Consider the following 72,089-nt stretch of genomic DNA (forward strand, 5'->3'; position numbering starts at 1 on the left):
CTCAAGCTTACTACGAGCATCAGAATCAACAAGCACATAAGAAAGACAACCAAAAGTTTTAAGGTGAGAAAACTTAACCTCTTTCCCGCTCCAAATTTCCTCAGGCAATCCACAATCCAGTGGAACTGATGGCCCTCTGTTTATCAAATAAACAGCAGTGCTGACTGCATCTGCCCAGAAAGTGGGTGGTAGTCCAGCGTGCAACCTCATGCTTCTAGCACGCTCATTAATAGTCCTGTTCATACGCTCAGCAACTCCATTTTGCTGTGGTGTCCCAGGAATGGTCTTCTCCATTCTGATACCCAGAGCTGCACAGAACTCCTTGAACCCGCCATCAACATACTCACCACCATTATCAAACCTCAAACACTTCAGTTTCAAGCCTGTCTCTGTCTCAACCATGGCTTTCCAAATTTTGAAAACATTAAATACTTCAGATTTATGTTTCAAAAAATAAATCCATACCTTCCTACTATGGTCATCAATGAACGTAACATAGTAGCGAGAACCTCCAAGAGATGCAACTGGGGAAGGACCCCACACATCTGTGTGCACAAGATCAAGTCTTCCTATCTTTGGCGTCTTGCCACTTTTCAAGAAGCTGACCTTCTTTTGTTTTCCCATATCACAACTCTCACACATACCGAGATCAACTGTCTTCAGTTCTGGTAGCTTGCCTCTAGACAGAAGTTCCGTCATGCCCTTCTGACTCATATGGCCAAGCCTACAATGCCACAAATCTGCTGTGCTCTCTGCAACGGTAGTAGCAATAGTGTCAATTAAACCAGTAGTCATATATAGTGTACCAGTTTTCTTACCCCGAGCTAGTACCAATGCCCCTTTTGTGACCTTCCAGGTGCTATCTGAGAACACCACTGAATGACCACACTCATCAAGCTGCCCAACAGAAATGAGGTTCTTCTTCAACTCAGGAATGTGCCTGACCTTTTGCAAGGTCCATTTTTTCTTGCCAGGGAGTGCAATGTCAATGTCTCCCATCCCCACTACGTTCAAAGCCTCACCATCAGCCAAATATACCTTCCCAAAATCACCTGCAACATAATTCCGCATTAGTTCCCGGTGGGAAGATGTATGGAAGGAAGCCCCTGAATCCAGTATCCAGTCATCAACTGGACTATGAACTGCAAGCAATAGTACATCATGTACTTCTTCAGTTACCACATTAGCACTATCATTCTCCGTCTTCTTGGGGTTTTTGCAGTTTTTCTTTATGTGGCCAGCTTCGCCACAATTCCAGCAAGTTGCCTGCTGACCAGGCCTCGACTTGCTCTTGCCCCTGTACTTTGATTTTGATCTTCCTCTGTTTGAGTTCCTGTCATGTGATCTCCCTCGAGAATCAACATTTAGGGCTGAACTCAAACCCGAGGTCTCACCTGAATCTTTCCTGCGCACCTCCTCAGCCAAAATCAAATCACGAATATCATCATATTTCAGTTTAGTTTTACCAGCAGAATTACTGACAGCCATTCTCATGGCTTCCCAACTATTTGGCAATGAAGCCAATAGTATCAGTGCACGTATCTCATCATCAAATTCAATTTCAACAGACGACAATTGATTTGTGATAGTATTAAAATCATTCAGATGTTGTGCAACAGACGTACTATCTGCCATTTTCAAATTGAATAACTTTTTCATCAGATGTACCTTGTTATTCGCTGACGGCTTTTCATACATACCTGACAAAGCCGCCATGAGATCCGCAGTCGTCTTCTCCTTGATGACGTTATGTGCAACGGATCTCGACAGGGTTAATCGAATAACCCCCAGAACCTGTCGATCCAACAGGTTCCAACTAGCATCATCCATCTTTTCCGGTTGCTGCCCCAATAGTGGAAGATGAAGTTTCTTCCCATAGAGGTAGTCCTCTATCTGCATCCTCCAGTATCCAAAATCCGTGCCATCAAACTTCTCGATCCCCGATACCTTCAATTCATCTCCAGCCATCGTTTCTCCTCAGACCCGAACCTTGGCTCTTGATACCAATTGTTGTGAAAAACGATGACAATGAATTGAAATAACAACGAACGAGAAAAACAATCACACACGCAATCACACGCGACACAAGATGTACGTGGTTCGGCAAATTACCTACGTCCACGGGAGCTACAGAGGATTTTATTATTGAGGAATATCACACTACAAGATCGGTCTCAACACTGTTCGTCCACAGTGTTTTCGTGTCTACAGTACACAGACATAAGAGTCAAAAAATCATATATATAGTTCAAACAGCGGAATCCCTAAATCGCATGTTCGCTCGAGCGGCGTGTCGAGCGCGCGTCGAGCGAACTTCCCTTCCGCGTCTCGCTCGAGCTCACTGTCGAGCTGACGTCGAGCGTTCGACTCTGCCTGACTTCGCTCGAGCGGCCAATGCCTCCGCTCGAGCTCACTGTCGAGCTGACATCGAGCGTTCGACTCTGTCTGACTTCGCTCGAGCTGCCAATGCCTCCGCTCGAGCGGTGTGGACCAAACTCCACAGTACTCAACAAGATACATTAATAATTTTACTAATTATATATACGAGTATCTAAATTAATAGGCCGTTTACGAGGTTTCTAACATTTTATAGGTATACTACCAAGAGCCTAATAGTTTGATGACACATAATTCAGGTCTTCAAATAAAAAATCTAGATTCAAACACACCCACCCCCTTATCAAAAAAAAAATTATACGTATACTCTTTCTTCATGTGTGTCTCGTGAAAAAGACAATTATGCTCTGTATATTTATGTATGTATGTATGTATATTATACACACTGAATAGCAGTATCATATTATACATATTGAGTAGAGTATCATTTTATCAGTATTTTCTTTTTTAACTACAATTTAAGTTTTGACTTTTAAAATTTTCACCAATTTTTATAAGTGACACATTAGTACATATAGCACTTTATGGATGTAAATTATAAGTATAAATAGTGTATTTTCATGTATATTTCTAGCATTTTACAGATGATACTAGCGATAAGTTTGGTGCGTCGAGAAACCGACTTATAAATATATTTTAATAAAATAAAAATAAAGGTAACATTTTCCAGCTAGTTGCAAATAGAAGATATCATTCATTAACGAGAGAATAGTCTTCGGAGGCAGAAAAGGGTGAAATTAAAGCTTTTTCATAGGTTAAAGTTGAGGAAAGCAAGCTTCCTCTAACAGTAACAGTGAAGGTGGGGGGGGGGGGGGGACTCAGACGCACTCACCTCCTTTGATGTCTTGTGCATATAATATATCATTATAAATACGGATGTAGAGCAGAAGATCACGATTCTCCACCACCACTCCCTCTGCCCTCCACTCTCGTCCACTCTTTTCTTCCAAGACAGAGTGAGATAAAATTGGAGAAAAAAACAATTACTCTGCACTATCTGTGCAGTTTTTTGGGTGGACATCCCAAAATCCTTCTACATTCCTCTCTCTCTCTCTCTCTCTCTCTCTGCCATGTAGTGAAAGGACCCTTGTCTTGGATTCCGTTATTCTTCTGATTTTTCTTTCGCTGAATTTGTATTTTTCTTTAGTTATCATCCACCATTAATGCACCAACATCATTAGCGGAATATCTCTCCTCTGAGATAACGTATTTAGCAGAAATCATTCGTTCTAGAAAACCCACAAACAAATTAAGGAGGGAAGCCCTTATGGATCCGTTCTTCCAATGCCATTATTCTGGTACCATGCTTCTGAGCCTCACTTTTCTTCTCATTTTCAAAGGTAAACGAAATCTTCAGGGTGCAGAGTATCGCAGTTCAGGGTATATGCTTGTAATTAATTATTGATCTACAGAAACGTGAGTACGATCAAACTGATTCATATTGCATGCTCTTTTTCAGGGGCTTCAGGTGCCACATTTACATTCATAAACAAGTGTGATTTCACAGTATGGCCTGGAATTCTGTCCAGCGCAGGCAGTCCAAAGCTAGACAGCACCGGTTTCCAGCTCACAAAAAGCGGCTCTCGCACTTTCCAAGCCCCAACAGGCTGGTCCGGACGCTTCTGGGGCCGGACGGGCTGTAACTTCGACGGCGAAGATCGCGGATCCTGCGTTACCGCGGACTGTGGCTCCGGCACCGTCGAATGCAGCGGCAGGGGAGCCACCCCGCCGGCAACTCTAGCGGAGTTCACGCTCGGTTCCGGATCACAGGACTTCTACGACGTGAGCCTGGTCGACGGCTACAACCTGCCGATGATCGTGGAAGTGAGTGGCGGGTCAGGTACTTGTGAGTATACCGGGTGCGCGGAGGACCTGAACCAACGGTGCCCTGCTGAGCTGAGAGTGGAGGGTGGCGGAGCATGTCGAAGCGCGTGTGAGGCGTTTGGGAAACCAGAGTACTGTTGCAGCGGCGCGTATAATACAGCGACGACGTGTAAGCCGTCAACGTACTCGCAAATGTTCAAGTCGATGTGTCCCAAATCCTATAGCTATGCTTACGATGATGCAACCAGCACCTTCACTTGTACCGGAGCTGATTATACCATCACATTTTGCCCTTCTCCTCCCAGGTGTTATTTTGCAACTTTTTTTTTCTTTCTCATCTAAAAATTACAATGAATAATTCTATAAGTAAAGGAAAAATTACAAGGAAAAATTATAAGTTTGCAAGTATCCTATAATTATAAATGTTTTTTATTTATTTTTTTATCTAAAAATTACAAGGAATAATTCTATAAAAAATAATATTTTGTAAGTATTATATAATTATTTTTAAATAAATATGAAATCTATAAGAATAAAAATTAATTTTTTAATAATAAATTTTACTATTTTTTAAAATTTTTAAAACGACTACACGGCGTTTGCACACTTCACGATTATATATAACATTACTCGTATGTATGGTTGAGAGTAATCTAATAATTATATAGCCACCACTCTTTAAATTAGTTTTTTTTTTTTTAAAGGTTTAAAATTAAGTGTGCATTTGTTGGTGTGTCAAGTTGACAATATTCTAGCAACACCACTTTTTCGAGTTTGACATGTTGTGACATTAAGAAATATAAGTTAATGTCAGTTGCATAACTGAAATATATTAAGTTACTTTTAAGATTCGAAATGATACCATAATTATATAATTCATTTAAAATGAGAAAATTACTTATATCCAAAAATTGATGTGGACGGAAAAACTCCCATTTTTATTTTAACAAAATGAAAATAGTTACTGTTTTTGCAACTGCACTATGATGTTTTTTGTAATAGTTGGGGCATTGATTCATTTTGTTGATCTTGGAGTATTCTTGTAGTTGATATGTGATTTGAAACTTATTTTCGTGTAGTCTCAAATCTTCGAGAGATTCTCCTAAGACCACAGGAACAACAACAGATGATGGGTCGGGATTAGAGCCAGAATCAGGCTCGGGATCGGAATCTAATTCAGCTGCAATTCAACAGGCTGAACTAGCCACTTCATGGCTAGCCAATTTGGCCGTAGGGGACTCAACCAGAACCCATCCTTCTTTAGCTTTTACATCCACATTCATTTTGGCGACCTCTCTAATTCTCTCATTCTTAAGCTTATAAATAAGAGTAGTACTCTACCATCACCACTTGCTTGCTTTGTTCAACTCTCATCGTACAATGGCAAAAGTCTTTTCGACACGCAAACCAACAACACCAACGACCAAGATTATGGTGATTTCGGGTGTCAAGTAATCAATTAGCCCAAGGAAAGCTGAGGAAGTGAAGATTGTAAAACCACCCACTTTCAAAAGCCTTCAATGTTTATTAATAAAATATCAATATGTATAGCAAAATAATTTCCTTTTGTTCATTGTTGAGTCGTTCTATGGTTTTTGTGGTTTCATACGGCAGATACAAGATTCAAGTGGCAAAAGAAACTACTCTTTAGGGCTGAAAATGCTACTTAACCCTTTCGATGTTACCGTTCAAAATTACAGGCCACTCGAGTATTTTAATTTTTTTTTAATTTTTTATTTTTTATTTGTATTTAATAATTAAAGAAGTTACTATCAATGAAGTTATATATTTTTTAATTTTTTTTAATGATTAAAAATGCTAAAAATATGTATAAAAAAAGGTTGATAGCGGTACGTCCAAAAATAAATGCTGGACTGTTAGAATTACCCATTCTTTTTATTTGAGTGAATTATATAAAGGGAAAGTAATTGCTTTTAACGTGAACATGAGTCCATCAAGGTCTAGGGAAAGGGAGAAAAAAAGAATAGAAAAGAAAAGGCCTTCACTTTGTGGGTATCCCAAGCTTGACATTTTGATGCCTTTTGCTTGAATTTCTATTTATAGGGCAAGTGACAAATAATTAGTCACGTTTGTAATATCTTCTAAGGAAATATGTCCTATAAAAGAAAGATGTTTATGGCTTTTTTATTAATTAAAAAAATAGTAAGTGGGTTTTCATTGTTTTGTAAAAATTATCTTAAAGTTGTCTTTGGTTGTTCAAATTCATTTTATTTTAATTCATTTCAAACTAATTATCGATTGAAACTAATTATTTTTTCAACTTCTCATAAAAAAAATTAAACTCATCTCAATCTATTTCATATACAATCAAAAAAATTAAACACATCTCAACTTAAAAAAGTTAAACTCATCTCAATAGAACTCACAAAATAATATTATTCATAACTCAACTCAACTCATCTCAACATCCAAACATAACCTCTTTTAGTTTTTTAAGCTTTCATCTATGGCTTTTTAGAAACTTATAAGTAATTTCTCTGTTGATTTAGGTTATGTTTGGATAGTGAGGTGATTTCATATATTCTGTTAATAGTAATGAAAAGTAATAAAAAAATAATTATAAAATATTAAATAGTAATAAAAAATAATAAAAAGTAAGTAAAAAGTAATAATAAAATAATAAATAGTAGTGGAGTGTTCTGAACCACTCAAGGCGGAGCCTAGTGTACCAAGTGGCAAATAATATACATGTCAACTAATAAAAAGTTAACAAGTGTACGTTTCATGTCCACGCAAATCATATTATTAATATAAAATAAAAGCAAAAAATTTAAAAACTTTCATATTGGGTTGGTTTCTTAGAAATGTCTCGTTTTATTTTTACTTTTTTAGATTTTTTTACAACACATTTTCAATCAATCAATATAATCACAACACTCTATTAAAAATAAATCTTAATATTATAAAATTACCCTTCATTATATGTAGAGTTACAAAATAGTTATAAAATAGTTGAAAAGTGGATCATTTTCCTTTCTTTTTTTCTTTTTTTCTCATATTTAAAAAAAAAATTGTGCTTTTTAAACATTTTCTTTGAAAAAAATTATCATATTCTTTTATTACGTTTTAATAGAATTAATTAGAAATTTTAGAAATTTCTTCTGTTAAATACCAAATTTATTTTATTATTTTTTCATTTAAAAAGAAACCCTAAAATGTCTTATCCACTGAGATTTGATTCCGTTAAAAATCATTGTGAGCTTGAGAAGCCGAGTTAAAGAGAAGTCATGATTGAGTACTTGTTAATTAAGTAAGGGCTTTGCTAGATATGGTCGGTTAATGCAGTCGACGTGCAATCGGTTGTACGGAATGAATAAAAAAAAATTATAAAAAAATTTTTTTATATTCAGAGGGACCTATATGAATAAAAAAAAAGTTAAAAAAATAATTTTTTTTTTCATATAAGTTCCGTATTAATTCATTTTTTTTTTCTACGACTGCACACCGATTATATTTATCTACTATAAAAAGTATTTCTCATTAAGTAATGGCCGTTCTTTTAAACCATTATCAAGATTGTAATAATGGAAGGTAATGATGCTACTGTCCCACTCCCATTAACTTCTTAACTATGATATCAACATCTTTTTTCCCTAAGAACTAGTCACGAAAGGATGACGTCTTCCCACCTAATTAAGTGCTAATCACTAGTCTTTTACCTCAAACTTGGCTACCACGGGAAACCATGGAAAATTCTTCAATGTTGTATTCCGTTTGCTCTAACTCACCTCATGAAGAGTCTAGCTTCTTCTTCTTCACGATAATTAATAATAATAAAGATGTAGTTTTCAAAATCTCTCTCTATCCTTCACCATTTCCAATATCAATTTCTATTTTTTTTTTATGGTATCAAAAAATACTCAATATTGGTATCTCTCGTAAAATTGTTTGTGCCTGTGCTCCATATTTTTGTTGGCAGGTGTGTTCCTTCACTTTGCTATTTACATTGGCCTAATTTGGGAGCTAAGAAAACTCTAGATAGAGAGTTCACTCAAGTGAACTTCAGGCAAAAACTTCCCTCGAGGCTTACACGACAGGTCACTAGAGCAAAGCATAAACAGGTAAAAAGTTTGATTGAGTCTCGCTCGACAGGCCGCTCGAGCAAACATCAAATAGAGAGTTCGCTTATAGCACGCTTAACACTCTATTCAAGCGAATAAACCAAAATTTGCTTTGTTTTTGGTTTTCCGCTGTTTGCTATATATACACATGTTATATATGTTTTGAGTGAGATTGACTTGCGTGAAATAGATTAAAAAAAAAAAAAAAGAGGCGGCCCTTGTGTGTGAGAGAGAAAATTTGAGGGAGAGACATTGTATTGCTCCACAATGTTCTTGCTTTTCTATAAATAAAATTCTCTGCAACTTTATAGATATAGGCATGTTGTCAAACCATGTAAATCTTGTACTGTATGATTGTTTATTTTCCTCATTGCTTGTTACTTGAATGTAGCATCATTGGTAAGAACCTAGGGTGTTAATTTCAAAAACTGGTATCAACAGCCAAGGTTCTAGTCTGAAAGGAGAACAATGGCAGGAGATAGAGTGAGGTCTGGAATCTAGAAGTTTGACGACACGAATTTTGGATATTGGAGGATACAGATCGAAGATTATTTCTACAGGAAAAGGCTCCACATCCTCTGTTGGGAAAAAAGCCGGACAAATGGAGGATGTTGGAACATGTTAGATTGACAGGTCCTGATGTTATTCAACTGACCCTATTGAGATCAATTGCACATAACGTTGTCAAGGAAAAGACCATAATAGATCTTATGGCAAATTTATCAAGTATGTATGTAAAGCTGTCGGCGAATAATAAGGTGCATCTTATGAAAAAGTTGTTCAACCTAAAGATAGAAGAAGGTACATTGGTTGTCCAACACTTGAATGATTTCAATATTATCACAAATCAATTGTTGTCGGTCAAGATTGACTTTGATGATGAGATGCGGGAACTGATCCTATTAGCATCATTGCCTAACAGTTGAGAGGCCATGAGAAATGCTGTAGTAATTTTGCCGAGAAGATGAAATTGAAATGTGACGATATTTGAGACTTGATTCTTGCTGAGGAGGTGTGCAAAAAAGACTCTGGCATGATCTCGAGTTCGAGTTCTATCCTAAACATTGACACTTGGGATAGAGGACGTGACAAGTCAGAGTCCAGGAATATGAGCAAGAGTAAGTCAAGATCTGGGTAATAGATCACTTATTATAATTGTGAAAAGACAAACCATATCAAAAGAGACTGTCGGAATTTGTAGAAGACTAAAAATGACACTGTGAAAGTGGTGATTAAAGAAATACAAAATGCTATATTTCTTACAATGCACAATTCAATTCACAATTGGGTGTTGGATTCGGGGACTTCATTCCATACCATTTCACACTAAGAGATCATACATAACTATGTTACTAGTGAATTTGGTAAAGTGCACATAGCAGATGGAGAAGCACTGGATATAATGGGAGTGGCAGATGTACCCATCATACACCCAAACAGTAATATGTGGACTTTGCAGAAAGCCAGACACACTCTTAAGTTGAAGATATACCTAATCTCTTTGGGAAAACTTGACAATAATGGTCATTTGGTATTCTTTTCAGAATGTACGTGGAAGGTCATGAAGGGTGCGATGGTCTTGGCTCATAGTTAGATAATAGATACTTTGTCTTTGACATCTGAATCCAATGACGTGCAGAGAAATACACAGTTACAATAAAGCAAGCTTGGTCACGTAAATCGAAATGATGGGGAAGCAAAAGGGAGTCAATTTTGCAGCTCCTCGTGAATATGTAAGTCTGGGGAAGGTTTTTGAGACCACGGTGTAGAGTAGAGATGTAAAAGATAAGGATAGAACGTCTGGTGATCCAGGGTCATCTACATCTACAGATGCTACTCGCAAGGCTACCAGGACAACCAAACCTCCGTAATGGTATTCACCTAACTTGAACTATATCTTGCTGACTAAAGGTGGTGAACCATGGAGCTATAGTAAAATCTTGCGAAATGGGAGATTAAGCAAATTAGAGTTAGCTAGGAAGAAGCTAATTGGACTTCCAAGGAGGAAGCAGACACTGTACAAAAGGTGGACACGGCCAAGGTCAGTACGAGACCAGGTATTCCCAATGCAGTGGGAGTTGTGAGTTGCCCTGCATATGCATTGGCTGAGGGAACCACCACACGTGAGAAACTGAAGTCGTGCATGAGTTCAATTTGTCTTCTAGCTTGAAGATGAGAGCTATGAGCTGCAAATTGTGAAGGGCTTGTACTAAAGACAATAGTTGATGGTTGTGGTTGAATTAGTCTTCGAGTGTGAGATTGTTAGGTTTGTGAAGCTTGGTTTGTGAGCTAATAAAATGCTAGATAGAGAGCTCGCTCGACAGTCGTATAATGGGTCACTTAAGGGAAACTCAAGCAGAGAGTTCGCTTTAGGCTCATACGACAGGTCGCTCGAGTGAAGCATAAGCAAAGAGATCGCTCGATAGGCCATTCGAGCGAATATCAGACAGAAAGTTCGATCGATGAGTGCTCAACACTCCACTCAAGTGAATAACCCAAAATATATTTTTTAGGGTTTTTGTCACTTGTTATATATATGCATGTTATATATGTTTTGAGTGGGATTGAGTAGCATGAAACAAAGAGAAAAAAAGAGAGGTAGCCCTTGTGTGAGAGGGAGAGAAAAAGTAAGGGAGAGACATTATATTGCTCCACAATGTTCCTACTTTTCTCTGAATACAATCCTATGCATCTCTATGGGTGTAGGCACGTTGCGAACCATATAAATCATGTGTCACATGATTGTTTATTTTTCTCGTTGTCTATTACTTGTATGTAGTAGCATCATTAATAAGAACCTGGGTTGTTAATTTAAGAACATACACAGCATACCACATCCAATTTAACAGTCTTTTAGCACTTGACATGTATGATTTTTTAAACCCCAATTAGGTCCATTTTTCAATATAGTTTTTCTCATATCAAACCACCAATCAAATGTACAAGTTGTGAACGGCATTTTGGCATTAGAGCCACTGACTTCCTAGTGTCACTCCCAATATTTTTTTCTATTCATGATAAATCTCATATTTAATAGTTATTTGGTGTTCTTTTCCATTTATTACACGTCCTCCAAAGGCTTCTTAACGAATCGATGCCCTCCCTTTCATCATCAATCTCATACATTGGTTTGCCCACTTTGATCTTCTTGTGTCTCCTACAACATTTTTTTTTTTTTTCGTTTGTGATAAGTCTCATTAAACATATTATTTGGTATTCATTTATGTTCATCACCAATCCTCCAGAGGCTTCCTACACACTTAACAAATCATTCTCTTCCCTTTCATCATCAAATCTCGTATATTAGTTTTCCCACACCGATTTCCTAGTATCTCCCGCAGTGCTTTTTTCCCATTTTTAATAAGTCTCATTAAATGTGTTATTTGGTTTTTTTCTCATTCATCACACGTCTTCTGGAGGCTTCTTATACACTTAACGGATCACTACCCCGATATATTGCCTAAAGTTTTTTGCTTACTATCCCTTTAGGCCAAGCCCCACAGAGACTCCTTTTGTTGGGTCGTCAATAGGATCCACAAGTCCTAATCACCTAGCCGCCAATATGATCTTATTTGCAAATTCAAGATACCATCTTCACCATCATTCTGAGTTTGAGGGGATGTTAGAATATTACCATACTTAACATATATTCATGTTATTCTAGCATATGTATGGTAATATAACTTATTCTATATCATATTTAGGTTATTGTATAAATCAATTAGTATCATTGATTTATTGTATTTTCATTTTTCTTCTGGTCTCATTCACCTATAAATAAGGACAATTGAGAATAGTAAAAATGCAGCCCTCTAATTCTCTCTCCATCCTCTTCCTTCTCCATCTCCTTTTCTATTTTATTTTATTTTATTTTCTACACTTAGATAGGAAATCCGTAACATATGTAAATAGGTACCATTGTGCATCCCAAGTTGACAATAGTCAGAAGCATGATTGTGCCGACGCGTGGCTGTCATGCACTGGGGTATTCATGTGGGCAAGGTTAGATCTAAAAATGTTGTATATAGCCAAGTCACACGAGTTGACACATAGTGTTTCACAATGGTTTTACTAAGTAGGGCAAATCAATAGTTGGGGGAGTGGTGTGGTAGAGCGCGTACGAGTCTTTGGTCCCTAGCATATAGTAGACCAAGTCTAAGCATAGCAAGAAGAGAACAAAAGTTAAAAAACAACCTGGAAACAAAATTATAGACTTTGGTGGGGGATTAGGAAGAGGAAGGGAACACAATACAAGAAGAAGAGTCTCCTCCCTATTCTCTCTTGAGGAAGAGAGAGAGAGAGATGAGGGGAGGCATGTGGGAAGGTCTCAATTAGGAAGAATACTTGAATGTATTTGAAAAATCTTGTTGTGAGTATAAGGCCAATTGATATAAAGATTGGTCATTTTCTTACGTACCAAAGCAATTATATATTTATTTTTGAGTAACTATATGTCTTATGTTTTTAACACATTCACATTTTCATACCAAATTTACGGAAAAAAAATATATATTATTTTTCATCTTTTTAATTATTATTTAATCATTTAAGGTGAGATAAAAATAATAATAATAATAATAAAATCACAAATAATATCATCCATTCATGAATAATGAAAGGAAGTGGATGATGAACAATACCCGATTGGTCGTTTTCATACCCGATTGATTGCATTGCATGATACATCAATTATGAACCACATCATGCGACAAAATATCAGTTTTCACCAATAGACAGCCTTGAGCGTTATCCTCACCAATTACTAGCCTTTAGATTCATTTTATTTTTTTGCTTTAACAAGTATTTTATAAATAAAAAGATTATGGGATGGACAAAGCCTACAAATACCCTAATTATCAGTACAATACAAGAAATAATTTTTTTTTCTTTTAAAATGCAAACTAATAAATCCATCTCTACTAGCAAGTATGTACGAAGGTACATGGAGCATGCGCAAGAAAACTGTTTATTTGTTATCAGTTATTTTTTATGAAAATCACTATTTACTGCTAAAATGAGATTTTTTTTAATCAAAAATAGTCATTCTTGCCATAAATAATCCATTACAAATATTTGTTTTTCTTTTAGTACATTAATATTAAGTACCAGATAAAATAAATATCCAATTTAGGGGCAAATATAATATATTTATCTTATTTATAATACAAACAGTACATTAGTCCTTAGATTCAATTTAATGTTTAAAAAACTTCAATATATAATAACTACTGTTCACCCCGAGCAAATATTGTTCGAGCGATCATTTTTGCTCACTCCGAACAATAAAATAAGGAAAATAGAGCATAACGAGCTAAGGGTGTAAAGAGAGCAACTCGGGGCGTAAAAAAGAAAAATCAAAAAATCGATTGAACCGAATCACTCTGAACCAAATTGGTTAGTTTAGTTTGGTCCTAAAACGGTTTGGTACTGATTTTCATATTTCAAAAACCGGTTTGAACTAAATCAAACCGAGATATATAGATATTTTAATTTTTTATAATATAAAAAAAATTATATTAGATTTAAATATATTATATTATCAAATATTACTGATTAATATAATATAAAATTTTAATCTTATTGTTCAAGTCTATTAATCTTATAATATAAGATTAATATAACATTTGATATCAATTAGACACTACTTATATTGTACTAGTATAATTATATACTAATTATACAATTTTAATCTTATTATTCAAATCTATTAATCTCACTAATAAGTTAGACACTACTTATACCATACCAATATAATTAGATACCAATGAATTAGTCATTTTAAATAATAAATACTAAGTTCTAACAATCAAGTTTAGTGCTGAAAAAATTATAATGCTAAGTTTAGTTCTAATAATTTCTTGGAATTTTAAAATTATTGTTCTCTCTCTCAAATAATTTCTTTGACCGAGTCCATCTTTCATGTTGCATGCCATGCCAGCATTTTTGTCACATTTTAAACAGGAATTTGGGGAAGGTGCCATTCAAAGTAACTGCTCATGAATATGATCACCACTTAAAAGAGATGAAAGTTCTCTCTCTCTCTCTCTGTACCAAAACTCAAGAGAAAATTCAACTCAATCATCATGCTCTTGAGTCGGTGAACTTTCACATGGATTAAAAGGAGTGGTGAGTTCATGTGGCAATGTTTAAATGGATGCTGAAGTTTGGAAGCACCCAAAACACAATGTCTAGTTGAAGTCTCTAGCGAAAAGCTATCTGAAAACAAAAGGGCATGCGATTGTCAAAGAGTTGGTGCATGCATGTTCTAATGTAGGAGAGAATTCAAGACATCATTGTTGTTAGAGAAGGAAATAAGGCTAAAAAATAAAAATAAAACCAAACTTGGTTACGATCCAAATTGCCAGTACCCTAATGCCCACGACTATGAGAGATTTGATCCTTCACCAATTTGTGTGAACACAACACAATCAAACCAACACCACAAAGAAAGAAACAAAACTACTTTTCTTTGTTTAAGATAAGACCCAGACATGACTGCACTCCACTTTCAGCGGTGCTTTGCAATTTCCACTTTTTCAAAATGATTTTAGAAATCTGTAGGGAAAATAAGAGAATGTGTACAGAATGTGTATGACCTACAGATTTCCATCAAACAGTCTCAAATGAAAAAGAAAAAAAATAAATAAAGTAAAAAGGACTCCAAAAAGTACACAAGCAGACAACCTCTGAAGAAGAAAAAGATGAATCAGAACGAAAACTCAGCTGTTGCATTCAAAAGGAGAAAAAAAGGTTTACGTTTAGGGTTTTTTTATTATTATTTGGTTTTCTTTAAGACATCTAGAGTGACTACCAAAACGAAATCTTGGCCTCCCCATCTCAGGGAACACCCTACTATCATGCTCTGTGTGATATATAGGAAGCCAATAATCATATATGCTGTTGCTTTGCATTTGATTTTGAGGCAACACGGCAACATAAAGGTCCGGGAAGTGCTTGTTTTTATGGCCAAAATTGCAAAAAAAAAAAAAAAAAACACTTTGCACTGGTGGGAGAGACTATTCTTCCTCTTCTTTTTCTTTTTTATAAGCATATTATAGATATATTAAACAGTTACAGAATATTACTATCAACTGGGTGTAGGGCTGTAAACGAGCCGAGTTCGAGCGAGCCTGCAGTGTGCGAGCTCGGCTCGTTCACTACTCGAGTCGAGCTTGGGCTCGGCTCGTTTATCAGCCGAGCCTAGGAGCCAGTTCGAGCTCGGCTCGTATAGTAGGTAAAAGAACTCGAGCTCGGCTCGAGCTCGATTATGTTAACGAGCCGAGCCCAAGCTCGACTCGAGCTCGGCTCGTTTATGTCAAAAATCCCTCTAATTAAATTATGGATATAAACATATAAAATTAGAAAAATAAAATAAATGCATCAATACTGATAACAAATTAAATACAAATTTACATTAAGAGTATTATGGTTATGGACTTATGGTATAATATTAGACGAAGCTTTACATCTTAACGGAACAAGTGAATAAAAAAATTAATTACAATTTACAGCAATAAATTATGAAATAATATACATTATATTTCAAAACAAAAAATAGGCTGTCAAATGACAAAGTCCTCAGTCTTCATGGAATCATGCAAGGAGCCAGCCAGAAATACATTGTTGCCCTGCATACACTAATACACTAAAAAAATTGGTGTTATTTTTAATCCCTTGCTCAAGTACCATTAACTTAGCAATACTGTCAAGGGATATTCCACAGAAAATGCAAAACTTAATTTGCCGTGAAAAATCAATATCATATCTCTAACAAGTTACACAATACAATTATACAGGCAATATCATAAATAAATATGTGCATTAGGGATTTAGACAAGTCAATACAATCTAATATCACCGTGACAGTCACATAAGTCAGCTAGTTCCCAAAATCTGATAGAAATATGTGCATCAGTGATTCAGCAAAGTTACCAAATGCATTATGCATTTACCATAGAACAGATCCAAAACAACGACCCAGCAATAGGCAATAGCCAATAGACATGACTCATATCAGCCAGAAAACAAACTGTGAGGTAAACAAGTTGACAACTTCAATGGGCACACACATAGAAAATACACATAACTCAATACTCTCATACCAGCCACAAAATATCAATACAAAGTAGATACAAAATGCAGTTTGAGACAGTTACCAGCCACAGGCCCACAATACTCTCATTCTCATACCATTGGCAGTTACCAAATAAGTTACCAAAGAAATTACAAGTTCATAACAAGTTACCAAAGTTCAACAAAATCAGCCAGACAAACATATAGATGGCCAACTGCAGTGTCCAAAATAGATGTTCACAACAAGTTACCAAAGTTTGAAATTAATCTCATTCTTCTAACTGCAGACTGCAGTTACCAAAATTTGAACATTCACAATGACAGGAAGTTACCAAACTTATACAAAATCGGAGTTCACCATGTCAGAAGTCAACAAGTTCCCAAACTTGAAGAAAATCACCATGACAACCTGCACACACTGATCCAGTAAAAAAACATTAATATAATTTTTATTCCCTTGCAAAATTACTCAAGTACTTTTAACTTAGTAATATTGTCAAGGGATGTTTGCAATGCAAAATTTAATTTGCCATTTAAAGTAAATTAAGAAAATCTGGATGGTGAAGAGTTAGAACTTAGAAATTACCTGAACTATCATGACTCATATCATCCCAAACAAAATCAAATAGAACAACCAAACTGTCCAAATATTACAAAGTAAACTGTCCAAATATCATATAGCAAATAATATAGACTAAACAAAAAAAATCAGATAAAACTAGAAAACTGCCCAAATGCTCCATTTTTTCAACATGCTCAAAAAACAGAATGTAAGTTTGTATGGGCCTATTGCTGTGGCAAGAGAATATGAGTTTCTGATGGGACATCCATCTATTGACAAGAAAAAAACAGTAGTTAGTATTTTTGTGAATAAATTAATAATAGAAAGTATAAAATAGTATAATAGCAATAGGCAATTAAAATAAATAAAATACACTTACAGAATTTGTGGATGATCTTTTAAGGCCATATAGTGCTCTAACCCAATCAGACCCACATAACAACATCTGGACAGTTTCAGTCTTCAATGAAGCTCTATGAGGATCAATGACTCTGCCTCCTGCGTTGAATGTTGATTCTGAGCTAACTATGGTAATTGGAGTAGCCAAAATATCTCGGGCCAGTTTGGACAAAGTTCGAAACTTGAGACTATTTGTTTTCCACCATTCCAAGGCATCAAAACTTGCATCTGAACCCTCTTCACAAATATAAATGCTCTCCTCTAAATAATTATCCAGTTCTGATTTACTAGGCTGCACGGTATCAACACTTCTAACAAAAGATTTAAATAATGACTGGCCACTCTGCATGCTTCTCCCAGTCCCAACACTTGAGGAAGAACCAGATACATTCATTCGAGCATTATCGTGCTCTCTTTGTGCCTCAAGAGTTGAATTGTATTCATGAACATACTCATTATATAACTCAAGCAACACAGCAGACACATGATCAATATTCTTTGCAGCCTCCGGCCCGTGATAAATTAAAGGAAAACAAAACTGGATCAGGACCAGTTTAAATCTAGGATCTAACACCGCAGCAATTGACATCAATAGATTACACTCTCCCCAATATTTGTCAAACTTAGCACTCATTTTTCTTACCATTGATTTCATGTACTCATTCTCATCTCTACTCTTCTTACCTAAGATGTCTTTCATTCTCCAAACTTCAGAAAGAAATAAGTTTGCTGTTGGGTAATCACTTCCAGATACAATATTGGTGACTTCATTGAAAATAGCTAATAGTTGACAAACATTTTCAACTTGCCCCCACTCTTCAACAGTTGGAACCCACTCAAAACATCTATCTCTATCACCATATCTAGGAAAAACTTCTTTGAACTGAATTGCAGCATCCAACATTAAATAAGTGTTGTTCCATCTTGTAGGCACATCTAAAATCAGTTTCTTTGAGGGCAATTGTAACTGTTTTGCAATTTCACTAAACTGTTTTAGCCTACTCTCCGATGCTACCAGATATTTTATACCATCTCTAACACAATCAACAATATCCCTAATCTCCCCAAGTCCATACTGTACAAGTAAATTTGTTATATGTGCACAACAACGTACATGAAACAGTTGGCCACTTACAGACAGTGTTTTCTTCAATCTAAAATCATCTTTCAAGATCCGAATGGCAACATCATTAGAACTAGCATTGTCAACAGTAATTGAACTAATTTTATTCTCAATCCCCCAACTTTGGAAACACTTTTCTAAAGCATCAGCAATAAGAAGGCCAGTATGTGGAGGTGGCACATTACAAAAGTTCAAGACACGCCTCTGAAGGTGCCAATCAGAGTCTATATCACTACCATATATGAAAGTTTTTGACAAGAAGTCCACATGTCAGTTGTGATATGAACCTTATTCACATGTTTAAGCAAAGCCCTTAACTTTGTCCTTTCATTCTCATAAGTTCTCATGCATTCTTTCTTTGCAGCAGCCCGAGACATTTTTTCCCAATATGGAGTGTTTGCACTCATGAATCTATTAAATACCACATGTTCCATTAAAGAGAATGGATATTCATGGTAAAGTATCATATGAGAGGCAAGCTCTCGGACCCTATTACGATCATAGGTAAAGTTTGAGACAGTGAAGGCACCATCTGCCTCCTTAGACTCAACTGCTAAGACTTTTTGTTTTTTCTTAGACCCCATGTATGGCAAACAAGTCAGCAGGTGCCTACGTAATGTAGTGGTAGAACTTGAGCGAGAAGCTTTAAATATAGTTTTACACCACTTACATTGAGGCTGTTTAACCCCATTGCTATCAACTTCAACAAAATCCTTCCATACATCAGAAGTCCTCTTTCTTTTTTTTCTTTCATAGGCTACTGTTTGAACTTCTGTGGAAGGGCCCTCAGTAGACACAGTATTAGGGGCCTGAGAATTTTGGGCAGTGTCTCTATCATTATCAGATATGGCCTCTACTAAGCTAATCCCAACAGAGTTTTCATTTTCATACTCCTCTACCGGATCAACATCATTAACTGGATCACCCATTTGGTGGGATCTAATAAATTGTAAACACAAAACCAGAAACATCCAATAAGCATGGGATCACAGACCAGAATTCAAAACAACCTTTCAACTTGGTGGCTCAAGGTGCCACCAGAAGGCAAGGATACTAAAAGATGTTAAAGTCAAAACAATTTCACAATAACAGTTTTGTTATATAGCCCTGCCTTGATGGCTCAATGTGCCTCCAAAAGGCAAGGCTGATATAGTTGATTTAATTCAACTAAAACATATGTTAAAGTCAAACTAATTTGACTTAACAGTTTTAGTATTCAATCTTGCCTTAGTGGCCCGATGTGCCTCCAGAAGCAAGGCACCTCAACAACATAAACATAAAAGAAACTGGATAAAACTTGTCACAAAAACATGAAAAACACAAATGCCATTTCATACTTGTAATTAGAACAGAAACACAAAACAGATTGGAACATATTAATCAAGCAACACAATTTTATGGCATACATTAAATACTTGAAGTAAGAACAATGTATAAACATTTATAATCAATCAAAACAGATTCTACATATGCATATTTAAGTACTTGGAATTAGAACATAAACAAAAAACAGATTGGATAAGAATTAAGATGAATCAAGTAACACATGGTAAAGATAACATGAATTAAATACTTGAAGCAATCACCATATATGATCCTTTATAATCAACCAAAACAGATTCAAAAAAGTATATTGAAATACTTGAAATTAGAACACAGTTACACAACTACAAGACAGATTGTAAATTTAATACTTGAAGCAATCACCATATATGATACTTTATAAGCAACCAAAATAGATTCAAAAATTATATTTAAATACTTGAAATTAGAACATAAACACAGTTACACAACTACAAGACAGATTGTATATTTAATACAACCAATACATGTTAAATAATCAAGGTACACCACTACTTAAGGCCAAAATCACCATAGGATCAAATTAATCAACCCAAACATGAACAATAAAGCATTATTAAATAGTTCAAGCAAGAACATAAACAATCATTAAATAACAATTAACTTGAGAGGCTGAGAGAACTCACTTGCGAGTATAAATTTTTCTTTGAGCACAACTCAGTAGGCAAGATGATTAGCCAAGCAGCAAAGACAGATATAAAAGCACAAAGCTCAAGTTAGACGCCAAGTTCTAGCTTTTGTAAGCAATAGCAAAATAACCAAAACAGGGCATATTCAACTATTACAAATCAAAAGAAAAAATTAAAATTAAATCATAAACTTAACAATCAAAGTGATGGACAACCAAAACAGTCATAGTCTCAGTGTCTCACAGTTACCAAAATTAGCATATACGACTGCTTCATGATCACGATTCATGAATGACAGTGTACTTAGATGATTTCATGTAGATCTATTGTGCCCACAATACCACAAATCACAATATGAAAAAGAGTTAGGATAGAACCAGAAATGGGCATTGAAAATAGCTACATAAAACTATAACTAGATAAATCAATCAAATCTGCCAACATTCCCAACCAAATGCGTAGAAAAAGGAAACTAAATTGGGTAATCGACTCGTAGATGGACGAATCGACGAACCAGAGAACCACAATCCACAAAATCAGGGAACCACAGTGGTTGGGAGTCATAAATGCATGCATTTAATGACCCATTTGTCGAGGACCGGCTGCTTTCTCAGAGGCTGAGATTACAGCCATGGTTCCCCTCTAAAACGGCCGCCGACTGCAGTCTGCTAGGGTTTCTAGCAGACTGCAGAAGCAGCCATTTTCACTGGACGGCCCGAGGCCCCTCGAGAAGAAAGCTGCACAAATGCACCACACAAACCGAATGATAGATTAAGATAGCATATAGGAGGTAACTAGTAAATAGTAATCGGTGTAACCGTGTAGACATAAGAGATTCAGAGAATGGATAACAGGAGAAGAAGCTAGGGTTTCTCAATGGGTCTGAGAGTGAGAGGAGAGAAAGTGAAGCGGCAAGGCCGAGAGAGTAAAAGTGAAAGTGAAACGGCGCAGCAGTAGAACTATAGAAGACTCGGGAAGCCCGAAGCATTGTAAGTTGTAACCCTAGGGTAAATGTGCCTCCATTAAAATCCAACGGCTCCAAAGTCTTAAGAAAAAGTAACCACATATCCAACGGTTCAAATCAATCTAGGGTTTAATCGGATTCGACTCTTTAATATAATTTATACTAGCATAAATAAATATATGTAAATATTATTCTATTAACATAAATACTATAATCTATGCATTATAAATTATAATACATGTTAATTTTTTTATATTATAATTTTTATAATTAGCAAGTAGTGACTGTAGTGTTGTAAAAAAAACTATAATTATTTATAATAATTAATTATATTATAAAATCGTCTAATATTATATTTTATCAAACATTCTCCAAATTGGTATTCATGATATAAATTTATAGTTATATTAATTAGTATAATATAATAATACTATAGGCTAATACCGTATATTAACCAAAAAGAGTATTCTATTCTAGAAAATATTATAAGTTATAAATTATAATGCATGTTAATTGTTATATAAATTAATTTTTAAAATTAGCAAGTAGTGTTGCAAATTCGTAGAATATATAATGATATAATCTAAGAATCATAAGTGATAAGTATTTAATAATTATGTTATGATAGATTAATAAAAATATTGTAAATAGAATGATATAATTATGATTTATGAGTGATATGTTATAGGGCAATAAGTTATGACTATAGCTTATAGACTATAGCCTAGAGCCTTATTATCCTATAAGCATAACTTCTTATATGACATTTCACTATTTGATAAGAATAAGATAAATATATCAATATCATATATTAATATTATAAATTAAATATATAAACTTATAGTATATGTAGAAGAAAATGTTTAACTATAAGTCACTATAATTCTATATACATAATTAATAATACATATATAATTATTGATTATTATATATATATATTTTATATTTTACTATATATGTATAAATATATACGAGTCGAGCTCACGAGTCGAGTCGAGCTTTATACGAGTATATTCACGAACATTAATCGAGTCGGTCGAGTTTTATACGAGTTTGTATCGTTTAATAATCGAGTTTATTTCTATGTTTACGAACGGCCCATTTAATATTCGATTCGAGCCGATTTCGAGTTTATTCGAGTCGAATTCGAGCTGCCTGTCGAGTAGCCTGTTTATTTTACAGCCCTAACTGGGTGAGAGGCCCAACATCCAATCCAAACCAACAAATATAACACAAGAAATAAAAATTAAAAAAGCGGGATATGAAGACAAAGAATTGATACCGTCCCTATCCTTACAAGAGGAAGCAGCTTAAAGCGATTTTAATTTGTACAGCATTTTATTGATTTGGACTGACTGCAGGAAACTCTCACTACCTCTTTCCCACGATACTTGTTAGGGAGGAGAGACTATTTTGTTTGAATGAAATTCACTTGCTTTAATGAAATTCACTTGCTTTGAAGGAAAAAGAAAAATTGTGGCAAAGGAAAACTGAGTCCCTTCAGAATCTCCTAAAAATTACCACCCAACTTCCTTTTTCATGAACATCCTTTTAAAGAAAAGTATAGTTGCAAACATAATTAAACACTAATCTATACACTAATGTGATGTGATTAGTCAAAAAGTAAATTTTATTGAAAACATTATTAATTTAAATTTTAAGTATGAATAAATCAGTGTTGGTATACAAATTAATGCTCGACTGTGCTTGTATATAACAAAACTCTCCTTTTAATGTTAATTAGGGAATCTTCGATTGAGCAATCTTTGTCGCATGTGTCGATTGTGGAACTTAGTCCAAAAGCCCAAAGGAAAAGGTAGAAACTTTCTTTCTTTTGGTAATCAGAACTTCTCACTTTTATGTTTTAGCATTCACACTTTGATTTCGTTAATGCTTTTTGCACGAAGTTACCCCTTAAAATAAAACCCCAAAATTCCAACAAGCTGACTGTGCACTTAGTGTTATAGCTTGTGCAGTTAACGCTTAGAGTTCGAGTTAATGAAAATTTTAGCATCAAACCTATCATGCACCACAAAGAGAATGTACTTGTTTGACACAAACTACCTGCAAGGAAACATTTACTTCATAATAGCACAGGTTTCAAGCCAAGACCAGTTGATATTTTCACGCGCCGCCACGGATTGTTCGTTTTGGCAATACATATAGAAAAGAAACATAAAATCTTTCACTACCAAAAGATTCTAGTTTAATTTGATTCGCGAAGTATCTGATAGCTTATTACATTTTTGTGCATCATCTTTAGGTGGGAGGGTCTTTGTTTACACATAGAAGGCTATGTCTAAAAGCTTTGATTTGTAACTTTGATGTCTATGAGAAGATAAGGAATCTTCTTCTGTCATCAAAAGTGTTGGTGCACCCACCCTTTTATGCTCAAAATAATATCAGTAGTAACTTAGATCAATCAAAAACAGTATCTCCAAGCTTTCCTTTCTAATTGGCAATCAAAAAATCAGTGAAAACCTATATAACAGGAAGTAGCTAAAAATGGAGTATTTGGCAGGGATATGTACAAGGAAGAAACCAAGCTTTACCACAATAATCAACCAAGAATGGCAAAAGTTTGCCAAAACTTACACACTAGAATGTATTAAAATACCCTTCAAAAGTTCATATGGTAATTCTGACCATCAATGGATAGCAGTGATCTTTCTCGTAGCTCGGCCAGGAATCTTTCCCTTCCATGAATGCCTGATGACGCTCCCAAACTTGTGTGTCATAGATCTCTGTTACGCTGAAACAAAGGCCATTTTGTTTAATTGTCTCAAGAAACTTTTCCAATGAATTGCCTCTTTTAGGACTAAAAAAGAAAGCTTCAGAGGGCCCTGCTTTCTTCAGCAAAAGCTTGATGATCCGAGCAAGGCCATTGTGGAATTCCTTGAAGAAGGTGCTGTAAATATGACATCAAATCGAGAAGTATTAAAAACAGATAAGTTCAAATTAAGATGAGAAGAGATCATCGGCGTGTGGTTGCATGTGTAAAAGATTTCATGCATTACATACTAGTGCCTTTTTATGTCAACCAATGAAGAAACTTAGCTATCTAGACTTCTCCAGATCATCAGAAATGCAAGCAACCAAAAGCAGAAGGAACGAGTCATCCACCAGATTGGTGCAAGGCTGTATGAGTGTCATGTACTCATCAAAAGTGGGACCCACAAATGGCCATTACCAGCAGCAAAAATTCAAACCCCTTGTATAATCAATGGGCAGCAAAAATTCAAACCAATATATATAATCGATCATCTCATCTACATTTGATAATTCTCCTCACTCTCTAAAATGATGGAGGTAAGAAATGATGCAAATCTAACTTAAATACTTAGAAGTATTAAACTTTACCAGTCACTTGCAATAATGACATCAAAAGCATTAGATATATCAGATATTTCCTCTTGATCCCAATGCAATGTCATAGAGTTCGTTCTCGTAGCACCAAATGCTCCAGAATTGGCATCTATGTTGCGCTGAATATCTGGATGTCAAGGATCATGCAATCTGAATCCTAAGGAAAACAAGGAAAAAGGGGGGCAAGAGGGAGAGGGGCTGTTTGTTGCTACAAATATTGTTACACAATGCGGGTTGTCAAGTGAGAAGAAGGAAAAAAAAAAAACAAAACAAAAAAACAGAAGAGGAATGATGGTACCAACAACAGCAAGATAACAGAGTATAAAAATATAGAGAATTCTAGAAACATGCAAGGATTTAGTAATAAAAACTAAAAGTATATAGGACAAACTGAGTAGGAAGTAGTTGTGGGTTGAAATGGCCGTGCCCACCCACATACCAACTCTTGAGAAGGCCTCCAGCTCTATTCTAGGTCTAATATTTAAAATTAGGCCCAAACAACTTAAGCTTAAGGGTTCACCGTCCAGGAAATTCGTCAATCATATCTCTCCCAATAACCCGCAGAATGAGGCACAACTAAGACGCAATGTCTCACATATAAAAGTCTGTCATGTGCCACCATCGAAATTTCCCACGTTTTAGGATAAGAAACTTCCATGTGTCTCACCAAGTTTTTCGAACCCTAATTATTTAATCTGTCTGGGCAATTTGAATAAGTATTCCACAAATAAGAAGAAAGAGGTCTCGAGAAAATTATCTAGACTGCGACAACAATGCATTCATGGACAAATAACATGACATATCAACCTACACGTACCACCAGTATATAAAACTTGCTCATAGATATACCCACGCATAGTAACCAGTACAGGACGAGAATTTGTAAAATCTACTAATCCATGGCAAGGATGCCCCATCTCCAAACAAAACAAATAAATAAAGGATACAATCAACTACCTGAGGATTTCCATCGGTTATAATAACTTCTGACGCCTCACTAACGGCTGCAATAACTAAACCAGCTAAGCCATAACCTGATCCAAGCTCAATAACTCTTTTATAGCTGGAAAAATTACGGAAAATCCAAATGAGTTAGAAGGCAAATTCAGTAAATGTTCAAAAAAACTAGAAGCAACAAATAGAAAATGTGTACAGATTCATCAGTCACATGCACGTCTTGTTATTGTCTGCACGTGACAACAACAAAGCTAAAAGATTGATTTCATATCGTTATACAAACCTGAACATGTGTGCATGTGACAAGCAAAAATAAGCAAGGATATCCTCCGAAGGCCACTGACCTGTGCAAGAAATGTCAAAATATTAGTACAAACTGAAAATAACAGCAATAAAAATTCCATAAACCTAGTGTATTGGTGGAAACTATACAGCCAAAGCCTATCTTGGCAGATGAAGAAACCAAGGTTGTGGTGTTAAAAAGAATTAAAAAAGAATTAAAAAATTAAAATTAAAATTAAAATAATAATAATAAAAAAAATTTTAAAAAAAAAAAACTCTAAAGACAATAATTCAAAGCTAGGAAAGTTTTCAAGGTCAAAATTATGCTATGGTTCTATTTGCCTTGATGGAATGTCATGTCTTGAAAATTCCTCTGCAACAAAATTATTGAGATCTTGATTTTTATTTTTCACTTTCTTTTGATCTCAAATAGTAAAGAAAAGTAACCACCTATCAGAACTCAACCAAACCTAATTGACTGGAAAACAGCATTATTGTGTTGATTTGAAATGTTCACTACAAATCAAGTTGGGTTCAACTTTCTATGATATACCACTCTTATAACTTAACTGTGAAGTATCCTAAACGTGACATTTAAATATTTAACATAAAGGAAAGAAGACGAAGTGTGGAAAAGAATACAAAGTGCTTCAGACTCTTAAATTTTTAAATTATTTAATATTTATTGATATGGCATTTCAAAATATTTAAAACTAAAATGGCTTATTTCATGGTCATTTAATACAGTACTGGATAACGTGGCTTAACAGGAGCAAAGCTACTGCTTCAAAAATTATACAGATTATAGATAGGTTCAAACTTCTTTGCAGTTTCTGACTTCCTGCAAGCAAAGCATTCAAATAATCTGCAATTAATGCTTTAGCAATAGCATACTTCACTGAAACCTAACAACCATTTCTCAACAAGTCATAACAGAAAAGTGGTTACTTTACTTTTTTAACCAACAATCAAGCTCTTTTTTTCTTCTTAATGATCTTTAGAAGCCTCCGAATTCTTCTTGCATTATGAGAGAGAGTGTGATACCTCATATGATAAGGATAGGTGGTGAATGGGATCCCATATTGCTTGTGAAGGAAAAATTCTAAATCTTTATAAGGTTCCAATGGAGCTTCAATTGTATCATTGACTAGTTTTTTTGGAGTATAGGCCATATGGTTTGAGCCGTCCATTGGGATGTTATAGAGAGGGAGAGAGCTTTTTTCTGTTATAAGAACCATTCTAATCTGTCCTCAAATAAGTTGGTAGGTAACAATTTTTAGACAAGCCTCCCAAGCTTGTTCAGTGTTTTCTAAAATTTGGACTGACCAAAATAACATTATTGAAAAAAAAAACAAAATGGTGCCATCATTAGTTCTGTCTTCTGAGTTACAATTTTCTTGAATACTGAGAATGAATAACACCTATGCAAACACTCTTTTTTGTTTTTACAGGTTAACTTTTATTAAATAAATAAATAATAATAATACTAATAATGAAAAAAAAAAAAAACAGAAAGCTGTGTTTTGAGAACCATTCCACACAAATGATATCTCAAGTCGGCTATTCCAAACCATGAAAGAGAGTCCAAACTTTCTTATAAGTAACCATAGAACCAGAGATATAATTCACCCCTTCGTGGTTGATAATATGAATATTGAAAACTGATAATGTCACTAATCAATTTATACAATAAAAATAAAAATTGTCCGAAAGGCCTTGCTTTTATGACAAAGCCTAGGCCAGGAACAAGCTCATGTCAAATGAAGAGAAACTTACATACAAGCCCAGTGTTGTCAACATTGTATTTATTGCAAATCTCAAAATCACTGAGGTCAGCATATTCATCCACTCTCTGCCTGCATAAAGAACCATCTCAAAGTCAAAACATGAAAAGCACACTCACTTATAAGTTCCCAATCATTCTATTGATGGAAATTCAGGGGAAATTAAAAAAGAAGAAAGAAAAAACAGCAACAAAATAAATAAACAGATTTCTTTGAAAGGATCAACATCCAAACGACCTAGGCATTGTGTATTTTCTTCTCTAAATTTTTTATCAGCAATTTTCTTCTCTTAATGTATTAGCCATAAGGCATCAACATGCTTACATAGGAGAAAATGACACAAAATATCAAAATAATATTAGGGAAAGAAAATCTAATTAAATGCTGAGCCCAATATTAAAAATAAATTATGGGAAGAAACTAATGGCATTAAATTGGGCTCCCAACATCCCACTGCCCTTTAAAACTTTGCCCTCAAGGTTGATTATCAATGAAATCTGGAAATATATACTTCTTCCACAAGCAATCGCAATTCCAAAATAAAGATTAAAATAAGCATTCTTTTGCCCAAATGTATTTATCACAATTCTGTTGGTTGTTTTGCCTCGATGGATTGAACAGGCAATCTCTTTGAAATAACCTCAAGGGATTATGTATCCAACATTTTTGAAAGGGTACTTTTTTATATAAGTAAAACTTTTATCGATAGGACTAGGCAAAAGCCCAAGTACACAGGATGTATAAAAGAGGAAACACCTAGTTAGAAAGAAGGGGAAGAGGTATATACAAGGAACTCGTGAGCATTAAGTCCCTGTTTGGTTTCACAGATACTCTCAACCCATCTCATCTCATTTCAACATCTAAACACCATTTAAACACAAACGCTTTTCAATTTCAAATTTTCAACTTTTCAACTTTTTCATCTAATCATTACAACTTTCCCAAACTTTCAAACAAAATACAAAAAAAAAAATTCAACTTTTTCAATCTTAAAACAAAACTAATATTAAAAAATTATATTCTAACAATATTTTAACTTTATAATATTTTTATACAATTTTTTCTCTCTCTTTTTCCAAAATCCCATATAACATCTTAATTCAAACCATTTCACTACTATTCACATATTTCTCTTCTCCTCTGTATAATCAAACGAGGCCTATGACCATTGAAATATAAAATTTTTGTCCAAAGAAATAATGTCCTGAAATAAAGACTTCTAAGCTACTCCACCAAAATTTCTTTATCTTAGAATGTTCAGTCATTTCATCCCTTCCAAATACACCATCGAAGGCACATGGGGACCATCTTCCAAATTGATGCAATTTGCACTACACCATACAGACTCCTCCAGCTGTCAAGACGATAAACCACCATCCCCAGCATTTCTCATGCTATCCCCACCTTGTTGAACAGATCATCCCAAAAGGCCCTAGCAACCTCACAGTAAAAAAGCAAAGGACTCACCATTGTAGCACTTTTCTTCCACATGAAACACCAACCAATTACAATAAGTTGCCTTTTTGTAGGTTGCCCATTGTCAAGATCTTCCCCAATGAGGCTATCCACAAAGATGTCGCCTTTAAAGGGCCTACTCTTCCAAATTTTCCTCCAAGGGAAACAATTGCTTTCTTGATTGGCGATGGTATTGTAGAAAGAGAGAACAGAAAACTTAACTTTTCTAGAGAGGATCCATATCGACTTATCAACCTCTTGATTTTTGAAAGTGAACTTGATGCTAACTTTCTTAGCATCCTCTACTTGACCTCCATAATTGGGATCATAAACCTTGATTACACCATTCTTACAAACAAACGACTTATCAGCCAAATGCTTTTTACTCTGGTAAACAAACAATCTAGAACAGGTCACAAACCTTGATAATACTATTCTTACAACCAAACAATCCTTTTCCTCTTAACAAGAATTCACGTCACTCGCTGTTTCCCTTCTCCACCTATGTTACTCATTCACATCACCACTTAAGGATCACCAACCTGTTATAACCACCTCTGCTCCAGCTACCACCGCTTTCCTGACAACGGTTACTTATAGGCAAATTGCTCTGTTGCTTGTTCAACAGAAAACATATCCTTTCAGAGAATTTGAGTATGGTTATTTCCAAACGTAAATAGAGAAGGAAAAAAAAAAGGAAGAAAGAAGTGATTGGAAAGACTTGCTCTGATACCAAATCCAAGGGTTCCATCGACGAAAGTCAGAGAAAGTAAAGAAAAAGGGGATAAACTGATCTCTTGGAAGGGATCAACCTCTGGATGCCCTACGGAATCTAAATGTTTAAAAGATAGATCCTACTGGTTTTTCATCATGCCGCCTCTTCTCTATTATATAATGAGGGATTAAATTATGATTGAATTTGGAAATAACTTATTCAAAAGCAAATTTCTTTGAAATAATGGATTGCAAAGAGGCGTTTGGGCAAAATTAAGTTTGCTTTCAAATGGCATTGCTTATTTCATCCGTTGCAAACAACCAACAGAATTATTGGTCATCTACAAGACCTTGCATAAATACATTCAGCAAAGGAAAATTTTATTCTTTCCCGTGAAGCAATTAGAATAAAAGGTTTTAATGCCTTATTTGGAAGAAATAAGGATTCTTCATTCGTTAATAATCAATCTGGAGGGAAAGATCCTTTTTAAGCTTGGTGGGATGTTAGGAGGCCAAATTATCGCGACTAATTTCTTTTAATAACTTCTCTCCCTGTGGGTTTTGAGTTTTTCCTTTCAAGATTCTTAATATTTCCATACCACATGTAATTTTCTCCTATTTAAGCATTTAGACGCCGTTTGGACAAATCTTTCTAAGAAGAAAAACAAACACTTCCTAGAGCATTTGGAGGGTGATCCCCTCAAGGAGATCATATTTACATTCTTTTTCTAGCTTTTTCTTCATTTTTGTTTTCTGATTTTCAATTGACGGCCCCGTGCGCGCCTATCATGCACCCAAAAAAAAAAAAGCAACCAACTCATTTTGGAGACGGAAAGTTTTCGTCAAAAGACATAGCACTTTCCTATATTAAAACTTACGAACAGCAGAAAAGGATTGAGGAAACATATAAAACTATAAAGCGCTCACCTGAGAAAAAGTCTGGGAGCTCCGTCGACAGGCAAAGTGTAGCATACGCGAGCCTCTCTGGCGTGACCGGAGCTCTTCAAAGAACCCGAAGCTGAAGCGCCGTCGTCGTCCTCCTCCACCACGTGATGAGGAATCAAGTTAAAGCCAGGCGAGGCCTTCCTTGAAATGCGCTTAATGTGCGTTTCAGATCGATCTTCTTCTTCTTCTTCTTCTTCTTCTTCTTCCTTCTCTGCAAGCAACTCGAATAACTCATAAAAAGCAAACAAATTAATAAAGCAATTAATTGATTATCATGGAACTACCGGTGATTAGTGGAGGAGGGTGACGGAGGAGGGCTTGGCGAAGGATTTGCCATCTCAGGGACGATGCCTTTACGGTGGTTCTAGAAGCCGCATCCATGATTTCGAAGCTCTTCCTCGTCTTTTTAAATTCAGTAGCCAATGCAGTACCCTTTATCGGTGGCATATTTTATCAATCATGGAAATGTGCCAAATTCAGTTTTTAAACGGCAGCATCGCCCGTGGGATAATGATATCATGCGCCAGTCGCTTGAAAATTAACATGTGCGTGCCATTAGTATTTTACATAGCAATATTATTAGAAAAATATTAAGTATACATACATAAATGACTTTTAAAATTATATTTTTTCAACAACACCTAAAATGTTTTTAGAAAGTATTACAAATAATAAAACCTAAAAATTTAAAAAAAAAACACTTATTTTATAAAATAAGTAAAACATTTATATAAAATATAAGGGAGACACTTTAAAGCCGATGTGATGAAAAATTGGAATTTACACCCTCTAATAAAAAGGTGACACGTATGTCATCTTACATATTTACCATAAAATTGATATCTTATAAAATGTCTTGGCATCTCTCTCCCTCTAAGTCCCTCTCTCTCTCTTCCTGAAGCTCAAATTTTCTCTCTCTAACCTCAAGCCATTTGAGATGGGGAAAGATCATTTCTAATAAGCAACCCACTTTTGCTTTCTTCATTCTCAAGTGACTGGAAGAGATTTGGGGATGTAGATTTGCTTAGGTCACAATTGTGGATTAGCCCAAGGAGGTGGAGAGGCTGAAGCACCTTCTATGTAATGGTTTTCGATTAAGCTAGGTTGGTCTTGGTTGCACTCTAAGCTCCCACCCCCAAGACGCAAGTGTTGAAGGTCCATAGTCTCATATTTGATCGATGAATACAACTCCATAACGTCATTCGTGATGCAACTCTCAAACTCTAGGGATTGAATTTGGGGTTGCATCCTAAGAAGGGAGTTTACTTCCCTTCACCTTAGGCCACATTGGGTTTATTCCCCTTGGGGCCCAAATCGGTTAGCAGATAGCCCAGCATGAGGCCCATGAGGGAAAAAAGGCCGAGTTGGGCCCAAGAAAGCCCATCAAAAATAGTAACTAGTCATGTCACCATGCCAAAGGGACTAGCACGCAAGGTCAAAATCCAAAGTCCACTATCCATGCAAACATGGTAGTGCGCTCATCTCCCCTCACCTACAACAAGGGACAAACTCTAAACCCACAAACAATATGGCAAGGTGACGGCTGACATGACATAGGGGGACCCTGCCGCTAGTACAACACCTAACACACCCTTGCATGATCTGATAGTAGAGGGTAGGGACCACCACAAGCAGGTATATAAGCACATCTCAAGCTTAGGTAAAGGGATCTAAACACTTTCTCCTAACTCTTTCTCCCCATAAAAAGATTATTCTGACTCAGGCATCGGAGGTGTCCATCACCAACTCGAGCCCTCATCTCAGTGGATCTTGCAAGTTACCAAAAGGAACAGCCAAGTTGCTTGGGCTACGAAGCATAACATCAACAGTGGCGTCGTCTGTGGGATCTCTGAATTAGTGTGTCATTCATATGCCGGCAACAATGCTTTCACAAACCATGCTCAGATAGGAAGAATCATCAAGGAACATGGAGGCGAAACTAGTATAGATGGAGGATATGATAAAGAAGCTGACCAAGGTAAGTACGAAGTCTTCGACAGCTAAATGAAATTCTACTAAGGGAAAATGGCAAGTTTATGAAAGATATAGGACCAAGGCAAATCGAGCACGTCGAATCGTGAAGCTCTACAAAGGTAGATGCAACGGGAGAGGAGAGAGCCAAATGCACCACGAGTTGCAGGAGCTCATAGACAAGTATGCAGAAATAGCCAAGAAGATGGGCGCGTCATCCTCCGTGGACCAACTGCTCACTAGCACTAACTTAGCATACAATGCGAAATTCATGGCGGCACCGCTCCTACCCAAGTTTTAAATCCCTTAGATGGAGATGTATGATGGGTCTAAGGACCCCCTTGAGCATTTAGAAACATTTAAAGCCCATATGACTCTGCACGAGTTTCCAGGTGAGATCGTATGCCGAGCCTTTCCCATGACGTTCAAAGGCATGTCAAGGGGGTGGTTTGGGTCGCTACCCATGGGGTCCATCAATGGGTTTGAAGAACTGGCTCACCTATTCCTAACACAATTTATAGCGAGCAGGAAGAGAAGGTGACCGACAGCATACCTCTTGACTGTCAGGCAGCACAATGACCAAAGTCTAAAAGTGTACCTATCCCGATTCAATAGAGAATGGATGACGACGAATGACCAGGAAGAGAAGATCACCCTGGCTATCTTAGTGGGAGGTATCTGGCTGAGAAGCTGATTCATATAAGAGTCGACACGAAAGACCCTTACCACGCTGCGAGAGTTCATGGACCGTGTAGATAGATTCTATCGGCCCTGACGACTCCTAGGAAAACTAAACTAGAATAGGCCGACAGGTCGGCAAAATGGAAAGCCCATGAAAAGGTCAGGAATGACTCATAGGATGCCAGGCGAGGAGGTAGTGGGTTAGCAAAGGAAATAAATACTTTATGTCAAGTATGTAGATAAATGATAAATGCATGACTGAAAACTTATATTAGTATATTTTTATAGTATGAAGTAATAATTACTAAATATTTGACTCATTTTGTTTTTACGTATGTCCGTCCTCCCTCCTGGGTACAAAATGAGGAAGAAGCATTAGGACAAACATGGCCCAAGGAAAATGTGACAGAAAGCCTAGGCACGTTTTATATAATGTATGAAAGTAAACTTTTGTAAAATGACTTTTTAATTTAATTTAATGATTTCAGCAAACTCTCTTTTTCTTTGTAGAGCATGTTTTAATTTTAAATATAGAATCTTTTATATCCTTTGAAGGAAAGGAAAAAGTTTTAAAATGGTCAGTAATTCCCATCTTATTTTCTAAAATTACTTTCTAAAGCCTCATCACAAGGACGGGCGTTACACGGAGTGCTACTATGTATTGATCTTGACTTTAAAATTTGCTTAACAAAATGTCAAATACAAAAGATTCCATATAATAATTAAAATCATTCTTTATTAAAAATACTACAAATAAAAAAGAGACTATGCGGAAGCACTTATTATAATTTCTCAAGCTTTATTATTGTAACAATTATAACTCAAAAGCTGAGTGCATGATGTAAGCCTCTGCCATGCCTCCCTTGGCCAAATCTCATCCTGTAGCTCTAGTTTCATAAATATTCATAAATATTCTCATTTGGGATGGTTAAAAACATAAAACAACTCAAATAAGTCAAAAGCTTAGTAAGAAATTCATCACAACGTAAACATACTTAATATAAGATTTGCATAAAATATTTCATGCTGAAAATTTAAAATCATAATTGTTCTTATGTATGCTTATGCTATGCATAACTTGTCTCGAATTATCTGATTTATCTAACTTGTCTTACTGGTCAACACACTTAACCATATGTGTGAGGTTGTGCACCGGTCTACATCCTATGGCCACAAAAGAAACCGTTGATCTGATTTGATAATAATACTTTGGTGGACCGCACCTAAGTCTATGGCTTGCACAACCACCTTGACTGCATTGGTATCATGCAATCGAATGGTCATTTGATTAATCTGATATTTATCTTATACTTGATCTTATAAAATAAAAACTTACGTTTGTTATGCAACATACAATGCATAATAAACATAATACATAATTAACTATAAAATACTAAATTCATGAATTAGAATGAATGGCATGCTTACAAATATCATGACATGCATAGTACATAAATATTGGCTTCCAAAGAATGGTTTTAATTATAAATAATATAACTAATTAGCTTACGTGTGCTAATTCTAATTTTATGATCAATCTACTTACATCGTAGCGTTAATCCAATATTTCTGTGGCGTAACTAATTATCAATAAAATAATCACGTAATTTTTATAAATTTCTAATTAAGCATGTACATTGTAATTAAAATATAAAATACTAAAATAACCTATATTTTCTAAAATCTAAAATTATCACTTCAACCCTACTATATTTCCAAACTAATTAGGCATGGGTAATTCTATAATTTAATTATCTTAATAAGGGATTAGAGAGAGATAGAGAGCACAGATTGAGAGTGTTTACGTGAAAATAGAAGTAGGGGGCAAGAGAGAGAGATATATATATAATGAGCTAACGAGAAATAGGAACTGTGAGGGGTGGAGGGCTAGGTATGGTGGTTGGCCCCAATGTCTAGTGGCCTACGACACTTGTTAAGACGTGGAGACAACCTCATGCTTGAGTTACGTCTGTGTAAGCTAAGCGTGAAGCGTGGATGTATGGCCTATGCTTCCTGTTGAGATGTGAAGGCAACCCTTGCGGTGGTCGACCCTCTTTGTCCATAGGGAGGCAAGATGGAGGGAGCTAGCTTCATGCAGTGGTTTCCTAAGATGCAATGGCAACTAGGTTATGTGTAGAGATGCTCTGTTTCAGGTGTAGCAAAATAGGGCATTTCCATTAGCTGTTTCCATGGTGGTTCACAATGGAGAGAGGGGTTTGTAAGTTGAGCTGCAGTAGAGATGAAATGAAGTTGAATGTCTTTACAAGCTACTTTGTCTTTAATAATGTAGCACCCTACTTATCCAGGGTTATGACAAACTTCATTTTTAGAAATTTCCCGATTTTAAAATTTTCTTAACAAAGTGCTAAATACAAAAAATTTCATATAATAATTAAAATCATGCTTTTAAAACTACTTAAAATATAAAAGAGACAATGCGAAAGTATTTATTAAAATTTCTCAAACTTTATTACTCTAAAAATCATAACTTAAAAACTCTATTCATGATCTAGGCATTTGCCACACCTCCCTGGTTCAAGTCTCCTCTTATAGCTCTATCTTCATAAATATTCTCACTTGGGTTGGAACATGAAGTGGAGCATGTGGCCTATAGTGGTGCAATGGTAGCTTGTTGAGATGCGGAAGGGGAACCACGCGATGGTCCACACTTTCTGTCTAGGGGGAGGCGTCATGGAGGGAGCTAGCTTCATGCGGCGATTTACCGAGGTGTAGTGGTAGCTGGGTTATGTGTAAAGATGCTTTGTTTCGGGTGTACCAAACAGGACATTTCCATTGGCTGATTCCATGGTGGTTCATAGTGGAGTGAAGGGTTTCAGCATTATTTGTCACTGATAAAGGAGACTTGGAAGAGCATGCAATAACTACGGCTACTGGGCTTCACATGGGGAAGGAATGATTATTCTATATATGACAGTGTCATTGGAATGGGAGGAATGGTTGCAAGTTTGCCAGCTTGCTGTGGCCTTAGGTGCAGTGGTCTAGTAGTTGGCAATACTGTGGAGGAGTAATGCAATTTACATTGATTCATAGTGATGGCCAGTCCTAAGTCTCTCTTTCAAGAGCATGTCATGATGAGGGTGGCCCTCAATTTCTCGTGGTTGGACTAGTGGTACAGAAAGGTGGATGGGTGGCAATTTGGGAAAGATCATGCTATGGAAACCCTTGGTTTAGTAGACGCTAGGTGTAAGGGAAAGACTTGTTTTGAGTGCAGCAACCTAGTTTTTGCAAAAGAGAAGAGAAATAGTGCATGCATGGCTAACAGGTTGGAGCACAAATATTTATAAAGGATAGTCAGGTCTTAGAATTCTAATGTGAAGATGACTGTAAAATTGTAGCCCTAATATGTTTGAAATTGAACATGTTTATTGTGCCTATTTAAAATTTCTAACCCAATTCCAATAAATAATAACTCGTGAGCTTATATAATATGCCTCATCCACATAATTTAGGCCCAAATAAAATTATCCTTATATTGAGCTTAAAATTATTGGACTGAGTCGTTATAGATAAAATGAAATCTAGTTCAATATGCTTTACCCTTGCATGGAAGATTGGATTAGATGCAAGAAACAATGATCCAAAGTTGTCACACCATAGCATAGGAGGCTTGGAAAGATGAACACCAAGGTCACAAAGTAGCATTCATAACCAATAGAGTAATGTTGTGACTAAGGCCATTGCTCTATATTTTGACTTCGTACTTGAACAAGTATTGTTTGTTTCTTAGCACTCCAAGAGAAGAGGCAAGAATCAAAGAAGAATGCATATCTAGTAGTTGATATTCAATCATCAATACTTACAGCCAGTCTAAGTCACAAAAGGCATGTAAATCAAAGGTACCTATGCTATAAAGTAGACCTCTATGCTGTGATCCCTTAAAGTATTTGAGTACCTTTTTGGTTGCTAATTAGTGTATTGATGTGGGAATATGCATATATTGACACAATTGATTTACAATGAAGGCTATCTCTGACCTGATAAGGGTGCACTATTGTAGGCCTCCAACTATACTTCAATTTTCAGTAGGATCGAGGGAATCGCTTACATGTTAGGTTAATTTCACACCAGAGGCAATAGGTGTGGCACACAGTTTGCCTCCAACTATTTGTGATCTATGTAGCAGGTCCACAATGTATTTACTTTGAGTTAGGTACAATTAGGTGTCAAGATGGTTAACTTTAATGCTTAAAAATTAACTTAGTGGTCCTAAGTCCTTCATGGCAAATTTTGGTTGTACTTTTCAAATAAGTTGCATGATAAATGGTATGCTAGTACATGTGACAATTATATCATTGACACATATTAACATGAAAATATTAATTAAGCCATAGTGATATACAAACAAAGAGCAATCAAACAACTGAAGCTGTGAAATCGAGAGCCAAAAGAGGCCCTATGTTTGGTTTGCTTGTAGTGCCTCATATTCAACCTTTACGACAGCTTACCAATCTTTGAACTTAGCAATTTCAAAGTAAGAAGATGGGTCATTAGGAACAGCAGTAAGGTCAAAGTTGTAGTAAGGTTAGTGACAAGAAGAATGTGAGTGTTTACTTGAACTTCACCTTGAGTATGATGAGAGATGTTGTCCTCTAGAGCAACATCAATTGTATAGACTCCTAATTGAGATGGAAACGATTCCTTTTTTGAAAATTGCAGTTCATCAAACACTAACATGATGACTCAAATAAACTCTATTGGAGTGAAGGTCAAGACATAGCTATTATTTGTAGTTTGAGCTATAACCGAGAAAGATGTATTTTTGTTACTAGAACATTAGTTTGTGTTATGTCTATCGTTTGAGAAAGTGATAATAGGCACATCCAAATGTTATAAGAGAAATGTACATTGTATCTTTTTGAAGTAAGACTTCATAGGAGCAGCATATTATTTAATAAAAGACCAGGTAATCTATTTATCAGATAAAGGACTGTGTTGAAAGTTTCAAACCAAAATTTCTTTTCTTTCTGCCACTCCATTTTATTACAGTATATGTGGACATGACACTTGTTCATTAGGCCATTGTGGATAGAAAGTTGGTGAGCTGATTAGAAAGGTATTATCCTCCTCCATTAGATTACAAACATTTAGGCCCCGTTTGGATAATTAGAACATCTCAATATATATGTGAATGATAGTATGGATTGAGTTAAGATGTTTTATTGAGTTTTGAGAAATGAGATAGAAAAATTTAAATAAAAATATTATAAAATTAAAAATTGTTTCAATATTATTTTTTAATATTATTTTTGTTTTAAATTTTCGAAAAGTATTATTATTTTTTGTGTTTTATTTGAAAGTTTGAAAAAATTATAATGATTAACTAACGATTAGATGAAAAAGTTAAACATTTAAAATTGAAAGTATTTTGTATTTGAGTGATGTATGAAAATAAAATATCTGAGACTATCAGAGAATATTTGAGAACAATTGTGATACCAAACGAACCCTTCATCTTTGTTGGTTTCTAGCAAAGTATTTGGACTTAAGAATGGCTGTGAAAGAGTCAAATTTATATTTAATGGAAAACATCTAGGGTAATCTCAAAACATTATATAGAAATATGATATAATAATTTTATCCACTTAGAGATACAACAAGTGAACACCAAAGATCAGAGTGGATAAATTCAAAGTGAACATGAGATTGTATTGATGATAAGGAAAATGGTAAACACTTGCCTTTTCCTAATTGACGAGGCTTACAAATTACATTTTTATTGACTAAGCCTTTAATAGGAAATTTATATTTTGGTTTTAGCATTTGGAGAGTTTTAAAATCTGGATGTCCTAATCTGGAATGTCAAGTGATAGAGTCAGTTAAAATACCAAGTTTTGGCATACTATAGATACTTAGGACAAGACTTGGTTCCTTGATGAAGTTTCTGTAGCTTGTTTTTTATGTGTGCTATCCTTGATCTGAGATGCAAACCTTAAATGCAAGGTAGCTACAAACTTGTCAAGAAGTATTAAGTCCATATACAAAAAATATGACATTTTCAGACAAGCTGGCATTGATCCTAGTTAACAAAAATCGGTCTTTCTTTTGCCAAACAAAAAATAAAGGGTGGTTGCTGCAGGTGTATCACTCTTTGATAATGTGAGATATTGATCTGAACAGGACTCATTGCCATCTACAATTCCCAACAAATCTTTACTATAAAGTGTAGGGAGGAATTGTAAGACTTAAGGTAGATAGTGTTCTCCATCTAACTTAACAAGTGTAAGTTAAATGACATATTGGGTGCTACAAAGATTACTGCGAAAGTGTGAGAGATGGCCATAGGATCTAAAAATAGTAGTAACCTAGGCAAACTCTGGTACCATGAATGAAATAAGAAATCTATGAGCATTGTAGCAGTCATGTTTATGATGCCGAGTGTGTATATTTATAATAAGAAAATCTAAATACATGTAAAATTCTATAAAGTAATAACACTTATCTAACTACACTTATTACTTAGTTGAACACCTGTAAATATCTAATATTGTCTTACTATAAGAGTCATTTATCATTCTCTAATACTATGACGCCTGCAGGTCCCGTTTGGGATTTGACAAAACTTGAAAGCATTTGAATATCACATACCGTCATTCATGACAGCTAAAGATGCAGTACACTTAGCATGCATCTAACAATATACAATATTCACGATGAATAATTTTCTTTTTAATAATACACAATGTACCAGAAGTACTATATTCCAAAAATATAAATATGATTCATATTTCCATAATAAACATATATCCAAAATATTAAAACACTTGTCCAACATGTCTATAACAAAATAAGTACTGGAGACAATGCTCTATAAATACAAACTTGAAATAAAAACTATTGCACTAAATTGCTTAACTGCTATGATATCTATAATCACATTCAAAAAGTGGAGAATCGATGCTATTAGCTCTTCATCATTGCGTTGTGGTCTATTTGACCTCATCTAGTCTACTATACATGGGTTCTCTAGATCCTAACAGATTGTCTATCATTCCAGAGGGAATGGTAGTTAGAACTACTACAATGAGATTATGAAATCTCAGTAAGACTCCTAACCTACCAACAATATGAAGCATGACAATAAATTACCTATATATACTTCATGAGAAGGATGTGAATATGTATGACATGACTTGGCAAATAGGATGACATGTACTTGACTTGAAAATAACATGACTTGACATAGATTATAACATGAGTTTGACATGCATGTGACATGAACATGAGATCTTGTTCAACATATACATGCTTGATTAAACATGGAACTGTAGATGCTCTACAACTCCCCAAGGGTGGTGTGCTCCTTCTGGTATTGTATCACATCACAAGCATATGTATTAACTATGAATACATCATGATAACTAAATTAATAAATTGTTAAACGTGTAGTTGGTACCACTGGTATTGTGTGCTTGACTTCGCTCAGACAACCAGTTACTTAAATTTCATTCGAAATCTATTGGCAATACTTTGTCAACCCAGGGGATTCTACAACTAGTTTAAACGCTCCAGCATGAAAAATGAGTTCCATTAGAATAACTCCCCATCATTTGGGGTCGTGAGAAAAATTAAAAAAAAAATGCTAAATGACTTGAAAATATTTCATGACATACTTAATGCATGTGAATGACATGACATGTGATAGATGACATGGCATATCATGGTATGTAACAAATAAGTATGTACTGTAATAAATAACATGGCATGACAATTTATAACCATTTATAATGAACATAATAAACATGAAAATGATTTTTTACCACCACACTTAATAACATCGAGAGTAATTTAGAAGCTAACTTACAGTAACATAGCATAATATAAAAGTGCGTGAATTGAAAGAGATATTTTTTAAGATTAGAATATCTCACTAATTTCTTATAAACATAAAACATGTTAACTTAAGAATAAATGTGTAAAGTTGTCCCATTTAAGAAATTACAAACTTGTTCCTAAAATAAGGATTTTGCATATGAAATCCAAATCTTACAACAATTTATATTCTTCGTGTAAATTTTGAACTAATTCCAAATATCAACTCAAGAAAATTTAAAACAAAACAAAACAAAACTATGCCAAACATGCTTAGGCCGATTCAAGTATTAGGCCAAAAATCACATTTTGTTGCTACTTACCTTCTAACATAATAACAAGTTTAAACCGAATTTATCAAGTCTAAAAAATCATATCCTTAGTTCATGTTAAGACACTAGTTTACACATTTTGTAAAAAATTTAAACTCCCTATATCAAGGAAAATGCCAAAACACCAAGTCTAGGTCAAATAGAACCAACCCTTAATATTCTTGGTCCAATACCTTCAAATCAACTCCAAAAGTCCATAAATAACTCTCCTACCATTCCTATAACTCAAACCTAAGTGATAGTATGCTTGAGTAAAGAACAAGAAATCATAAATCAGCACTTAACACAATTGATTGGCACAACAACCATGAAACTGAGTGTAAGATGCTTTGGACTCAAAACAAAGTCACTAGATCATTGATTTTCATGGAATAAATCTTTAAGAAATATAACTATATACCGCAAGTTCAAGTTTCAACTTGATCTAAGAATTAAATCTATCATGAATTGGTATAAATTTCATCAAAAACATATATCATACCCAAAAGCCTCTAGATTGAGTTTTAAACAACCTCTAGCATATATAACAACATTCCATTAAAGATCTAAATCATAAATCTTCAAAAATAAAATCTTAACACATAGATATAAGTCTCAAGAACAACATGTATGAAGATCAAAGCCATTAGATCAAGTTTCTAGAATCAAAATCACAAACTATTCCAAAATAGAAATTATTTTAGGTCATTTGGTTTCTATGACAATGAAGATCATGCATAACTATTTTATAAAACTATATCCTGCTTTTATTCACATCCTAACATATATATAAATCAATTAAGAAATTTATCAAGTCAAGATCCACACATTATTTCATCAAAATAATACTAACTTCCAAGGTTCATCAATGAACACAAAAAACTGTTTAAACAGAGCCTTTGTATCTCCAAACTCAACTTTTGTCAATCAAAACTCTATAAAAATTTAACCAAAACATATTCACATAAACTATACTCAATATAGAACAAAATACAAGAAGATTGAATCATAAAAAATACTCACAAAGAGCTAGAATGGAGCAAATAAAAAGTTGCGCATAAACTATCTCTCAACTCTCTCTTGGTTTCTCTTTAGAAAATAAGTGAAATGGGGCTAAGTGTGGGCTGAGATGGTGAGAATTGTGGGGTATAAGGAAGACCTAAGATGATGGGTAGTGGAATGACCAAGTGATGAGAGGTGGTAGTCAAAATGGTGGAGGAAAATGGGCTGCATAGCAGCTAATTTCTAGCTGCTTGGTCTGGTCAAATTGATGGGCTGCTTTGTGTAGCCTTTTTGATTGCCACAAGCCACTATTGGATACTATCCATTAGGTAAAATTTCAGCCATATGGTAGCCTTGAATGAAGGAAGAAGTTTGCTTAAAAAGCTTGAGTTAGGTGGTGGTTTCAGTGGGCCAAGGATGGACTTAACCGAGTGTGCTCAATTTGAAGTTTCAATTAGGGTTGAGGCTAGGGTTAAGTCCAATTTAAATTCTTCTTAGTCAAATGTAATTACTCAGATATAGGATAGCATCTTTGAGTAGTTAATAGCATATGAAAGTATTTAACCGAATGACTAAACACTTAATCAAAACCAGGTGGTTTAGGGTTAGGAAATCAAGTTTGAGATTTTGATTTCCTCCAACAATTTAGTATTTCAGTTGACTCTTAAGGATTTGGGATTTATCAAGGGTTGAAACTCTGACCAAATAGTATTTTGGTTGGATGAAATAGTTTTGGCATAGGTGGCATGATCACATGGCTTGATTTACCCTTCATCTCCTTCATTTTTGTCTCCCATGTGACAAATGTCCTGATACTATTCATATGAGTGACTAGAATTATGTCATGTTTTTAATTAAAAAATAATTGTAATATTTCTAAGTGGATTTGGGTATCTTACATGATGATTTGACAATTGCGTAGCACTCTCCCGAGTGTTACTAATCACTCAAAAAATTTCAAAACTATTTATTGCATTATAAAATCATAAATCTTCCAGCGAGTATAATGGTACAATTCGTTTCGTAAAATTTCACTCCTAAATGCCTTAATTAAATAAAAAGACTCTCTCGGCTATTGTTCATTCGGAGAGTTGAAAATGTATTATTGTATTGTAAAATCATAAATATTTAAATTAATCTAATAGTGTAATTTGTTTTGTAAACTTATACTCCAAAGTGCCTTAATTAAATAGAAAGAGGATTCATTACCATAATGGATCGAGATCCAACTGTATTAAATACCAAAACCTAATCGATTGCTTGATTCATAAAATCCTACCGAGATTTTATAAAATTTATAATATCTAAAGAAATTCATCCATTGAATTTTTTTTGAGTCGTTACATACTATCTTATCACTAAGAGTCCAATACTAGTCTTTAGCACATGGATTGCTTATAGTTCTCAAGTCTTTAGTTGCACAATGTGTTTGTTAGGATTTACACAACATGTTATCTTATCCTTAACAAGTATTTGGGAGAGGTAACGTACAGAGACTTCCACCTCACCTTGAAGGGATGGCTAAAAGCTGGTTCAAAAACTTACACCCTAACTTTATTGTCAACTTTGATGAACTAAGCCTCTTATTCTTGACCAAGTTCATAAAAATAGAAGGATAAAAACAATGACATACTTGCTAACGGTAAAGCAAGAAATGAATGAATCACTAAAGGAGTATACAACATGGTTCTTAGATAGAGGATGATCATGGACAACTGAGACCAGGTCACATTAGTTGTTCTCCTTAAAGGTATATGGTTGCATAGCTTGTTCATGGGTGATGTAGTCGAGAGAACACCTTCAATAGTATAAGAATTCATGGACAGAGTGTATAAGTCATGAATGTTGAAGATACCTTGATGGCCTCAACGAGTCTAAGAAAAATGGAAGGTGGAAAAAGTAGGTATTGTTGAATCCAAAATTTCAAGTTTCATGTAATTATATATCTATACATGAATTTTGATGATAACAAATGAATTCAAAGAATAAAAAAGTTTTAAACTCAAATTGCCTACATAATAGAGTCAAGCACGTCAAGAAACCAAACATGAGGAAAAATGGAACAAGTTCAAATTAAAACTCATAGAGTAATGTTGTAAATTTCTTAAAAATTCAAAATTAGGATTAAGGTTTAAAATTAATATTTTATCATAAAATATTAAAATACATGTTTTACATATGCATGAATATTTTGAAAATTAAATTTGAAAAATTTGAAAGATGATTGACTGTCATCTTTCACATATGCATGATCTGATTAAATGTTTGAATTTTGAAAATATTAAAAATGATTGATTGTCATCTTTCACATGTACATGCTTTATTTGAATATTTTCAAGAGTGATTGATACTCTTTTTGATTTATGCAAAAGGTAGACGATTTTATTTGAAAATTTAGAAAATATTAAAGATGATTTATTGTTATCTTTCATATATACATGCTTTATTTGAATATTTTTAAAAAAAATTGATGCTCTTTTTGACTTATACAAAATGTAGATGATTTTGTTTGAAAAGTTTAAAAAGTAAAGTGTACTCCTTTTGTCATATGCAAAAAGTAAAAAAATTGGTTTGAAATTTTTGAAAAGTAAATGATGTTGTTTTTTACAAATGAAAAAGGAAGAAAGTTTTATTTGAATTTTTTGAAAAAGTGAATGATGTTGTCTTTGACATTTGAATCTTTTTAAATTTGAATATGAAGTCTCATATGCTTATAAATAGATCATTTGAGAGTTTCACATTTACAACACCAAGAGCATACAATATTAATTCAAAACTTTCATTCCCTCTTCTCTAAGTATTGAGGCTTGAACCTTGTTCATTTTGAAAGAGATATAGTTTGTGATGTATTGTTCTTATTTCACTCATTGGGGAGTGTTTTCTAATAACCTACCCATTATCAGCTCTCATATCAGTAAAAAAGTATGTATAACCCTTGTGCGTGTAGAAAGTGTTTTATACAGAAAATAGTTGAATCACCACATATAAGATGATTGCAAGTATAGAGGGTATTTTCCACGGATCCTTTGTAGAGGTGTTATTCAAAGGTATAATATGTTTCTATTTCCACTTGAATGAGATTGAATAGTGAATTTAAGAATCTTCAAGAGGTAACTTGAGGCGAGGACGTAGGCAATGGAGCCAAACCTCGTTAACATACTGAGTTTTCTTCTCTCTTACCATTACTCTTTATATTTATTACTGCTTCATATTTTATTTATATTTTATATATTGTGTATTTGATTTATAATTGTTAATTTTTTAAATATAACTCAATTCACCCCCTCTTGTGTTAGTCATATGGGCAACATGTATAAATGTGAGTTACATGAAGATAAGGAAAGGAACAAAGTGCCTCACCCTTTCTCCACACATGCACTGCTCAACATACCTAAGGTGAAAGTGTTTATGCAAGTACAAGGTAGAGCATGAGATCATAGGGAAATCTAGAAACACAGAACCATCGATAGGACAGAGCATAGGAAAATATTCCTTTTTCCATAGGCAATGTGGCCATAATACAAAAAAGTGTCATCCCTTAAAAATGCAATTAGAGGAGATGGTGCAACAATGCAAACTAACAAAATATATGGCTGATAGTCAATTCACTATTGATCACCAACACCATGAAAGGACTATAAATTATGAGAGACCAAGGAACCAAAACATGAAAAGACAGAACAACCACTAAAATCCCAGATGAGCAAATCATGATAGAAGTCCTATGAGAGGATAGGAGGCGATAGAAGCTCGACAAGAGACAATAAATAAAATCTCACCTAGGCACCATATGGGGAAACTAACACCATCTTCAAAGGCTTTCCAAGAGGAGGCCCAACCTTTTTGGCCAAAAGAGCTGACGCAAAAAAGGCACATTACATAAAACTTTACATGGTGGGCAATCCTCAAAAGGCCATCAGGATCAAGGCCTCCCCTCTTTTTCTATGAGATTGTGCTCTAGTTACTAAGGCCTTTTTTTATGACTATGAGATTAGAAATCACCTTGGTACACTTTTCCAATAAGCAAATTTGGTGTTTTTCGATTCCTCACACTCATCCTATAATTCTATCATAGGGCACTCCATTCTAAACATCATGCACACCATCACCTTTAGTTACCATCTAAAGATGAATTTTATGACTATAATATGCAAAGTAAGGGGAGGATGAACTTTATGACCGTAACATTCAAACTAATTAGGGGAGAGCAAGTAAGGGTAAGGAAATGTTATGTACAATCCCTTAAGCTGGTGACTAGAAGAGAAGTAAGGGCTGTTGGCTAAGAGGCATGGCATTTAAAGACCTCCTACTACCTTCAAAACTAATAGACCAAACAGTAGCAAGTAGGGATGAAAGAAACTTGAGACAACGCAAGGGAGCCAAGGTCCTAGAGTTGGTATGTTTGGATCCTAATCATAAAAGTGGGGATTGGATTTCTCTTCCAGCATTAACTAAAACAAGAGTTTGTCCAAATGCTCAAAGCTCACTGATCTATCTTTGCTTGAGGCCATGAAAATATACGAGGAATAGACCTAATGGTAAACAAAACCTAGGCTTTGTAGATTTAGTGGCCAAGGAAATTAGGTAATAGAGATAAAAACCTCTCTACAAAAAAGTATCAAGCAATAGGTAAAAATGTCTATAAGCTAATGCAAGCAGGGTTCATTAGAGAAGTGTACTACCCAAACTCGCTTGTCAAATGCGTTGTTGGTAAAAAAAGAGTAATAAAAGGAGAGAATGTGTGTGGACCTTACAGATTTAAACAAGCCTGCCTAAAGGATAACTTCACATTACCGTGAATTGACTTTATAGTGAACTCTACATTTGGGCACATGTTTCTCAACGTCATGAATTTTTTTCGAATACAACCAAATTTAGCTAAGCCAAATTGACCAAGAAAAGACTATATTTATAACTAACAATGGGTTGCGATGCTAAGACCTCATGTTATTTGGATTATTTGGATTGAAGAATGTGACAACGAGTACCAAAGACTAACAAATAGGATGTTTTGACGGTAGATAAGGCATACTGTAGAAGTGTATTTGGACAATTTTCTAGTAACCATGCCACGTTGAGGACTTGAGGGAAGAATTCCATATTCCATTTCAATGAAGCACAACTTTTTAAAGTGCGCCTTTTGGATATCATCTAGAATAACCCTTGGTTTCCTAGTCTTAAAAAAGGAAATTGAGGTCAACCTGGAAAAGATTAGTGTCATGAGATGGAGACCTCACAGAAACTCAACAATATCTAGCAGCTCGTGTGTGGGTAATGACCCTTAGCTGATTTAGTTATCACACCATAGACAACAGCTTCCATTCTTGAAAGTGTTAAGGAAGATGCAATTCTTGGATGATGAATACAAGACCTCATTCAACCAACTAAATGCCTACCTCATCAACCCTTTGATACTTAGTAAGAACAATGAGGTTTCATATTTGATAAAAACTAGTGTGCCTCCCAATTAGTACCGCTCAAGTGTACCACTTGCCAATTTTTTTTTCTACTTAGTGATTAAGGAAGTGATTTTAAATGTATTAGTGTATTTTTTTATTTTTTAAAATTATTTAAATATATTAAAAAAATGTAACAAAAAAAATGAAAAAAAAAACTCACTGGCAGTCAAATGGAGCGGTGCTACTTAGGTGGCAAACTAGCCAACTTCTTCATATTTATACCTATTGGTCTTACCCTATGTTTTTTTTTTTTGAGAAAATCCTTCATTGATAACATGATTGTCTACATGATCTGTTCATACATTGGAGTTTCCTCCATGTCTACAATGTAATCTGATACATATATAGCTGCTTTTGCTAGACTATGGGTAGTATAGTTGCCTTCTCTATTTACATGACAGACTAAACATGCTTCCAACTTTGTCATTATAGCTTAAGTGTCAATTATAATCATCCCAAAGTTGTTTCCATTTCAATTGAGTTCATTAACAACTAATTTGGAGTCTCGTTCAAGTATAACTTTCCTCATTCACAAATCTAATCCACATTGTACTACTATGCTTGCTACTATGGCCTCTCCTATAAGAGGATTAGGTATTGAGTCTTGTTTTTTCCTCAAGGTAGCTAAAAAGTTACCTTTTTCATCTCTTACTATCATTCTAATTCCTAGTTTATATTGTTTCTTATCAACTAGCTACCACATCTCGGTTGATTTTACAAAAGCCTTGAGGTGAGCATTCCCATGTTACTGCCTTTCTGCTATCTAGAGAAATATACTGCTCATTTCTTGGTTCAGTTGTACATAACTCTAGTTGCATTTGTTTCACTCTATGTAGCACAATTTAGGGATCAATTAAAATGTTTCTAAACACTAACTGATTTCTTTTCCACCAGAGGTTCCATAGTGTTAAAGCTAGCTCTATCATTTCTTGTTTGTCTAACTTGATGAGCATCTCTTCCATTAGCTCCTTTGCACTCTTGTATGACCATTTGCATTTTTGAATTTTCCTAAAACATTGACTCAAAACATCATTAGCTAAAACACACTCCCACAATATATGTTCAATGGTTTTAAGTTCCATTAGACACATTGGACAATTTGGATCATCCAATATATTTCCTTTGTGCAAATTAATCTTGGTGGGCAATATATTTTGACAGTCTCTCCAAAGAAAATTTTTGGCTTCTGAAGGTATGTTAATCTTCCATATTCTTGTCCATTGTTCTTTTTTATTGCTGTTGTAGGAATTCTAGCCTGTTTTTCTATCTTGCAATTTTCCTTGTAAATGAGATTCACTCCTCACTGTAAAACAGCTGTTATTACTGTTCCTCCGTATCAACTTTTCAAGTAGATTACTTTGGTTGATAGGCAATTGCTTGATTAAATCAGTTTCTTGGTTGCAAAACACTACCTTGATTAGTGGAAGATTCCATTCCTTTTTCTCTAACAGAATCATGCTTCTACTTTTGCCTTATCCCCCGAAACTTTATTACCACTTTGAGGTTTATAAGAAGTTGGTTGTGACAGCCATGAATCTGACCATATTCTCACTATTTTCCTATTTCATATTCTCTAATGAAGACTTTGTTGTAGTAACTCCCTTGCAGAAAATATGCTTCTCCATATGTAGGAGGGATGCTTCCAATTTTGGCATTAAGAAAATCATCTTTGGAAAAATATTTGAGTTTCAGCACTCTAGATGATAAAGAGTTAGGATACAAGAAAATTCCCCAACCTTGATTAAAGTTTTCAAAATCTCTAAATCCAAGTCCTTCTATGTATTTTGATTTCCCCATGTTTGACCAACTCAACCAATTCAATCTTTTTTCTTGGTTCATCTGACCCCACCAATATCCTTTCATCATGTTGTTTGTTGCCTCAATAAAGTTTCAGGGAGTTTTAAAACTCCCATTGAATAGGTGGGAATAGCTTGGATTACAGATTTTAGCATAATTTCTCTCCCTGCTTGTAATAAAAATTTGTGTTTCCAATTACTCATTTTTGCACTAACCTTGTCTAGTTTAGCTTTGAACTTCTTACTTCTTGATCTGCTTACCAAAATTGGAAGGCCTAGGAATTTTTCCTATGAATTTCTGACTCTAATCCCTGCCATCCTAGCGATACTATTTCTAGTTAAGGTGCTAGTATTTTTACTGAAAAAGAGAGAGGACTTATCTTTGTTCATTCTCTGACCTAATGCTTCCTCATAATGTTTAACAATCTTCATCGTCTTCCTCCATTCTGAATCCGTTGCTTGACAATATAGCAAACAGTCATCTGCAAAGAACAGGTGACTGATGTGTAGTTTCCCTCTAACTATTGGAAGCTCTATAATCTGCCTTGTATTCTTTGCCTTCTTGATCATTTGAGTGAGAGCCTCTGAGCATATAAAAAATAGATCGGATGATAGTGGATCACTATGTCTAGTTCCACAAGTTGGTTTAAAACTGCGTTGAGTGATTCCATTGATTAATAAGGAATATGAAACTGTTGTGATACATCTTGAAATAAGATTAACCCATCTTCTGTTAAAACCTATTTTTTCCATTACAACCTCAATAAAAGACCACTCTGATATGTCGTAAGCTTTACTTATGTCCATTTTAATAGCCATGTATCCTTTGGAACCCTTCATGCATTGAATGCATAGCTTCATATGCAACAATCACACTATTTGCTATCATTCTTTTGGGTATAAATGCAGTTTGGGTTATTGAAATTATGCTATTTAGAATGTTCTTCAATCTGTTTATAATTGCTTTGGCCATAATCTTGTACATCACATTACACAAACTTATTGGTCTGAATTATGTTACTGCAGTGGAATCTTTGACCTTTGGGATTAATACTATGAATGTCTCATTGATATAGTTGTCCCAATTGTTTGTGTTAAGGGCTTTAGTAATTACTTGACATATTTCATTTCCTATTGTTTCCCAATTTTGTTAAAAAAAAGCAATTGAAAACCCATCTAGATCTAAGGAGCTCATTGGGTTCATATTAAAGCTGCTTCTTGAACTTTTGCTAATTCAAATTCCTTTAGTAGCTTTTGGTTCATCTCTTCTATGACCAGCTTTGGCATTGTCTCTATACACTCCTATTGACCCTCTAGATTTGAAGTAGAGAACAAGTTTGTGAAGAATTCTTGAAAATCTTACTAATGCCTTGTGAGGAAGTTTGAAGCTGCCCCTCTCCATCGTAGATCCTATTAATAGTATTGATCTTGCACCTTTGAGAAGCACACTTGTGAAAATAACTTGTGTTTCTGTCTCCCTCTTTAAGCCATCTTTGTTTAGACCTTTGTTTCCACTTCACTTCTTCTTGTTCTAATCTCCAATTGATTTGCCTTTGAATCTGTTTGATTTCTTGAATTTCAGAACCTGTATTCCTTGCTTGAAAATATAAAATCTTTTCTTGTTGCTCCTCGATTGTCTTAGAAGTTTCATTTTCTTTGTTCTTACTCCAGTTGATTAATCATATTTTGCAATTGTGAATCTTGTCTTTCAAACCTTCTAAAGAGTTTGCACTTCTATTTTGAGTTTGCCAAGTTGTTGAATTAAATCTTTGCAGTCTTTGTTAAGACCCCAACTATATTCATATCTAAACAATCTTTCTTTCCTTCTTGCAGGATGTCTCTGAGTATCCGTAAATGTTAATAGAGGATGATGATTTGAAGAGCTTTTTACTATTGTGGTAACCTCTATTGATGGAAACATAGTAAGACAAGTAATGTTAGCACATACTCTATCTAATCTTTCCTTGGTAAAGTCTGATCCCTCTCTATTGTTAGACCAGATATGTTTGAGTCCCTTATAACCCATATCATTTAATTCATAATTTTGCAAGAATTGCCTAAATCCTTGCATCTGAGCATAAGATCTTTGAGGCCCTCCCCACTTTTCATGTTGGTAAAGAATTTCATTGAAATCTCTCATATACAACCAAGGTCTCTGATTTGTAAGTTGTAAACATTTGAGAAGCTGCCAACTCCCTTATCTTTTTGTTGTTACTGAGTGGCCATAAAAGCCTATGACAGTCCACATCTTGCCAAGTTTTGAGTCATTAACTATAACAGAAATATGATATCTGATATAAGCATCAACCTCTATATCTAAAGCCGAATGCCACATCATTGCCAACGCTCCACTACTCCCTTTTTCATTAACTGTGAAGCTCTTGTCAAAACCAATGTTATTCCTAATTCTTTCCATCATTTCCCTTGAGCTCTTAGTTTCAATGAGGAAGAGGATATCTGGGCTCTTTTGCTTTACTAAAAAATGAAGCTCTCGAACTATTCAAGGGTTCTTGGGAACCCTCGACAGTTCCATGTTATGCACTTCATTAAAACTGGTATGGCTACTCAGTAGCCACCACTATTTGTTCCTGAATTTGGTTCCTTTTAGGATTGAGTTCTTCTTTCTATCTTTTGTTTGTCAATTGTAGGTTCTCACTTTCTGTTGTTTCTTTCTCCCTTTTCCTTCCTCTTATGACAACTTTGCTTGTGTGATCAGATTCCATCTCCTTTGTTGTTGAAAGGTCTATTGCTCTTGCTCTCCTCTTCCAACTTATAGGTTTCTGAACCACCTGCTCAATTTGCATCGGATTACTTTTAGCCAACTCTGGGATAATCTTTGAGTTGTTTATGTCTTGCTTACTCTCTTTGGAACTTAAATTTGGATTCCTGACTTTTCCTTGAATTTCTTCCTACCCTTTTGATTCCTTAAGCCTCGCTTCTTGTTGACTTCTTGTCTATTCTTGTATAACATCATCTTGCTTTTGTTGTTCAAGATAGCATTTTCGTTTTCCTTTATCCCTTTCTGCTACAGCATTATTAAGGCTTCTAGAAATTTGATCATATGTAGTTTCATTAGGATTCTCCATTTGAATTACTTAGTTACTTGTAGGGTTACTTAAGATTCCACTACTTTGTCTTTCTTCACTACCTGAATCATAGTGCTGATTTCTAAGAACCATCCCTTCTATTCTTTTTTCACCATTGCCCATTAACTTGAAAGTTGTGGCCCTCAACCACTTGCCATATTGGTTTTGTTTTGATTCTGTAGAATTGATTCTTGTCTTTTCCATACCACAAACTTGATCAATATGTTTGATAACACCACATTGAAAATAGAATATTGGTAGCCTTTCATATTTAAAATCTACCCAGATTTATTTGCCTTTAACTCTAACTAATTTTCCACGAGGTATAGGCTTTGTAATATCCATATTGACTCTTATCTTGAGATATTTTCTCCACCCAATTCTATCTTCATCCGCAACAACGGTTAGAACTTTTCCTAGTGAGGAACCAATTTTTTTACCTCCATCCACTATCATGACTGCTAAAGGTAGACCATGTAATTGGATCCAAAAATATTCTAAAAATATTCTTGAATAAGTTCATCTCATTAGGGGGAGTACTTTTGTCAAAAAGATATATACAGATTAAGTGTTTATCGAAGGTGTTCTACCATTTAATTCTCTTTCAATATCAACATCTCTTTGAAATTCAACTAAGAATTTATGATGTCCCACCTTTTTAAAACAGATTGAACCCTCATGGTTCCAAACTTTGGGCAAGGTTGCTTTAAAAGCTTCCTTTAAGCTATTGTCCATCAAAATTTGAAGAGTAAGACATCTTTGAGCCTTGGCATCTGCTCGTTTGATATCATCCACTGAAAAACTCACTTCATCTTTCTCAATTTCTGTTATTTTGAAACCTTCCCATAGCTTAGTACTTCTGCCATATTTATATGTTGTAAACTATCATATTCTTTAAGCAAATTTTGCAAACTCTACTCCATTGCCTCACCCTTCTCAAAAGGAAAGGACACTCACCTTAAGTCAAAAGGGAAGAACCATTTTGTGCATATTGCAGTCTTAGAAAGGATGACAGTGTGGATCCAACACTTCTTGCCGAATTTGCCATTTGGTAATTCCAAATGTTAAATGGTATCAAATCTAGCAAATTCGGTGTCGGAGGTACAACGGCCAGACAACCACCATTTTTTAAAAAGTTAGATTCTATTAGTTTAAATTTTAGTGGATGAAATCTAATGTATGTTTATTTTATCATTTATTAAAAAGCATAGGTGTCACGTTTATATTGGAGGATGTACACCAACTCTTGTTTTTGAAGTTAAATTCATTATAAATTGAGTTATAAAATAATTATAAAAAAAATTATAACGGTCTCATTAATATAGTTTTATAAATTATATATTTGTTGATAAATAAGGGCTATTCATTATTTTTTATTATTATTCTTACGTCATTATATAATATACAATAAAGGATGTTGTTATGTCCACAGAGAAATCTTCTACCAATCAGTTGAAGGTTTTTTTTTTTTCCTTTTCACATTTTTTTCACATTTTTTTCACTATTTAAATATTTTTTAAAAATAAAAAATCACATATTCATTGAAAAACTCATACTTAATCACTAAGAAAAATAAAATTTTAAAAAAATTAAACAAAATTTCTTTAAAAAAATTTTAAAAAAATCGGGAGAAGATTTCAATATAAATCCTATGTGAAAGTAGAGTTTTACTACAGTAAAATGATAGGAAAATTATTGAAAAAATTTATTTGTAAGTCTAATTATGCATTAATATGTATACTAATATATTATGATTGGTTAAAAAATACATTTTATTAAAAATAGTGCTAATTTAAATTTTAAATATGAAATAATTAGTATCGATATATAAATTTATATGCGACTTTACTTATATGTAATAAAATTCAAAATTAATTATTTATATTTTAATTATTCCATGCAAGATAAAATAATAGAGAATGATAATTGATAAAGTAAAATATTTTAATTAAAAAAATTATATAAAATTAAATTGACGTTAAATTATAAAATTATTATGTTTATAAAAAAAAAATTATAAAATAACACTAATTTATAAGATTATTTTACCTAATCATTTCGTAAACTTCAACTTTATAATTATTCTCCCTTTCAAAAAAAAAAAAAACTTTATAATTATTCTCCGGTGTTGGTTATTTCACCGTCTTGCAAGACAAGCAAAAAGATAAATGATTACTTGGTCTGGTTTTTCTCTTTGCTAAATACCGTTTCCAACTTTCAGAGTACCATTTTGGTATGTAATTCTGAACTAGCAGCACTTAGAGCCGTCAGTGAGAGGAAGAAACGCAGGGGAAGAGAGAAGATGGGGGAAGCCATATGTAGATTCTTAGCTTTCGTTTCGTATGCCATCACACTTACGTCTGCCACCGTTTTTATCAATCCCTTGCACGCCTCTTTCCCCGACCTTCCTGCTAAATATGGTAACTATTTTTTTTCCTCTCTCCCTTTCGTGTTTGTTTGGCTGCTGAGAAAACATGGGTAACCTGGCGAAAATAAATTGATGACTCTTACCTACATTGGGTTGCTGGGTGTTCTTATTACCCATTAGTCGGCAAGAAACAAAACCGACTTTACTCTAGCCTTTGCCCAAATTCCACTGTTCGCTTCAATTTAGGCCATTCAAGAATTTCCGCGAGAAAGCCGCTTCAGAAAAGAAGACGGAGGCTGTTATGGACGTATTTGATTGAGCGAACTCTGTCCGAAATCACATGTCATATCTAACGTTACTTTGTTTAAGATTTATAAATTTATTTGTTTTCTTGGAAAATATACAACATTAAGTGGTTTTTTTTTTTAGCTGTTGCTATCAGTAGCTCTGGTGTATGTGGAGCATTGCACGTAGCAGATCCTCCGGACGCTTGCTCTGCACTAAAATTTGGTGTTCGATCCAATGAAACTGAAGAAACGAGATTGGCTCTGATAATTAGGGGTGGATGCACGTTCGAGGGTAAGGTCCGAAACGCTCAAAATGCCGGCTTTCGTGCCGCGATTGTCTATGATGATCGAAACAAGGGAAATTTGGTGTACAGTGAGTCTTATTGTCCCTTGAATCCTCTCTTTGTTGCTTTTCGTTTATAACGGACCGAATTGATGTACTACTGAATTGATTGGAATTTCGTTTTATCAATATATTAATTTCGTGTTTCTAAAATGCATAGGCATTTGGTTTTATACAATTATTGTTTCTAGGCAAATGTTTCTTTTGAATATTAATCTCTAATGTTTAGACTTTTTTTGTTTTCTTCTCGGAGAAATGAATTGAATAGACACCATAAAGTCCCTCTTTTTGATTGGCAAATGATATAAATGGAGGCTTAAAATCTTAGGAGATATAGGCATGCAACTATTTCCACTGAAACGAATGGTGAAGTTTGAGCTATTTTGGATGTCTGGCTGTCTCTTGTTTGCAGTGATGATAAACCCTGGAAACATTACGGTGCATGCAGTTTTTGTTTCAAAGGCAACTGGTGAAATTCTAAATAAGTATGCTCAAAGGGAAAAAGGCGAGTGCTGCATCTTCTCATCGCATTATGAATCAGCATGGACGGTGTTGACAATATCTTTGATCTCTTTTACTGTCATATGTGCTATTGTGTTGTTAGTCTTCTATACGCCCAGACGCTTATTGTTTGCGCAAACGATGTATCTTCGCTCTAAAAGTGTGGATACTGAGACTGTGGAAGCTCTACCCTGCTTCACATTTGGCTCTGCACATCCCAGGCATTGCCATACCAATGAAACTTGTGCCATTTGCCTGGAGGATTACAAAGATGGGGAAATTCTTAAAGTTCTGCCCTGCCGACATGGTAGGACTCTAGCCACTTGATTTAGATTATGAGCAATTACAGTTGAGTTTTATTGCCAGTCTTGCATCATACGGTGGCATACTTTTTCTGGAAATCTATGGAGTTCATAGGCTATCGTGGCATGTCGATGCTCTTGGGAATGCTACTATCCAAAACTAGATTACCAAGCATAATGTTGCATACTTTTTTACCTAATGATCTTGTATGTCATGAGCTGGAGCTCTCGTAAGTCACTTCAATCATAAGAGTACCACATAGGTTTAGAGAGGAAGAACTAGAAGAAGCTTTCTGAAGGAAAAAGGATTGAACCATTGAGCTTGTCATTGAACCACCATCACCCTTTACAATACAGAATTTCATATAGTTAGAAATATTATGCACTTGCACACGTTCAGATGTAAATCTTTTTCTGTTTATCATATGCTGCCACATTCTTTTGTTGGTTATGATTTTATGAAGCAGAGACAGTTCACATTTGGTACATCATTCCATCCAAACTGAGAAGTACATTTTGTATAAAGTCATCTTTCTAGACATCCAGAGTTTTTAGATGCAGCTAATTAACTCGAACTCTTGTTACAGAATTTCATTCAAGCTGTGTGAATTCATGGTTGACTAAGTCAGGGACATTCTGTCCAGTGTGCAAGCATGATTTAGGAACCAAAAGTGCACATTCTGAGGTAAGTTAAGTTGTAGTTTTAGTTTTAATGGAGCAATGTTGATTTTTTTATTGAATATTTCAGGCAGAATTAGCATCGTACATTTTCTCTCTATTCAGATCATCATCTGTTGCTAATTGGACTGATCAAAAAACCATTTTGTTGTTAATTTGATTTGTTAATGGTACATTACATTTATGGTGTGGATGGTCTGAGTCTGCCACCCAAAAAATTCTGTAATACATGTCATTCAAATGATGCCGTGTTAATTTCAAGGCTTGGCTATCTATACTTGCATGCTGCTCATACTCCATTGTTTCATGCTGTGACTCTAGATCTCTTTGATGACTCACATACTGAAAGCCATCTTGTAACTTCATTTCATTCAAATGATGCCGTGTTAATTTCAAGGCTTGGCTTTCTATACTTGCATGCTGGTCATACTCCATTGTTTCATGCTGCAACTCTAGATCTCTTTGATGACTCACATACTGAAAGCCATCTCGTAACTTGTATGGAAAGTTTTGAGCATAGTTCTAACCTGGTAGATCACTTGCACTACTTGGCATGAAAAGATGGACACCATTCTATTGCCTTTGAGTTAAATCTGGTGAAAAATAGTTTTGGTGGGATAAAGATAAACTAGTCAATCCAAGCCTTTAACTGAATTCTTAAAGGAAATTTAGGAGCCCTGTAATCAGCAAGATTTCAAGACCAAACATATATTGTTCGATTGTGTTCACATACTCCACCTTACATGGGAATCCTGATGCGGCTATATGAGCTATTAACCGCAGGTTGATATAAGTCAATGTATCGAGTTGCATTGGCCATTTTTATCTATAATCCGATAAATTAATGACAATCAATTTTCTACCAGCCATAAACTTAAAATGGGCTGAACATTCTTGCTATCTGTGTCAAGATTTATTTTTTGATCAACTTTATGTGTCAAGATTTATAGTTATGGGAGGATCGTGTTTTTGTCCTTCCATTCCTAATATACCAAACAATTTTAATATTTGCTTCTTGCCCGCCAGACCTGGGAATCGAGGTTTCAATCAATGATTGTAAACGCTTGTTAAACATGAAATGGTAAACAACTTCTGTTTCCTTACAAGAGTAGGTGATACATGGAGTACCCAAGCAATGGTTTTTATACTGTTAAGTTCTTGGCCTTGTGGATCTATTAGGATGGTAGGTCTTAGATAGTAAACGATGCTGGTAATACTTCTTAGCTTTTAGGCAGACAAAAGTAGTGTAATCTGTATATATATAAATATATACATATATATATTTATATGTGTGTGTGTGTGTATTTTTATTGGCACCAAGTGTCCAAGAACAAAGTCTCCACTAATTCCAGGGGTGCACAGGCCCTCGACAAGGAGTTTACCGCAAGTGCACCTTAGGTAATTCAAAGGTTCCCCCCGGTCCAATGGCCCCTAAAAATTGTAAACACCCAAGAGGATTCGAACCTTGGACCTAGAGGGAGCATACCACCAAAACCAAGGCCTTTATTACTTGAGCCAACCCCTAGGGGTTAGTGTAATCTGTCTATATTCCCTTACATATTACTAAATGAAAGGTGATTTGTTCCTAGATTCTCTCTCCTGCTTTGGGACAAATTGGTATGGCATTGTACGTGGTGCACACCATAGTGAAATTTAGCCTTTTTCTTCTCGCAGGTGAATAAAGGAATTTGAATACCAAATCAACAAGGGAAATGAAGATTAGTCTAGTTTTGACATCAGGTACGTAGCTCATCTCTTCCTCTTATGTTAAATTTAGACCGTTTCTACTCTAAAAGATGGAAACGTGCAAGGTTTTGGCCATTCACTTCAATTAGTAATGTCACTTCCCCAAGCCCATTATTGTCTTGATTTTTTGCTTGTGTTTTCTAGAAATAATTTCTGTTTGCCTTTCCAGGGTGTTCGCTGTGCAGCAAGATGATCCTATGAACTCTATTGGAAGTTTCTTGAGAGAACTCTGGATGATTTCCTTGAGTACTTCGTTTTTTGATATGTGAATAACAGCCAATTATGTTATAATAGGATGTTAGCGACCAATATGTACATTAGTGTTTGTGATATATACATAACAGAACATAGAAATATTGACCATTACATATTTAATGTAAATTTCAGTTTGTATCATATTCCTGATGACGGATGCTAATATTGCTCTATAATGTTAAAAAACCATTAGCAGTTAGTTAATCAGCCAATAGTGGTCAATATTAGCCAGCCCAATCATGGGGGGTGATGAACTAATCATGGATGGTTTTATTATCAGCATAGTGGGGGATAGAGTTCCAAAAAATATGATCAATTCATTCTATCAGCTTCAGATTTGTTATATTGTATTGATATGGATGCCAGAAGCTTCCTACCTGCTTCAAGCTCAAATACAGGTGCTTTTCTTGTCATTCTCAGATTTAAGAAACTTCAGTGCTTTTATTCTTTGGATGGTTAACATGCTCAATCACAAGGATTAAAATTTTTTTAGTAATACTAGATACAGTTCTAGGGTGTGCAAGTCTCATGCAATTCCTTTGGAAAAAAGCAGGGTCCATAATGAAAAAGTGAGTTTTTTCATCTGGGTTCTACATGTCCCACATTTTTTCAAAAGGACTTCGCACTTGCAAATTCTTGGACTATACAAATTATTTTCCCATTTTTCATGCCACCACCCCCACCATGTTTGATTTATCTGTTCTGTTAGGAAGTATTTGCAAACTTGATGCAATTGACTACTCTTTGTGGATACTACTTCTGGCTTTTACTTGAATTACAGGAATCATAATTTGACACTCTTTTTAAGAAAGAGTATCCAGACAGATTTCGCAATTTTTTGTCAGAAGGTTTGATTGGATTGCACAGGATGCAACAGGCTCATCTTAAGGAGATACAAAACACAGTTATATTTCTATTGGAACAATACTGCTCTGAACATTTGATTAGAAATACATGGCTTCATCCAAGATATAAAAGACATGGCATTGGACATACAAATAGAAACCAAAATAGTTTTGCAAGCTGGAAATTCTGAGCTAGGTGCTTATTAAAAGAAAAGGAAAACAAGTACTGCCTAATTGCAAACGTGCCTCATAAGTTATACATAGGGTTGTCAAAGTTGGGTCAGATCTCTGTATGCAACTGCTGATCTTCTTACCACTACAAGTTTATTAAAACCAAGTTAATCACATATTTTCAACAAGTCAATAAGTTGGTCGGATTTCATATCTCAAGATATATACATATATATATATAGCTTGTATCTTGTTGCTGTTCTTCGTTCAAATCATTTAAAAGACATTGTTTAGGAATTTCTAGATCTTTGTAATCTATCAGCCTTTCTTCTTTAATTTTAAACAATTTGAGAGACTGATTTAAACGAAAGATACAAGCATTTGAGCATGGGAGGGAGGGGGTTATCTTGCCTGGGTGGAGGATGGTTTTCCTGTGGAGAAGCCAGAGGCTGAGCTCTGATTGCATATATATCCTCCATTTGTAGTCTCCTGTATTAGAAAAGGATTGGGAGAAGTTTTTAAGTATTCACATCAGTGAGCAAAATACAGATTGGTCTGTAATTAATTTAGTTTTTCATGTGGCGAAGTTTCTTTTGGGTAACGAGGCCTCAAATATTATGTGAATAGTAGTGAAAAATTAATGATAATTATATATATATAGGGGTGAGGAGTTTTTCAACCCAAGTTTTCTATTTAGAAAATTGGATTATACGTCGTCAGGCTATTAGGTTCTTAGCTAATGATGAAATATTGAATAATAGTTAAAAATAATAATAAAATAATAAACAGTAATAGAGTATTCTCATAATACTCTAATACCCAAATTAGCTCTAATAATAATTCTTCACAAACTTTTTTAGCAATGTTTTACAGATCTAAATTTGGTTTTGCTTTGACCTCCTTTAAATATAGCTAGAAATAAATAAATAAATAAATAATGAAAGAGATAGAGAAATATTGTTATTTATCTTAATTTTATCATCTGCAGTCAAATATATTAATATGAGTTTATATGACACGTTTTAAATGATTGTTATTTAAGTGTTAGACAGACAATTATTTAGAATTTATTACGTATAATTGAAAATAACAAAATATAAGACGAAGATTCAAATCAATTGCTGCTTTGGCATCTGTTGGCTTTAACTTCTTGATGAATTTAACGAGATACCTATATTTTATCCCTTGGACTATTATTTATTGAGTAACGTTAAGTACAAGATTTAAATAGACCAGTTACGTACAAGCCATTTGTAAAAAAGTGGGCTTTTCCTTATAAAAAAATAGTTTTTTAAGTATGATCTACTTTTTTTCTAAAGATTTGCATGAGATTTATTTATTTAAAATTTATATAAATTATTTTTTAAAAAAATTTAGTTGTAAGTATAATTGTGTACTAATATGTGTATTAATATAATGTGATTAGTTAAAAAGTAGATTTTATCGAAAACAGTATTAAATTAAATTTTGAATGTGAAGGAATCAGTATTGATATATAAATTAGTACGTAAATTTACTTATACATAATAAAACTCTTATTTTTTTTTGTCTATTTTGCATTGTGACATGTAAAGAGCTTATAGGTCAGATGGCATAAGACCTAATCTCTAAAAAAAAAAAAAAAAAAAAAAGGGTTTTAAATTCGATTCCTCTTCAAATTTTTCAATATCGTAAAAATTATTACTCGGCACTCCGTTTCGTGATAGAAGTTGTTGAGTATGACATTGGCAATCTGGTGGGCCAACTGCTGAATGAACTTTTGAGTGTTCTTTTGAAGGAGTTCTTTTTATGGGGAAAGCAAGCTCATACTATCCGCTGGGGCCAACTAAAACGCTAAAATGCGCGTGAAACTTTTTATTTTATTAAAAGAGAAATGTTTTTGTTGCGAAGGAAAATTAATGTGATTTAATGTAATATATTCAATTATGTATTTATTTTTATAAAATTTATTTATAATTATATCACTTCTTTTCTTAGAATAATGGAGTAAACAGTTCTGGCTAAAAGTATTAGGATTGATTTATCTATATGTAAATATAAACACATATTTGCATAACTGATTATTAAATTGACTATATTGGATTATAGTGGTGAAAACCAACCCTATTGGCGCGAGTTTTTACCAAAACCAACGCTTATCGATAGAGGGGATTTTTATGAAATAATTGACCATACCAATCGATGGGGACAAGAAATACTGACCGTATCAACTATGACGGTTCTCTGGCAATTCTCAGTCGGTTCTAATTCCTCCTCGCAGCAAGGTTCGTTTGAGAGAGAAACTATTGCAGATGAGGGAGAGAAGAAAAAAATTGAGAAGAATATGATCTTAAATCAAAACGATGACAATGTCGTTTCACTTGTACAATATCAGTCGGTTTGGGAGTTTATGTTAGTTCTAGCTATTTTCTAACGTCGGTTGACTAGTTCTCCACCAATTTGGACCCGTTCCTGACTCCAGTGGTTGATCTCTGTTGGCAAAGGTCGGTCCGGCCAGTTCCTATTTACCCCTATTAGATTATGCATATGGAAATATTTTCATATCCATGAACAATGTCAATGCATCTTTGGATATACACTATTTACTCCTCAAATGCCATTTTATTAATTTTTTTTTCTTTCCTTTCACCCTATATCTCTCACAACCCTTTCTTCTTCTCCCTCCCTCAACAACACAACAGAATATTCACTTTCACCTTCACCTTCATTTTATTATTATAATATATTATATTTTTTTATCATTTAATTATATTTTTACTATAATATATAATAAAATTAATGTCAAATGTAAGTAATGGATGCTAATTGTAATATATATATAAAATTTCATTTTAAAAAAAAACAATAAATAAGATTTTATTATTATTTTGACTCAAATATACATAATTTAACGTGGGAGTTTATCCTGAATGACAAAAACAATCTCCAAAACATGTGATTCTACATTTGCATGTAAAGAAACCAATGTTAAAGGTTTATTGTTACATAAAAGGTCTTTGAGGAACGTATTCTTGGAAGAGGAATGCTATACTTCAGCTACTATTTACCCTACACCCTACTCCCAACATGGATTTTTTTTTTTTTTTTTTTTTTCCTTCTTAAAATGCACGTTTTGAAGAATGGAGGCCATTACAAATTTGAAGCCTGCCTTGCCCCTCCCTCTACCCAGCACCCCATGTCACCCCTTCTTTTGCCTAGCACCGCCACGTGTTTACCCCTCCTTCTACCAAATCCCTTGTCGCCCCTCCCTTTGCTCAGCACCCCACGTCGCTCTTCTGTCTATCCAGTGTCGTGCCACATTCGCCCCTCCCTTGACCCAATTCCTATGTGGTGGTAAACAGGATGATGGGTAGAGTTTTTCATTCTTGGAATGATGGAAAAAGACGATATCTAGAGTTTGTGGATACGAAGGTTCTAATTTTGAATCGATAAGAGAATCTGTTCGTTCTTTCTCCAATTTCTTTCATAGAAATTTTTTAATAAAAAATACATTTAGTATTTTATAATAAAAGAAATTCAATATATATCATAAATTAATTAGGTCAATTTATAAATTTATATTTTATAAGATTTATTTGCGCCTATAACAATACTCTCTTTTTGTTAAAAAGTTATAAAATAAATAAATTGACGTAACAGTAACACGAAGCACCACCATGTCACTATCTACGTAAAAGACATGCGTAAAATGTAGATACGCATGTATAGGGCGGCTGTACCAAAACAAAGTAAATTCATACCTAATCCAATAAATTAATGCATAGCCTCCCCTCCCCCAACGCAAAGGCCAAGATAATTTCAGCAAGAAGGTTGCAAGTTGCTGCAACATTATTTGTCTCACTAGATGGTTCAGTCCCCGTGATTAATATTTAATAATGTGTATAAATATTATATAATTATTTAAAAAATCTATTATAAAAAAATGAGTAATAATATATACAATTATAGAATAAGCAAGTAATTATTTTAAAAAAGAATGAAATTTATTATTAAATAATTAAGTTTTTTTTAGATCTTTTATTTACTTACTTTTTTTTTAAATAATTACGCGGTACTTATTTACTTCACAACTATAAATATTTTTTATATATGTTCCATATTTATTTATTTTTTTCAAAATGATTACCTTATATTTATATACTCTATAACTGTAAATATTATTTTTTAATATTTAATAATATTTAAATCAATTATGATTTAAAAGAATTATGTGAATATTAAACACTGCCGCATCAACCAAAAAATAAAAGTAAAATAGCAATATAGGTTTTAGCATCGTTCTTTAGCAATACTTTTTTTATTTATTTTTTACGTAGGTAATTGACGGAGAGAGTTTGAGCAATACAACTTATAATCCGGAGATATGGTATATTGAGTAGTAGTGGACGTTTGTGTATCATATATATTTTTTTTAAAAAAAGTAAAAAACAAAACAGAGTCGGTGCAGATTTACAAAAGCACTGCTATGAATCGCAAAATATAAAGAACTAAAGTTCTTCTTTCGTTCTTTTCCAGGTGATTCAGATCGACTTTTCATGGGAAAGAGACCACGGTCGGAAAGTGAGAAAGACATAGGCACGTTGACAATTGCAAACATGCATCGCATGGTCGTGATGTGATATCATGTTATGGGGCCCATTATGCCCAACTGCCTCATGACACCCCATTAACGTGTTCTTAAATTCCTTGTTGATACGGTCTCAGACTTTGGCACAGCAAAGCCCACCAAACCCAATTGTTACCATTAATTGCCGGCGATGAGCTCTGCATCCAGGAGACGACTGGGTCTATCATCTTTTTTTGTTTTGTCGAAGCTTTGGAATATCAGATACCCGCAAGGAAAACTGGTTCAAGGTTTTTGGGTTTGAGCTAGAAATGGAAGGAGAGATGAAGGAAGGACGATCCTTGACTGAGACCCCCACCTGGGCTGTTGCAACCGTGATCACCATCATGGTTGTTTTTGGGTTCTTCTTCCATGGCTTTTTGAAACGCTGTGGAAAGGTGCATTGGCCACCTCTCTCTCTCTCTCTCTCTCTCTCTGTGCCTTTCCTTCTTAAATCTTGAACTTCGTTTGGATGTTTTACATGCTGCTTTGTTCACTTTCAAATGTTTCATTATGATATTTGGTATGCCTTTACCCTCACGCCCATTCTCTCTCTAGCAGTGGTTAAATAAAACCAAGAGAAAACCTCTACTTGCTGCCCTGGAGAAGATCAAGGAAGGTTAGCAGTTGAGTCTTTTAAGATGGGATTTGTTTGATCTCTTCCATATTTCATGAAGCTTGTGAAATTTTGGTTTTACCATTTGGTTGTTTTCTGCAAGCAGAGCTAATGCTTTTCGGGCTTCTGTCACTGTTGATGGGCCATTGGATTGTTTTTGTGGCTAAGATTTGTGTGAAATCGTCTGTCATGAGCAGCCGATTTTATCCGTGTGCATTGGAGGATGATCTCCGAAAAGTAGAGCACATTCTTGTTTCAGGTTCAAAATATTTGAATCACTCCGTTGTCAGAGAGCAGGTGAAAAGTGGGCTGCATGGTCATTGTCCTGAGGTCGTTTCCACCCTGCACATTTTGAATTTTGGATGCTTAGATAAATACTGTTTTTAATTAATCGGCAGTTTGTTCTTTAGGTATCTAGTTATGCAATTCTAGTTACCAATGCGTCCCAGTAACCCGACAATTTGTTTATCCTTGTCTTCATTTGATAACATCCTCTACAAATGCAATTGCTATTTATTTTCAGGGTCATGAATCATTTGCTTCTCATGAAAGTCTTGAGCAGCTTCATCGTCTTGTATTTGTTCTTGGCATTACCCATGTTTCTTACAGCGTTTTTGCCATTGCGATGGCCATGATTAAGGTTGACATAGCTCCTCATCATATTTGTTTCGTTAGTTCTCCTTTGGGGCTCAATCTCCATTAAATGCACAATAATGACTATGATTCAATTCATGTAGATATACAGCTGGAGGCCATGGGAACATGAAGCCAAGTCTATGGCTATTCAGAGCTTACAAGGTGCAAAATTTTCTGCCTGCGATTATAATGACCTTAATTGTCCATCATTTTATAGCTGAATGATAAGGTGGGAGGCCTTACACAGATTGGCATTTTGTACAATAATTTCTTGAATTCTAGACACTCCACTAGCCACGTCAGACAATACAAGAATGAGGAGACTATCTACTTTCATTTCTCATCGCACATCCCATCCATGGAGCCAGCACACAGTTCTTGTTTGGCTGGTATTCTCTCTCTCCCTCTCTCTCCCTTGCCTAATTTAAAAGCTACGTGGCGATCTTGTTTTTTGTTTTTTTTTTGTTGAGAAACAGATTTTTAGATTTACTTTGGGATTTGCAGAACTCAAATCCAAGTACAACTTGGCCATATCTCAAACAACCAAATGAATTAATGATGCAAAAAATTTCAGCTCCTCTTGTTGCATCCATTTGCTAAATTCAATTTTCAGTTCCATGGATCTGACTATCAATAAACACAAACTAAAAATTGCTGAAGCAGCAGTAGCATCCTTAGATACAGAAGGAGATAATATTGGGCCTTATAGTTGAACTTCGACCATTATAGGTGCTCCATACATATTTGTACAGAGAAGATAGCTCAGTTTAAGATGCTTAGAGAAAAGCCCATACTTTCTTATTGCTCGTAGCTTGACAACGGATTCTCTTTCATTCTTGGTTTTCTTGGAACCTGTATGTATCTGCATTTGCGGAAGTGAGTTTAGACTCAAATTGCCTAATTTTGCAGCTTTGTTTCAGCCGCCAGTTCTGGACTTCTATAAATCGAGCTGACTACATGGCCTTGCGTTTAGGCTTCATTACAGTATGTTTTCTCTGGTCTAAATGGAATACCTTGACCTATATCTTTCAATCAAGGAGATTTTTTAAATATGCAGTATCTTTATGCTTCTATATATATGTTAGTCATTAATTCTATTGAAAAAAGAAGTCAGTAATTCTATAGTTATTCATTACAGTTCCATTTTGGCTATATTGACATTATTCTCCACTTTCAAAAAGTCAAAATGCAGAGAATATTCACCTTCTCACTATACCATTTTTATCACAAGCAATTACAAATTTCATTAGGCGAAGAAACAAAATACAAACTTCCTTATAATATTCATCAGATAATTTAGAACCATTGATTTGAGAAATAATACATATTCTTTGAATGTCATTGCCTTAATAATTCCTGCTTGGTCAATCCACATTATTTTTCTGGGGCAGAGGGATTAGCACCTAAGAGGTCAGAGGATTCTAAAGAAAATGAATAATGTCATGTTCTGTTGCGATATTTGCACTTATTCGGTCATTGTTTTGCATTCTTATTCCATCTTCATTTCTTATATTGCAAAAAAAAAAAATCAGGCAGTAAAATGGTCATGAGAGCAAGTTTGCTCGTCTAACTTTCTTGTTCTTATTTCTTCCTTTGTAGACTCATCAACTTCCTCTATCATATGATTTCCATAATTATATGCTTCGAAGTATGGAGGACGAGTTTCGTGATATTGTTGGAATGAAGTATGACCTGCTCACCCTGCTTTCAATTTTGACTTTTGTTTGGATTAATCCACAGATTAAGTTCTACTACTTTACTCATTCCATGATCTTCTTAAATTTACCCAAATCATGGAAATGGTGTATATGCAGGGGATGGGTAAATTCATGCTCATAGACAGTTTCTGTAGTTACCGATGTAGGTTTTTCTGTTGTTTTATTATTTTTCCCTCACTTCAGAGAGACCACCTAGTGAATCTTTATGTCCTGTGCACTTGTTGATGAATTAATTACATAGTACTGTTACATTTACAAAGGAATTACATAAATTCAATTCTGCAAGTTGACGTGATTTCATTTGATCCATTATATCTACTTTACAATAAAAATAATTTTATAATCTGACGAACCATATCAAGCCATATCATTTTGTGGGATTGCTTTTGCATAATTCCTTTGTGGCAAGAGTATTTCCCTTAATTACAACTTCAAAATGCGTCAAGTGTAGTTGATTTACATATATACGGGAGTCCAAGCTGTTCATAACTTTTGGCGGAGGAATCTAAACCAGATGTCGTCTTCCCATAGTGTCATTGAAAACTATGAGAAGACATATATAAGACAATCAATGCAAAGTTTATCGGCAAATGTTTTATGCCTGAATATTGTAATGCATAATTTAATACAGTTTATTATTGACACCAAGTATTATGAATTTTCTTAGGCGTTCTAGTTGCCCAGTATAAAAGAATTTAAATTTTGTTTGCTTTCCAACTGATACATGTTGAAAAAAACACCAATTGCAAGATTCACCAAAGAAGAAAATCACTGTAAAATCGCCACATTGCAGGTGCAAATTTACTGGTGTATGCACTGACCACATTAAATTCATAACTGATGTACCAAGAATTTATCTTTGTTTTTTGTTATTTAGAAATTACAGACTTCATGAAAGTACAATGTTCAAGCGATTTTCAGATGCGCTTTGGACAGAAAACTATTTATTTTTACTATGGTGGCAAAGTTGTTATGAATTGGATTGTTCTCTCTGCAAATTGACCTGAATACTTCTTTGAATTCCCTTTGCAGTGTGCCTCTCTGGATATATGCAATATGTTGCCTTTTTCTAGATTTTCATGGTAATTTCTGTGAATCTCGATATGCTTTGAACTGTAAAATGTGGAAATGGTCTCAAGCAACTAAAGTCACCAATTTTAAAAGTTGAACTGTCCTGGCACATGAACAGTGTTATTTGTAAGCAGAACATTTAAATTGCTAGAACATATTTTGAAATTGGCACGTACATATTTTGAACATATTTTGAAATTGGCACGTACATAAATATGCACTTCTTCTCAGAGCAGTTTGGTCTCATCTGTATTGAGATTCTGTAGTTGAGATGACTTGTTCTAGGGCAGTTGGCTCCATCTTTGGAATTATGGCATTAAAGGAAATGGGCAAATTGTTGGTATGCATGAGACTGTGAGTTCAGGCCTTCCTTAAGAATGCTACTGCAACTTTCTCCTAAGCTTGTGATAGAAGCTGTCATATACTTTAGTGGCTCTGAAATAACGGATGTTTCAAGAATTTATCACCTATATAATTTTCAAAGCAATGCCATTTTGTTCTATTGTGCCACATCAACATTTTTTTAATTAATTTTATCATAATTATTCAAATAATTTATTTTCTTACGGACATGCTTTATTTGACATTTAATTTTTATTTAAACGGCCCTTCAGTATACAAAAGACCCTTTGGTTCCTATTCCCTAAAAACCTTTCAGTTTCTACTAATATTTTTTCTTTATCTCGCTTAATTTTTATTTAAATGGCCCTTCAATACACTGAAGACCATTCGGTTCCTAGTTTCTACTTTCCAAAATAACTAATGATAAATTGAAATAATTTTAAAGGACCTGGTTATAGAGTTTTGAAAGTCAAAAACACCTCTTTTATTTGTAACATTTTGTCTTCTTTATATTCATTTCATTAAAATTAATAATTGAAAACTGAATCATGTTTGAGCAACTTCACACAAACCAGTTATAAACAAAATTAAAATTATGATAGAACTAAAAACTTAAAAACTTTTCCTGAATGTTGCACGGGTGCCTGACTAATTTATATATAAAACACAAATCTAACAACTAAAAGGGACATTCACAATGCTCCTTGCTTTGAGTGATATTTATTCCTCGGAATTTTTTTTTCTGTATTTAGTTATGGAGTTGACCTCCTGAGCATGAATATGTGACTTCTATTCAGGAAGCAATATTTACTTCTGGCTTTCCTTCCTTCCTGCCATCGTAAGTCGTCATCATCAATCTCCCTTTTCTTCTCAATGCTCGTTTTAACCAACTGTAACAGTCTATTTATGTTACATTCCTTTAATATCTCTGTTCTTTATTGACATATATGTTAGTTGATCCTCCTAATGGGCACTAAACTTCACCGGGTGGTAGTTAAGTTGGCTGTTGAAATCATGGATAAATGCCCATTAGAGGGATTCCATCGGTTTCGTCTGAGGGATGAGCTCTTTTGGTTTGGGAAGCCCAAGCTTCTTTTATGGTTAATACATCTAATATCCTTCCAGGTTGGTAATTTGAAAGCATGGGCATTTGCTTCTGAAATGTTATGGTGGAACTGAATTCTAATACACCATGGGCTTTTTTTTTTTTTTTTCAGAATGCTTTTGAAGTGGCAACATTCATTTGGTCCCTGGTAAGAACTTTGATATAGTAATTGTTCTGAACCAACACCTGTAATTTAAGGTTCTCTTCAATCGTATAAAGTTCATGGATTAAGATTAGGAAGTTGACCTCCATGGATTACGTAGCACTCTTAAGATTGTTATGAAGTTGAATTTTTAAGATTATAATTATTTTTTGGCAGCATTTCAGTTTAGTCTTATATGACAATCTTAACAATCCAATCGTCACTAACTTATATTAATCTTATATTAATTCTCTTATATCAATCTTATATTAATTCTTTTGTCGATAGCATTTCTGTTTATATTCGGCTACCAAGTTCCCACCACTTAATTAGAACATGGCACGGGCTGAACACTGCAGTGTATCAATTCCACCACCATTTATGTCGTTGCTAATAAATTCATTTCGCCAACAATGTCCTGATGCTTATTTTGGAAATTGGTGGATAGATTCTCTTTCTGAAGTGTTGTTTTCCATTATTGAGAACATATCTTGTGAAATTGCTACTTTTTGGGTTTAAGGATATGGCTTTATCAAGTCAGCTCACAAGGAACATGTAGTCTATGACATGGTTGATTTTGTCTATCGCCACACAAGTGACTTCCAGACTTATTTCTGATGCTAACGTTGAATTTTTTCTTTCCAGTGGGAAATTAAGGATCCTTCTTGTTTCATGGATAACCGTACATTCCTTGTGATCCGGTTGTCATTTGGGTAATATAAAATTATTTCAATTTTACAACAAATTTATTAGCTAGCAACTCACCTCTTTATTCTCCCAGGATTCTGATGCAGCTTTGTTTTCGATTCCATCAATAATCTGGTTGTATAAAACTCATATTTTTGTAAGTCACTTGTTACTGCAGGATCATCTCCCAATTCTGGTGTAGCTTTATAACATTCCCACTCTATGTTATCATTACGCAGGTCTGGCTCTTCTCTCTCTTCTCTCTCTCTCCCTCTCTCTCTCTCTCTCTCTCTCTCTCTCATTGCTGGTTGTGTTTGTAGATGGGCTCGAGGTTCAGAAAGTCTGTGATTTCTGAAAGTGTGAGAAACTCACTAACTGGATGGCAGAGGAGAGTAAAGGCCAAGCATGGTTCCACCGTTGCACTCTTGAATGAGACAACTACATTCTCAGATTCACCGGTGCATGAGATAGTCAGACTTGATGAATCTGCCATAAACAGCATGGAAGGCAGTTCCTCAAGAGATCGGGGCACATTTTCCTCGCGTCAGCGGGGCTCAATTTCAGTTTCTGTTCCACTCTACAAAAGTTATAGCGATGATGAAGGTGATTATGAAGACTA

At 34.7% G+C, this 72,089-nt stretch overlaps 4 protein-coding genes across 6 annotated transcripts in view; 3 read left to right on the plus strand and 1 right to left on the minus strand.

Moving 5' to 3' along the window:
* Window positions 1-3,284: 3,284 nt before the first annotated feature.
* Window positions 3,285-5,794, plus strand: LOC122317020 (thaumatin-like protein 1). The gene is made up of 3 exons (XM_043133907.1): window positions 3,285-3,737; window positions 3,857-4,526; window positions 5,301-5,794. Exons 1-3 carry the CDS (start codon window positions 3,665-3,667, stop codon window positions 5,542-5,544), a joined length of 987 nt encoding a protein of 328 aa, XP_042989841.1. The 5' UTR covers window positions 3,285-3,664; the 3' UTR covers window positions 5,545-5,794.
* Window positions 5,795-23,846: 18,052 nt separating this feature from the next.
* LOC122317326 (calmodulin-lysine N-methyltransferase) lies at window positions 23,847-31,430 on the minus strand. Of its 3 annotated transcripts, XM_043134341.1 has the most exons (8): window positions 31,203-31,430; window positions 30,901-31,129; window positions 27,797-27,876; window positions 26,022-26,082; window positions 25,729-25,844; window positions 24,776-24,908; window positions 24,437-24,553; window positions 24,180-24,323 (listed from the first exon to the last, which is right to left on the minus strand). In XM_043134341.1, exons 1-7 carry the CDS (start codon window positions 31,363-31,365, stop codon window positions 24,469-24,471), a joined length of 867 nt encoding a protein of 288 aa, XP_042990275.1. In that variant the 5' UTR covers window positions 31,366-31,430; the 3' UTR covers window positions 24,180-24,323; window positions 24,437-24,468. The 3 variants fall into 3 exon arrangements, with proteins under 3 accessions (XP_042990273.1, XP_042990274.1, XP_042990275.1); XM_043134339.1 differs by lacking the exon at window positions 24,437-24,553 and having other exon boundaries at window positions 23,847-24,323; window positions 31,203-31,422; XM_043134340.1 differs by having other exon boundaries at window positions 24,179-24,553; window positions 31,203-31,429.
* A 23,743-nt stretch (window positions 31,431-55,173) lies between these two features.
* On the plus strand, window positions 55,174-59,675 carry LOC122317191 (receptor homology region, transmembrane domain- and RING domain-containing protein 1). Its single transcript, XM_043134145.1, has 6 exons — window positions 55,174-55,474; window positions 55,852-56,082; window positions 56,465-56,860; window positions 57,443-57,540; window positions 59,208-59,273; window positions 59,449-59,675. Exons 1-5 carry the CDS (start codon window positions 55,357-55,359, stop codon window positions 59,223-59,225), a joined length of 861 nt encoding a protein of 286 aa, XP_042990079.1. The 5' UTR covers window positions 55,174-55,356; the 3' UTR covers window positions 59,226-59,273; window positions 59,449-59,675.
* Window positions 59,676-65,062: 5,387 nt separating this feature from the next.
* LOC122317164 (MLO-like protein 4) overlaps window positions 65,063-72,089 on the plus strand; it is a 7,417-nt gene continuing 390 nt past the window's right edge. The window contains exons 1-15 of the mRNA XM_043134112.1: window positions 65,063-65,551; window positions 65,715-65,772; window positions 65,876-66,099; window positions 66,293-66,409; window positions 66,507-66,567; window positions 66,688-66,794; window positions 67,315-67,389; window positions 68,005-68,090; window positions 69,156-69,205; window positions 70,334-70,374; window positions 70,491-70,661; window positions 70,754-70,789; window positions 71,429-71,496; window positions 71,649-71,709; window positions 71,791-72,089. The exon at window positions 71,791-72,089 is cut by the window's right edge and continues 390 nt beyond it. Of these exons, the coding sequence (XP_042990046.1) occupies window positions 65,426-65,551; window positions 65,715-65,772; window positions 65,876-66,099; window positions 66,293-66,409; window positions 66,507-66,567; window positions 66,688-66,794; window positions 67,315-67,389; window positions 68,005-68,090; window positions 69,156-69,205; window positions 70,334-70,374; window positions 70,491-70,661; window positions 70,754-70,789; window positions 71,429-71,496; window positions 71,649-71,709; window positions 71,791-72,089 (1,580 nt within the window). The 5' untranslated portion in view covers window positions 65,063-65,425. The remainder of the gene's footprint in view (window positions 65,552-65,714; window positions 65,773-65,875; window positions 66,100-66,292; window positions 66,410-66,506; window positions 66,568-66,687; window positions 66,795-67,314; window positions 67,390-68,004; window positions 68,091-69,155; window positions 69,206-70,333; window positions 70,375-70,490; window positions 70,662-70,753; window positions 70,790-71,428; window positions 71,497-71,648; window positions 71,710-71,790) is intronic.

The sequence above is a fragment of the Carya illinoinensis genome, chromosome 7 (genome assembly GCF_018687715.1).
Source record: "Carya illinoinensis cultivar Pawnee chromosome 7, C.illinoinensisPawnee_v1, whole genome shotgun sequence".
Taxonomy (NCBI): Eukaryota; Viridiplantae; Streptophyta; class Magnoliopsida; order Fagales; family Juglandaceae; genus Carya; species Carya illinoinensis.

Bases quoted from the DNA above. Each gene is read 5' to 3' on its own strand.
- LOC122317326 (XM_043134339.1), bottom strand. From the start codon at position 31,365: ATGCCACCGATAAAGGGTACTGCATTGGCTACTGAATTTAAAAAGACG. The intron at 31,130-31,202 runs GTAGTTCCATGA...AGTTGCTTGCAG, and splicing joins CCCTCCTCCACTAATCACCG to AGAAGGAAGAAGAAGAAGAA. The intron at 27,877-30,900 runs GTGAGCGCTTTA...TTCTTTATGCAG, and splicing joins GCTCCCAGACTTTTTCTCAG to GCAGAGAGTGGATGAATATG.
- LOC122317191 (XM_043134145.1), top strand. From the start codon at position 55,357: ATGGGGGAAGCCATATGTAGATTCTTAGCTTTCGTTTCGTATGCCATC. The intron at 56,083-56,464 runs GTGAGTCTTATT...TCTTGTTTGCAG, and splicing joins CAAGGGAAATTTGGTGTACA to TGATGATAAACCCTGGAAAC. The intron at 56,861-57,442 runs GTAGGACTCTAG...CTCTTGTTACAG, and splicing joins AGTTCTGCCCTGCCGACATG to AATTTCATTCAAGCTGTGTG.
- LOC122317020 (XM_043133907.1), top strand. From the start codon at position 3,665: ATGGATCCGTTCTTCCAATGCCATTATTCTGGTACCATGCTTCTGAGC. The intron at 3,738-3,856 runs GTAAACGAAATC...GCTCTTTTTCAG, and splicing joins TTTTCTTCTCATTTTCAAAG to GGGCTTCAGGTGCCACATTT. The intron at 4,527-5,300 runs GTGTTATTTTGC...ATTTTCGTGTAG, and splicing joins TTTTGCCCTTCTCCTCCCAG to TCTCAAATCTTCGAGAGATT.